A 72,089-nucleotide genomic window follows, 5' to 3' on the forward strand; every position below is an offset into this window, starting at 1 on the left:
ATCTCGAAACCACATGCATCATTGGCAGCTTCGACCCTTACTTCAGAAGTAATGTCCCCTCCTGCTACCGTAATTGGCGTGGCGTCAATGGTGACGGTTTTGCCATTGAGTGGGACCTTGATTTTTCGATGCAGTGTTGATGTTACGGCCCTCATAGCATGGATCCAACCCAACAATAGGTTGAAGGATGAGCAAATGTCAATTACTTGGCAACTCACTTTCTTTTCCACTTGCCTTGTCTGTACCACTAGATCGACAAGTCCACTTACTCGACGCACAGTGCCATCGAATGCCCGAACTGTCTGGGTAGTGGGAATGAATTCATTCTTCTCCAGGCCCAGAATATGCCCGAATATCCTCGGAGCTTGGCACGGAGGCCTTTTTGATTGTCCATCTAAGAGATTGACAGTTTCAACAAAGTGGGTCGTTGCTGGTGCTTTTGCTTTAGATGACGAGGCCCCTTGGTACCCTTTCGGCTTCTCAGCTTCTGCCATTCGGACGTCATCCTCTACCTTTATCCCGATTCTTATCAATTCTTTGAAAGAACCAAAATTCTGGTATTTCAGAGCATTACGGTAAACAGGTCGTAAATTCTTTACGAACTTATCTACCATTTCAACTTCATCAGGCTTCTTGGCTAGTTTCACGCTTTCAGCGCGCCCTCTTGCTAGGAATTCAGTAAAGCCTTCTTTTTCCTTCTGTGTCATTACCTCCAAAGTCCTTATGTTGGTTTGAATCTCGACATTGTCAGCATAGTGCTTACAGAACTCCACCGTAATATCTTCGAAAGTGGGGAAGTTCTTAAGGTCAAGATTATAGAACCACGCCTTCGGGTGTTCATCTAGAGATTGGGCAAAAATTTCCGAGAGCATGTCAGCAGGTACTCCCTTCAGTGCTAAGTACCCCTTATAGGCCTTAACATGGTGGACTGGATCTTCTGTGCCCTTAAACTTTGGGATATCAGTGAGCACCATGTTTGTGGGCAACTTATCCTGAATTGGGGCATAGGCCCTAGCATTTTCGTAATGGATGTTCTTCCCCTGGGAGAGTTTCAGACGATCTTCAATGAATTTAAACCATTTCTCCAGATCATTCAAAGGAGGGGTAGATGAAGAGGAATCTTCACCCAGCTTGGATTCGATCGCATCCATTCTGGTCATCATGAGGTTCACGGCCTCAGTGAGTTTGTTAACAGCATCTTCCATTGCTTGAAGTCGGGTTTTTGGCGGCCTTTCTATAAGAAAACCCCGAACTGAGTCAATATTCAAATGTAAGAGCCCCTGCACACTTAAGGACACGACACCAACTTGACTCAAACAAAGACTCGACTTAAGACTGAGCTAACTGAACGGTTCGACTCACGGTTGGATTTAGACCTCGATTCATTTTGGACTCGACAAAACGACAAGACCCAAACCATCATAACTCGATTCTAAACTGGACTCGGTGTGACTAAACCCGTGATTGGACTAACATAGCCCATAGGTTTAAGTGAAACGCCCTAAATGGCCTAGCTTGGACGTTTCTGTGGACTATCCTAGACCAATTGGTCGACCCACATGACTCGAAGCTCAAGAGGTGAGCTTGGGTGACCCAACAAGGTCGTGTTCTAGACTCTCGGGGCAAAACACGCCTAGCCTAACATGGCCAGGACCCGGACACGACTCGACGCATTTCATGCTTGGTTAAGGTTCGAGAAATATTTCAGATTGAATTTGAAAAAAAAACGAGAGATCGATTTGAAAATGAGATTTAAAATGGACAGCATGCCGGCTATAAAAGCTCATTTTGGGCCGAAAAATCTAGTCCTAATTGGGCAGCATTCCGCGTTTTTAAAACCATGCTATTTTGAAAGTAAGTTGTTCACAAGTTTGGTTTTGAAATCGATATGGAAAATTTGAAAAGACTCGGGAAATTCATTTCGCACATTGTCATTCTCATGGTATAAGGATGTATGCTCCTAGACATCTCTAAGTCTCGGCAAGTCTTCTACAAGAAGGTCTATGCCCTCCATCCTTCTTGGGTCTTATAGAGCAAGGGCCTTAAGGTAGAGTACCTAGAAGAGCATCCCCACCATCAAGAACCACGACGAGGCGGAGCGGAAGCAAGCAATGTGCAAGTTCCTGGCATAGTGGGACGTTGCCCCCCACGCGTCACAAAGAAGCGCTGGGACGGCCCGGGAAAGTCCTTAAGGGTTTATGCATGAATCGTAGAACTACGAGTAATGTTTTACTTTCCAATACTTTCTTTTCAAGTTTCACCTCGGAGGAAAAGACCCTAGAAACAAAGTGTAACTAGTCCTCTTTTCCCCAGCGGAGTCGCCAAACTGTGGACAACGCCTGCGGGAACTGCGTTCGTGGGATCCACACTAGGCATAATCGACTCGAGGTTCTTTCGAATCGAATTAAGGCAAATTAGAGTCGCCACCAAGTTTTTTGGGAACTTGGAACCGTTCAAGTCAACTTTACACCTTTCGTCGAAAAGCATAAAGCCAATCGACTACGAGTGATTAAAGATAAAGACTTGTACCCTATATCACTCGATTTGAATGACTCTCATAATCCAATGGTATTTAGACGGATCCACAAACCATAGATCTTGAGTAAGGGGTGAGGGTACGTGTTAGGAAGCCCATAAGGACACCTAACCCCGCCCGTCAATAACGGCCTCTACTAAGTCAAGTATCGGATTTCAAACAAGGTCGTAGCTACTGCGATATATGATATGCAAACATCGTTTTAAAACCCTAACATGTGACAATAATTTCTATGTCGTTTTAGATGCAACTAAACTAACTTTGTCAAAGTTGTAATTTAGCATGTGGGTTGATTGATCTAACAACACATAAACGAAACAAACAAGGCTTGATGGGAGTGAGGGAGCCGTTGGAATCTACCCTATTACAAACCGGGCATTTCATGCCGACACAACAAGAAATTAAATATACAACTCGATCTAAATACAATCGCTATATACGACACCATACACGACACATAGCCATTCGACCTAGGAAAACGTGCACAAAAGGGTGGCCCATGGTTTACATGACTCACGGCCTTGGGTCACTCCTCGTAATGCGTGCTTTCGCTTAATCTCATCGAATTAGACATTAGGCCACACACCAAAGCATGCATTAGCATAAATCGGGCCATGTCGCTTTAAACAACATGCGATTTACTACGCTCCTACATGAATTGGAGTACAACTATCTAACCAAATAAGACTAAGGTTTTTGAAGAATTTTTGACTCGATAAAAGTAAAACAAACTTGAAAATTATAACTCGATGAACAAACTATAAATTACAAGCTACAAAACAACAAAGAACAAATGATATTAAAAAAAACGAAGCAAGAACGACAAAAGGCACGGCCACCCTCACGGCCAAGCCACGTCCACCCTAGTTCCTAGGTTAGGTTCATTAGTTAGATCAAATGATTGCGAAAAGAGTTAGGAAACGAGTTAGAAAACAAGTTAGAAACGACGTTGATCGATTGAGAAGATGTCACGCGAATGTGTATTCTACACGGCCTAAAGGCTCCAACTAGGTCACAATATTACAAGATTAACGCTTACTCATCGAGTGTTAATAGGAAGGTGCTAATCACGCACTCCTATGCTAGCGAGAAATCGAGTGAAAAGAGAGATGCATTCAATTAGGTTATAGAATTGTTGATCAATTTTAATGCTTGTGTCGAAGCACCCTAACATGTCTAATTAGGTTATTTAATCGATCTAAAGTCGTCTAAAGAAGTCATATGTTAACAATCAGAGGTCGAACTAACATGCGAAGGGTCCTAGGGTAGGTCGAACTGAACGAAACAAGCAAGGGGTCAAAAGCGAAGAACGAAGTTAGGATTCGTTTTATTAATGCCCTACCTTGAACACGAGGATATGTAAATGAGATGGGGGATACGACCGACCGATGTGGCGGATTTCTTTCCCATCTCAAGTCAACGCGGGTGTTCATGGTGGTACTTTAACTCATACTCGGCCTAAACTAGTTTCATAGTTAACGATGTCAAACGATAAACAAAACGATAAACAATGTAAAACGAACAATGAAAAAACAAACATAAGAAGAACGAAATAAAAGGGAGAAGAGGAGGATTTGAGGCACCCTCAACCTACATGTATCGTTGACACCGTCTTGGGTCGTAATCGATGGTAGATTTTATCTCGAGAGGCCGTCGTCGACGAAGGAACAAAGCAAACAACACGTTTTTGTAAATCTGGACAGCAACTTTCAAACTGCAATTTCTCACTCGTTTCAAGGTGAAAATTAGATTTAAAAGATGTTTTGAAAACTAGAAAGAGAGGAGAACAAAGATCTTAAAACAATCCCTGCTCGTTTTGAGTTATTGGATACGAAAAACGAGCACAAAAAGAACTGGACAGACAGGAAAAGCCGCGAAAACAGAGTGTATGTCACTCTGTTTTCGAGGGGATTCGTGTACTCTCAAGGGCAATTTGGCTCGTGAATATTTGTCTAAGATGTAGATGAATGTTGTGTGGTTAATTAGGAACAAGAAACTCGAATTTTGATGTAGGTTTGAGGGTTGAACGAAGGTTTCCAAAGAGGACACACAAACTGATTCTCAGTTTTGTATGTCGGTTTTGTCGAGGGTTTTTGAGAGGCAATTAGGGTTTGTTTCTGGAGTTTAAAGCTTGTAAGTGACGGTAGTATGTATGGAGAACTTAGAGGACTGAATTTATGGTGAAGGGGGGGTATTTATAAGGAGTTTCGAAGGGTAGAAGTAGGGCAACAAGCAGTCGGCCTGTTTCGCATAGCTGCTGTCCATCAGCTATTCGTGGGGTTTTTAGGGTTTGTATGGGGGGTTTGCTTGGTGGTTAAGCTAAGGTAATATGGGTAGGATACTAGGGTATGGTTTAGGGTTAATGGGAACGGGTTTAAGTGGTGTTTGGAGCGGGTTTGAGACTCGGGTTTGAGCACGCAAAACAGAGGGGGGCTGCTTGTTATTTGCGGGCTGTTTATTGGGTGTTTGGGACGGGAATTGGATGGGTTTCGTGGTGGATTTAGTGATGGGTTGTTGTGGGTAATGTGGAGCAGGAATTGGGTTGGTTGTGGTGGGTTTGGGTCAAGCTTTGAACCACACAAAACGGGTTGGAAAAGAGGAAGGGCTAACGCGGGTAAGGGGAAGTAGTTGGGCTGCTTTGTGTATGTTTGGGGCGAGATTTGGGACGTGGGTATGGGGGTTCGAACTGGGGTTGGATGGGTAGAGGCCTAGGTTGGTTAGTGCACTCGAGATTCGTGCCAACTCGTAAAGAAAACGGGCTCAAAAACCGAGCTATAATCGAGCTCCAAAACGCGTGGTTAAAACGAGTTTTCGATTTTCAAATTCGATTTTTCAAATCGATTAACACATTAAAATAAATGATTTTTCAAATCAAATACACTCATAAAACGATTTTTCAAATCAATTATTTATTTTATTTTCAATAAAATAAACTTGAGAAAATAAATTCAAAATAAAGTAAAATGAATTCACCTAAAAAAAAGCTTTAATTTAAATATCATTTAAATTAAGAAAATACTCCGTCGACAACGCTCATTCTACATCGCAAAACGAACCCAAATAATGACAATGACAACTAAATAAATATATGTGTCCTATCATCATCGGGTGTTTGTCGGGTTCTCCATAAATTCCAATATCGACGGATACGGGTATCTACAGATGTACTCCCACTCTATCTCTTAGAAATACCTCTATCTTCTTAAGAGATAGCTTTGTGAGTTACAAACATATATATGGTAGAGTATTAGGAGTTTATCTAGACTATGTATTAGCTTTCAAAAGGCCATCCTAACATGGCAGTTTGATTCATGTAATATGCAAGTGTAACACCCCCATACTCCGAGTGCCTTACCAGGACCACTCAGGTATGAAGACATCACCATCTCGGTTGCCCGAGGTATGATAATCAAATAGACAAAACAGAAACAACATTTATTATAAGTAATTTAATGAATAAGTACAATCCTCGAAACCAAACCAAAGCACAATACATTATTCCAAACTATCTCGTTCTCAACTCGAAATGTAAATAAAACTAAACTACAATGGAAGACTCTATCGTCATGTCGTGGCCATCCCAAATATCCCAAGATCATCTCTATACCTGTTCAATATCTGCTCACCATCCCCGAATGGATCACCGCAGTTTTACAAAACAACACCGGTCCGTACTAATCACACAATCAATAGAGATAACCACAATAAGACAAACAGACACAAATTGAATCACACACACACACATACATCACCAACTCCCATCATCTCAATACGATCGTCCACCGGACCCATTACCACGCCATGGGGGACCGCAGCCGTTCCCACCTAAGCCCCGCTCATCGTACGAGCGATAACCCCGTCCATTAATGTGCACATCCCCTTTCGTGGCGGGTTCCACGAAGGGCGAAACTAGGGCGTGAGATCACTCCCGCAAGTGACCTCACTCGAGAAACGCATCTCGAGAACCATCAACAAACACAACCACAATCACAATCACAATCACAATCATCATATCAAACAACTAACTACAAAGACGTCACCAATATCCCATTATGGGACTAATAACGAGTAGGAAATCCTACCTGGAAAGCACAACACGCAGACGGTATCTACAGCTGTCTCAAAACGCCTCTTCTATGAACTCTCCTCCTACCATACAACACATAGATACTACTATTCAATTACTATTCATAAAAACTCCCAATTCCTAAATTAGGGTTTCACTAATCTTAACAAAACATTATATAAATTACATTAAAAGCTTACCCTCGACGCAAGGAATCCAACGACACAAACTACGATGCAAACCGACCGTCTGAACTCCGGGAATTGTCAAGAACGCGATTAGGAAGAAGACAAGTTGCTTTCTCTCTTAAACAGGTTTTAGGTTTTGTAAAAAGTGATTTAGAACAAAGACGAATTGGTTTAAATACCTTAATCGCGTAATTAACAAAACCCGAGAAAACTCCCCCGAAAAACCGGACACTCGATCGAGTACCCAAGGTACTCGATCGAGTACCCTACTCGATCGAGTGCCCCCACTACTCGATCGAGTGCCCAACAGTCGAAACTATTTATCTTCGCAACTTGCCCTTACTCGACAGAGTAAGGGCTACTCGATAGAGTACCCCAAGACATATAAATACGGAGTATTACAGTCTTCCCTCCTTAAAAAGAACTCCGTCCCCGAAGTTCAACCCATACATAAAAACAAACATGCTAACTCGATCAAGACACAACAACGTAACTAAGAACTCGAAACAAAACTCCAACCCAAACATGAACTCGTAACACCAACTCCACTAACTATTCCTACCTCCACAACATGGCTCACGATATCGTATCAACTCCACATATATATATCTCTCACGACACCAACTCCATACATAACCAACTACCATCCTCTAATGCCGCTAGCTCCATAATATCATCCACTATCAAATCCAAAATCAAGACACTCATAGACATCAAACGGAATGTTACATTCTACCACCCCTTAAAAGGAACTTCGTCCTCGAAGTTTACTCACACTCATAATCTCATCATCCAACTGACAACACTATCGAAGTATTCTCGCATTCCTAACATCAAACTACTACAAGCACGTCCGTGACCTTTTAACACTATCAACCACAACATATACAAATCCATATCTTATGCTACACCAACACTCTACTTTCAAATATACTACCATATGCACACCCATCAAAATCTCTTTTATCACATCCTACTCCTCTTAAGATAAATGTTACGTCCTCGTAACTCACTAATACTAAATACTAGATACATCTCATTACTCTCTTTACCACCACATGTGTAAGATAACCGCTTATAATCTAAACACTCGCTATGCATATATCCAAGGCTCTCTTACTTAAACATTCCTCATACCTCAACTCATTCGTCACACCATCTAACCTATACCTCAAAACTCGTAGCAAAATCACCATACTAACTCTCCATTATTTCCGCAAAACAACATACCTCTCTATGTAAGGCACTTATCTCCCAGAAGCATAACTCACGATCCACACTCGTTATGTACACGCACACTAGATCATCAAGTTCTTTCTTCCATTACCGCAAAACTCATACACAACTTAACATGACACTAATTCCCAATACCCTACACTCACTGTCTCAACAAAAGATTATGAACCACCTGCATCTTTCGGGTCATTACCACACATGTTCTACGACTCACTTGCCATTACCATGTCTACTAAAGCCTTATCTAGAACAAGATCAAAATTATCAGAACAACCTCTCACAACCGTGTCCCATCAATAGAACATCACTATACCATGACAACAACGAAAACATATTCAACTCTATTTCATATCATACTCTACCTCATTCTTAACTTAACCTTGTAAAGAAAACATCAATAAGCAAGACAACTGTCTACATGTTCAACCAAAACTCACAAAGAACAACAGCAAACAAAACAACAATCTATGTATAACTGGTATGCACTTTCGAAAACTCGTATCATAATCATCCCGCCTACTCCACCACAACCGGTGACGGCATCACAACACCGCCACCAACAGCCACACCACAATGCGAAAATACCCGCATCACAATACTAAATACCGTGCCCGGATCACCACCCGAGGCACCACAACCACACCGATAGACATCACAACTGCATACAATTCCCATAAACACTGACTCAGCATAACTTCTCAGACAAGAAAAACTTACTCAAATCCACTTTATTAAGTCACCACGCAACATATTATATGGATACACAGATAAGCATCTCATGAACATCATTTCTACCATTTCATGGAATACACATGTGTTATTAATACACATAAAATTATAACTAGCCATGTCAATTAATCAAATTATTACCCTTTTGGATATCATTCAATTAAATTACCGTGTCCAACATATATATTACAGAACATTCATAAAACAACTTTATAATTATCACACCATACCACTTCTTGTGAGGTCAGAACCTCACACAAACATTTACACATATCATAGACCCGTAATCACAACCAACTAGTCAATCCTGACCACGTAAGTTACCACTTGATAAAGGTTACCTGTCGCCCGAGTTTAACTCATATGCCCCTCATAACATATTCCCCCATTCGCACAACCATCACTTCCTGCCAAATATAACCATACCTTTACTATTCAACTATTAGCATCCGCCTCGTCTAACCACATCTTATACTCTCTCACAATCATACACAACAATCAGGTCCCTACCAAATCGACCTCTTTAGAATTGCTACCTTTCTAATATACCATCACTCTTAACCACTAGTGACAACACCACAAACGATAACACTACCACTGTCCGAACATCAAACCTCTTACACTTATCTCTAAACATCACGATTTCTTTCCTATCTTTGGTTGACATCCCAAATAACAAACATCGAATCCATCAACAAAATTACCTCAATATTCTTCCCAATACTATCCTTAATTGTATCATCATCTAACTCTCCGCCAAAAATCTCGTATCGTGCAAATATTCTACCAACTTCTTACTTTCCTTAATTCCTCGAAACTCATTACTAATCATGTTGTCCCAAAACTCCTCTATAACCATTAACTAACATCCTCGTGACGCTATCACACATTTCAATGATTCCTTACCTTTATATCACATGACTCAGGTGAATATTTTCCTCGACTTACTTTTATCCTTATTTTCTTTTTACACTCAATAATACCAATTAATAGTTCAACTCCTTATTCCTTCTAGCTAACTCTTTAGAAATCCATTCGTTCTCACCGCTCCAAAACTCACATCTAATTATTTCATATCGATATCATCTCACTCTTTCTTACCACAAATATTCTCTTATTATGTCATCAATCACCCTTGCCACTAATCCATCCATAAAATCAACGTTTCTTGTTCAACAATTGCATCTTCCTTCTTACATCTCTAGAAATCAAAATTCCTTTCATACCGCTAATTGCCCAAGGAAAACCCACAATAGTTTCATCTCTTAAAAAGCCAAATCTCCACCCCGTGACATGTCTCCACAAAGTTCACTATATACCACTCTTCTCAACCCCTTTAAAACGAACTTTCATTATGTATATTCTTAACCCACACGGCTCTTAACTACCTCCCTCCCTAATTCTTTACACATCTCCAGTTGTCACTATCCATATCCTTACTCTCAATCCTTTCATTCTCACGTTCCTTAGACTCACATCATCCTTTGCCCACATTCACTTACTTTTATGTTACTCAACATACAAACATATCACTCATCTCATCTCACAAAACATGCTCTATGTCTCTATACACCATACCAATCTTCCTTTTCTTTTTCCACTATCTATCACAACACATATAACTCATGTCCTCCCACCGAACTCATACTCACCACAAGTGCCACTCACTACACCACAAGATTGGGTAACTTACGCGTCAAGACCAATATACATGTAAAACAATGCATAAAAGAGCAAAATAATAACTTTGAATTAAACATAATATGCAACGAATTCAAAAGATAAGCATATTACCCAAAACAGGGGTCACTAGATCGAGTACGGCCACTCGATCGAGTAAGGGACTTACTCGATCGAGTAGGTCAAGATCAAAAGCACGTAAAACAAATCACCAGGGCTACTCGATCGAGTAATTGAGGTACTCGATCGAGTTCCCCCTTACTCGATCGAGTACCAAGGATACTCGATCGAGTACCCTAATTCTCAAAGACTGTCCAGTTTTCATAAAACAGTCATAACTCACTCATTACTTGGTCAATTTGGGCGTGTGACCTATCGTTAGAATCGTAAAAGGACAAGCTATCATCTCCAATTGGAATCACATCAAAATCATTTATGCATCTCAAGTTATAACAGTTTAAAGACAACCTCTTTATAAACGAAAAACACAACTATTGATTTTTACTTCCCAAACGACTTAAACAACAACCAAGCAAACAAAACCAGTCCAAAACTCATAAAACCAGTATTCGTAATCATACGTTACTATTTTCAAAAATCAAGCAACAACATTCATCATGCACATAGGTTATTTAACTTGTCAATCACGATTTACCCACATAAACATGCTCCACCCATGAATTTCATATTCTTATGCAATTACTTACTTAATCTCTTCCAACTAATTCATCAATTACAACTACACACTTCTTACAACATATACCCATGAACAATCGTGGACAAGTACATAAACTTATCATACAACTCTATGCAGACAAAATATACGTGTACAACACAACATTTCTATTCGCATGTTATTATTATGTCACATTATGAATCATCCATCATGTTTCTCATTCCAACCACGATTCTATATATTTCATCAACAAGTTTCCTCATATCACCATTTTCTTTCACATGCTCAACTTTCTACTTCAACATCCAACAATTAACACATTCCATCACATTCATAAACCAGTTAACCAAACACACATACGACTCGACAAACACTTTCCCATGTGACCGGTTCAAAGTTGTAGGGCGACCCCTTGCGGCTTTAGGACGTCTCCCAAGCCTTTGCACTAGCTCCTACAACTTTTACCCCGGGTTCATTTTAATTGACTCCCTATGTTCATTAAGTTCATTGGTTACGGGTTTCAGGATCGTCGCTCCGATACCATTTGTAACACCCCCATACTCCAAGTGCCTTACCAAGACCACTCGGGTATGAAGACATCACCATCTCGGTTGCCCGAGGTATGATAATCAAATAGACAAAACAAAAACAACATTTATTATAAGTAATTTAATGAATAAGTACAATCCTCGAAACCAAACCAAAGCACAATACATTATTCCAAACTATCCTTTCTCAACCGAAATGTAAATAAAACTAAACTACAAAATGAAGACTCTATCGTCATGTCGTGGCCATCCCAAATATCCCAAGATCATCTCTATACTGTTCAATATCTGCTCACCATCCCCGAATGGATCACCGCAGTTTTACAAAACAACACCGGGTCGCACTAATCACACAATCAATAGAGATAACCACAATAAGACAAACAGACAAAATCACACACACACATACATCACCAACTCCCATCATCTCAATACGATCGTCCACTGGACCCGCCCCGCCATGGGGGACCGCACCGTTCCCACCTAAGCCCCGCTCATCGTACGAGCGATAACCCCGTCCATTAATGTGCACATCCCCTTTCGTGGCGGGTTCCACGAAGGGCGAAACTAGGGCGTGAGATCACTCCCGCAAATGACCCCACTCACCGAGAACGCATCTCGAGAACCATCAACAAACACAACCACAATCACAATCACAATCACAATCATCATATCAAACAACTAACTACAGCACGTCACCAATATCCCATTATGGGACTAATACTGAGTAGGAAATCCTACCTGGAAAGCACAACACGCAGACGGTATCTACAGCTGTCTCAAAACGCCTCTTCTATGAACTCTCCTCCTACCATACAACACATAGATACTACTATTCAATTACTATTCATAAAAACCCCCAATTCCTAAATTAGGGTTTCACTAATCTTAACAAAACATTATATAAATTACATTAAAAGCTTACCCTCGACGCAAGGAATCCAACGACACAAACTACGATGCAAACCGACCGTCTGAACTCCGGGAATTGTCAAGAACGCGATTAGGAAGAAGACAAGTTGCTTTCTCTCTTAAACAGGTTTTAGGTTTTGTAAAAAGTGATTTAGAACAAAGACGAATTGGTTTAAATACCTTAATCGCGTAATTAACAAAACCCGAGAAAACTCCCCGTAAAACTGGACACTCGATCGAGTACCCAAGGTACTCGATCGAGTACCCCTACTCGATCGAGTGCCCCACTACTCGATCGAGTGCCCAACAGTCGAAACTATTTATCTTCGCAACTTGCCCTTACTCGACAGAGTAAGGGCTACTCGATAGAGTACCCCAAGACATATAAATACGGAGTATTACGGTCTTCCCTCCTTAAAAGAACTCCGTCCCAAAGTTCAACCCATACATAAAAAACAAACATGCTAACTCGATCAAGACACAACAACGTAACTAAGAACTCGAAACAAAACTCCAACCCAAACATGAACTCGTAACACCAACTCCACTAACTATTCCTACCTCCACAACATGGCTCACGATATCGTATCAACTCCACATATATATATCTCTCACGACACCAACTCCATACATAACCAACTACCATCCTCTAACGCTGCTAGCTCCATAATATCATCCACTATCAAATCCAAAATCAAGACACTCATAGACATCAAACGGGATGTTACAGCAAGTCTTATCCATGTCATCTGTTTAATAGACTCTCTATTCTAGGTATCTCATGGTTGACCATCCGTTTAGAATTACTTGTCTGTTTTGGATTACAAATTCCCAAAATTGAGTTCAACAACTCAAACCAACTCATATTAGTTTGATCTTATGGGTAGTGACACTAGGTCATAATCCATCTTTAATAAATCAAATTCATTACTTAGATCTTTGCCACTACGATCGGATCGTAATGCTTTAGTACTTTTTTCAATTGGTTCTCTACATCATTTAGAAATTTCTCAAATTTCTCAAATGCTTCACTTTATATTTGATTAAGTAAATATACCCATATCAACTTAAATCATCGTTAAAAGTGACGAAGTAGTCATAAATCCCCTTGCGGTGATGCATATTTAGAACACATACATCGGCATGTATTAGTCCCAGCAAATCACTTGCTAGTGTTCCTTTACCACTAAAGGAAGTGCAAATCATTTTGAGAAGGAGACAAGATTCGCATATTCCATATGATTGAAAATCAAATGGTCCAATAAATCTAGTTGACACTAGCCTTTTTAGCGTTTCTCATTTATGTGACCTAATTGAAAAGGCCAAATGTACAAATCATTTGGATTACTAGTTATGAGTCTTTGGGATTGTATTATGTAGATATCTTTTCTTGAGTTGAAAGTGTCTAAAACATGAATATCATTAAGATAAGTGACATGGCTCACAACCATGTCTATTTTCAACAAAATACAACAATTGTCTTTGATGGCAAAGTATTAATCCTTTCATGTCTCACATAGAAATGGAAATAATGTTTTAGAATAAGTGGGTACATAATAACAATTATGTAAATTATAACTCAAAGCTATTAGCTAAAACAAGTACATAAGTCCCTCTTGAAGTGGTGGCTACCCTGGCTCCATTTCCTTGTCGGAGATTCATATCACTCTTGTTTAGCTTTTCCACATTTCCAAGTCCCACTTGGAGTAACAAGTCCAACTTTGATATCGTCCAAATACTTGGGGCAATTTCGCTTCCAATGGCCTATGACATTACAATAATGACATTCCTCATAGGATTTGGCACCCTTCTTGGTCTTGGTCTTGGTAGTCCCACTAACTATTTTCAATTCATAATCAGGTTTAGGTTTCTCGCCCATTTTTGCCTTCCCTTTATTAATACCAATACTCCTTTCAGTTGCAAGGACACTCTTGCTAGAACTTCCACTGAATTTAATATTTTTTCTTGTTTCTTCAAACAAGGATGCCTTGGGTTTTGTAAGATTTTCTTCACAAGATTTTCTTTCCAAGGTGGTGAGCAATAATATTGGAGTGGGTGGTGTGGAGGTGGTAAAGAAGCAAAAATTTCCATCCTGACCAATGCCAACGCATAATTCTTTAATCGTATCATTGTCATACTCGGAGCATTTTTCATCAAATGATTTGAGCCATGTATCAACGGTGATTGGTGTAGGAGTTTTAGATGAATTCATTGCGTATAATTAACTACAAAAACGGAAATAAAGGAAATAATTAACATCTATCGTTTTAATAATACTCGTAAATATAACTACAAGTATTTAAGCATCTATGTAGTGACCTCCAACCAACTAACATAAATGATTCTGAGATCCAAATTCATATTAATACGGGTACGGTTATCCGAGTCATCCCTTATTAATATAACTCGGTGGATTAACCTCTTAATCGATTCTAGTTTTAGAACTCTCGGTTGATAAAAATTACTCTAATTTTCATCTTTAGCCCGGAACACATGCGACTACGGTCACTAATACTTCCGTTGAGCTCAATCCAAATTTCGATGTAATAACATTTTACTACCCACTTACCCAACGTAACAAGGTTTGTATTACGGTGAAGCCGGATTAACTCCCTTATGAAATTGGGTTTCGTGGTTACTACTATTTGGCAAGGCTAATTCTCAATTATTATATGTGAGAGGTCTTGTCAATTTATTTTTTATCACGTTTTAAGTGAACTAAAGCAGTGAACTACGATAATTATAATTGACACGGTCGATGAATCGATTTGATATGCATGTTGTTGTTTATGGCGATTTGGCAATGCATGTAACATATTAAAAGAAATGCTAAGCAATAATAAAATTTCCTAGTATGGCCTTCCTAAAAATAGAAAATCAAATAATCTATTACATATTCGGAAACCAACTCCTTTGGTCCCTTGAATCTTCAAATGACACGCTTCCCAAAAACACCTCTTCGTTGGAACACCTTTCCGAATGGAACCGTCTTTGAAGATGCTCCATAATTACAAATAATAATAAAAATACAAAACTATTCCTATTATACATTTGTAAAATGGAAAAACTAGTAAAAATAAAAGTGATACGAGATCACATTAACTTGCAACCGAATCAATATTCCCTTTTATTACGGGTAATATCGATTAAAACTAAGGCCATACTAAGAGAAAATTACATAATTCAAAATTATATAAGTAAAAACATTCAACAATTGAAATATGCAGCATTATAATGTGTACCTACCATGCCAAATTATGTGCCAAATCGCCCTATTTAACTTATGTCGTATATATAACCCGGTTTTATGGAAATGCGTGATAATAACCTTTTAAAATCACAAATTAACACTTAAATCACATCTAAGCTCAATTTAATTATCCTAACACCTTTTAGGACTCAAAAATTAGTCATCACTCAATTTTTGACAGTAATTCAACTTGATTTAATTTTTATGCTCATATTTGACCTTAAAATTATCATTTATATGAAATAAATCCAAATTAAATCATAATAATTTCAAAATTTGAATTTTAAATTTTTGAACATACTGGAATATTTCTATGACACTCATAATGTAAAAAATCAGGGTTAAAATTTTCGAATTTATTTTAGAGAAAATATGGTTGCATGTTATCGGTTTTATCTCATAAAACATCTAAAGTATCTAAAAATTAATCCAATAAATTTTAAAATCTTATATCTGATTAGTGACATATTTATGCAACCTTAAATAATTTTCTCAAGCCATGAAATACGTTTTAGCTATTTCTTCTAAAATAGTCACTATTTATGCCATTTTTACTCTAAAAATTCATAAATCATGCTAAATGAGATATTTTAATCTAGAAATTTACATACACTCTATAAATTATGCATGTGACAATATATTAAAATCTCATATCCTAATTCGAAATTTAACTATTTTTAACCATTTAACCTCTTTTAATCCATTTTTATCTCAAAAAAATCATAAATCATGCAATATTAATCCAATTAATACGATATTTTACACACAACTTGTAAAATATTCATGTGAGGTCATATAAAATTTTCAAGTTCAGAAACTTAGTTTAACTATTTTTAGTGTTTTAATTCCCATTTTAGTCATAAAAATGTAATAAAATGACCAAAAATCATTAAAATGAGTAATAAATTTTCATAAATCATAAAAATGACCTAAAATTATTTTAGGACCATAATATATAATATGCATGATGATTTCGTGGCTTATACTCATAAATCACAAATTTTTTGTTTTATATGTTAACTTTTTAACTCGGAAAAACAATAACCGATTATGCATGCAACATCCTTAAGCTCTGATACCACTTGTTAGGTTTACTTACCTATTATTAGACTCCTCTAATAGTGAACTAATTAACTTTTTAATTTATGTTCCTTAGATCTAGTGCATGCATAACAAAATAAAAGATTTATAAGAAAACAATGTCCCTTACATTGTAAATTTCGGATTTATGGGCACAAGTAAGGTCTCCTACCTTCACTTGTTCTTGAGCTATAATGAATAATAAGATGATCCTCCAAATATTTCAAGTATAGAAGTCACTCCTCTTGATTGCACCCAATATTATCCCTTATCTCTACTAAACAATATGTGCTAGATATTTGTTTAGTAGTTTACCTTAAAATTGATTACTAATACTCATATATTACACTACTAATATTAGTAATCTCATTGAACAATTTGAATCAAGATTTCTCAAGTTTTTAGAGAAAGATGAAGGAGTAGAGAGAAAAATGCATGTGAATATCTTGAACATGCATAAAGAGAATGAATTAGAGAACAAAAACAAAAGCCCCCTTGGGAGTAAGAAGGGTGTACCGGTTTTGGGGAGTATATAGACCAATATATGGTCTTTCCCTTTTTCCTTTTGTTCTTATCTAAATGTATAGGTATGCTAGCTAGTTAGACTAGGTATGATTACAAGTATTTTATCTCATAAAATAAATCAACCACAATCCACCCTACTACTACCTTCATTTCGGTCCATATGTATAAAATGGAGTACCATTTTATTTTGTCAATTTGTCATTTGTCACACAATATGTCACATGTAGTATTTTACATGTTATTAATTAATTTAATGCGTATTTATCACATAAATATCATTTTATAAATTAATTAAATTACATTCAACAAATTGACTAGTGATACTTGATCACATAAATAAAATGGGTCATTTAATTATAATTCACAACATCTTGTAATTATAATTAACCATTCATTCTTATCTCTATTGTTTCTCAAACAATAAACAATTTTAGTAATAAAGCATTTTTATTACCAAAATAAATCTTATTTAATCCCATTACAATAAGATATCAATATTCTCTCTCACAAGTAAATTGTTCAATTTTAAGGAATTGATTAACTTGTATCGTTATGCAATTAATCAACTTTACAGATTAGGGCATCATCCTTTAGGTGTGACCTTAAGGGGTCAACTGACCACCGCCGTCCCACGACAGTAACGTCAAACTCTAGCAAGCCAATCGTTACCAATTAATGTTGATCAGTTGACTATATAAATGAATCATCCCTTACGTATTCTTAATATAAGATTTAATTATGATATTAAATCATGTGATCGCACTATTGTTGAGGACACATTTTTCAACAGCTCCAAACAATGACGCCTTGCAAAAGTCACAGGGACTGTTACCTGCTGATATAAGCAACAACTCAGGGGGGGCAATCAGTAACACTGCTACTGCCAGCTCCTCTTCCCAAGTAGTAACAGACCCAACCACCTTTGCATCCACTTCCAGAAGAGCAACAGTGCAAGATACCGTTATTCCAGGCGAGTACTCAAACTCTGATGAAGAGCCTTCTTCTGACCGACAAACAACAGTCACTGAGACTGTTACATCTGAGGGGAACAAACCGTCATTGTTCCTAGACGGTGGAAACATCAAAGTTCATATCCACTTTGAAACATCACAAGTGATTTAAACTCTGGAATTAAAACAAGATCCCATCTCAACAACCTAGCCTATCTCAACAAAGATTGTGCCCACAATGCCTTTATCTCTTAAATTGAACCCGCCAATGTAACAGTCGCCCTGATTGATGCTGAGTGGTTGATTGCAATGCGAGAAGAACTCAATCAATTCAAGATAAACGAGGTATGGCACTTGGTTCCTATACCACCTAATCGTACCATCATTGGTACTAGGTGGGTCTTTCGCATTAAGCTTCATGATTCCGGTGAAATCGTAAGGAATAAAGCTAGACTAGTGGTGCAAGGTTACAATCAACAAGAAGGAACCGATTATGACGAAACCTATGCACCAGTAGCTAGGCTTGAAGCCATACGATTATTAATAGCTTTTGCAGCTCACAAAGGCATTAAGCTTTTCCAAATGGATGTCAAAACCGCTTTCTTAAACGGATATTTGGAAGAGGATTTCTTTGTAGAGCAAACTCCGGGCTTCTTAAACATTGAATTTCCTATACACGTTTTCAAATTAGACAAAGCTCTTTATGGTTTAAAACAAGCACCTAGGTGTTGGTATGATAGATTGTTTAAATTTCTAATTGAAAATGGTTTTAGAAGAGGGTTCATAGATAAAACATTGTTTTGGAAGCAACAGTCGGATGAAATATTAGTTGTCCAAGTATATGTCAATGACATTATATTTGGAGCAAAAAATGAGATACTTTATGCTTACTTTTCGGAACTAATGAAATCGGAGTTCGAAATGAGTATGATGGGTGAGCTAGGATTCTTCCTTGGGCTCCAAATCAAGCAATCCAAAGATGGAATCATGATCAATCAACAAAAGTACATTAAAGAGATGCTTAAGAAATTTGGGATGACTAATGGAAAGTCATTCGCCACGCCTATGGTATCTATGTCCAAATTGGACAAAGATGAGCAAGGTAAGAGTATTAGTGAAAAGGTGTAACGAGGTATGATTGGATCGCTTCTCTATTTGACCGCAAGTCGTCCCGATATTATTTTTAGCGTTTGTTTATGTGCTAGATTCCAATCAAATCCGAAAGAATCTCACTTTAAAGCGGTTAAACGTATTCTTCGATATTTGATTGGAATACAAGATCTTTACTTGTGGTACCCCTTACATTGTTCCTTTGATCTTATAGGATATTCCAACGCGGACTATGCGTGGTGTAGCGTTGATCGAAAGAGAACTTCCGGAATTGCAACGTTCTTGGGTCCATGCCTAATTTTATGGGGCTCAAAGAAACAAAACACGGTTGCTCTTTCAACGGCCGAAAGTGAGTATGTTAGTGCCACACATTGTTGCTCACAACTTCTTTAGGTAAAGCAACAACTCCTTGATTTTGGTATTATTTATGACTCCGTTCCAATCATGTGTGATAATACGAGTGCAATAAATATATCAAAAAATCCAATTCAACATTCTAAGACTAAGTATATTGACATACGCCATCATTTCATTCGAGACCATGTAGAGAAAGGGCATGTTAAACTTATTTTTTGCAAAATCGAAGATCAAATAGCCGACATTTTTACTAAACCACTTGAAAGGAAACAATTAGAGAAACTTAGGCTAGATATCGGTCTAATTAATTGGTTATGATTCTTGAATGTGGTCATATTTATTCTCTTAAATGATTGACTAAAAGGGACATGTTAGTATGATATTGTTCACTCTAGTGTATGCACATCGTGTCATGACCGTAAATCGATACCATATTTGTGAGACGATAATCACTCAACCTCATATCTAAATCTATGTTTATTTTACACTCACCATGTTAAAATTGGATTGTTTACATTTCATTTAATATGGGCCAACTACCTTACCTTCCCTCTTTTATTGGGCTCATTTGTAATACTACGGTTTTATGAGCCACTGGGTACTCTATCGAGTGGGCCTTACTCTGTCGAGTAAGGGTGTTTTACGATTTAAAACACTTTATGACCTGTTGGGTACTCGATCGAGTAACCTCGATACTCGATCGAGTAGACGACACTCGATCGAGTAGACGGCACTCGATCGAGTATGCCAGCTACTCGATCGAGTAGCCGGTTTACGGGGGGATGATTTGTCAGGTTTTGTTAATAATGCGATTTAATATATAAACTCTTCCGTCACTTTCTTAATACACTTTACAAACCTAATTACTTTTAAAAGAGAAAACAATCTACGTTCTTCGCATCAATCGCATTATTGGCAAATCCCGGAGCTTGGAAGGTCGGAATTCACCTTTCTTTATACCTTTGTGATCCTTGCGTCGAGGGTAAGATCTACATACTGTTTTTATGGTATTTCGTTAAAGTTAGTTAAACCCTAATTTGGGGATTTGGGGGTTTTGTTGTATTTCTTGTTTGGTAGTAATTGTATGATTGTATGTAAGGAGGAGGATTCGTAGAAGAGGCCTTTTGATAACAGCTGTTGAGATCGTCTGACTGTGTTGCTTTCCAGGTAGGGTTTCTCTACTCAGTATTAGTCCCATAATATGTGGTGATGATTCGTGTTTGTTGATTGTTATCATACAAGTATTGTGACAGTGGTTGGTGTTGATTGTTGTTTAGTAGTTGTGATTGTTTGTATCTGTCTGTGTTCTTTGGGGCGCGTCCCTGGCTGAGTGGAGTCACTTGCGGGAGTGGCTTCACGCCCATTATTCGCCTTCTGTGGAACCCGCCACAAAAGGGATGTGTACATTAAGAAATTTGGGTTTATCGCTCAACGGAGATGAGCGGGGATTAGGTGGGATCGGCTGCGGTCCCCCATTGGCGGCATGAATTGACCTGTTGCGATGGGCGTTCTGGCAGGGCTACACACTTTAGTGTGTAGTCAGTATTGTAAAGTTGGGAATGGAGTTTGGAGTATATCTGTGACGATTGAGTTGTGTTGTTTGTTGTATTGTTGGATTATATAAATTGTGTGATTAGTACTGACCCCGTTTATTGTTTTAAAAACTGTGGTGATCCATTCGGGGATGGTGAGCAAATTGAGAAAGGTATGAGTCGAGTTACATGGGATAGCTAGGATGTGCCACTTTCAGATGATAGAGTCTTCCGCTGTAGCCTGAGTAGTTGTTAATCATTTCTTTAGTTGAGTATACAGTTGGTTTTGAGAACATGTAACCGTATTTTGGTATTTGGTTTAGGATTTCACTTAACTTTATACTATTTAAATACTGTTTCGTTATTGTTTTATGATTATCATTGCCTCGGGCAACCGAGATGGTAGCATCTTTATACCTGAGTGGTCCTGGTAAGGCACTTGGAGTATGGGGGTGTTACAAAATGGTATCAGAGCGACGATCCTGAAACCTGTAACCAATGAATCTAATGAATATAGGGAGTCAATTAAAATGAACCCGGGGTAAAGGTTGTAGGAGCTAATGCAAAGACTTGGGAGACGTCCTAAAGTCGCGATCTCGCCCTACAATTTTGAACCGGTCACTTGGGAGGTGTATGTCAAGGTCATATGTGGTGTTTGTTAGCTTGTATGTGAATGTGACGATATATGTTGTGAATTGATGGATGTTGGGAGTAGAAGATTGATATGGTGATTGAAAAGTTAGTGAAGTATATATATATATATATGTTGTTTGTATAAGAAGCATGATGGTTGTTTATTACGTGGCATTTGATAACATGAAATAGTTGTTTTGATGATTGAATGAGGAGTTGTGTAGAATCGCATGCGTAGCTAGATTATAATGTTGAGTTTATAAAGTTGTACAATATGTTGGGATATGAGAGATAACATGCGGGTAGTATATACGAGTCAGCATGACTCGATCGAGTAGGGGGTACTCGATCGAGTAGGTGAGGTACTCGGTCGAGTGGGTCTGACTCGATCGAGTGGGTATTTGACGTTTTTATAACCAGAATCGTGTTTTGGGGTACTCGATCGAGTACATAGGGCACTCGATCGAGTAGGGGGTCACTCGATCGAGTGGCTGTGCTACTCGGTCGAGTATGTTAGAGATCAGAAGGTCTGTTTTGGGTCTGATGTCGGGGCACTCGATCGAGTATGGGGGGCAATCGATCGAGTAGCCTCTACTCGATTGAGTAGGTTTAGGCACTCTATCAAGTGTGTTCTGGGCAGTCTGTTTTTGTGTTTTGGGGTTATAGTGCGTATGTTTATATCTACCCTTTCTTATATAGTTTCAAGATGCCGCCCAAGAGAAACGCTTTGTATGCGAGAGCTGAGAACATGAACATCGACGATGTAGTTAAGATGTTGGAGCATCAGGATGCTCTTAAGGAGGCCCTAAAGAGAGTGGGAAAGGATAAGGAGGTTGATCACTCCAAGATCAGCCTTTTTATAGCGAAGTTTAACCCAAAAGAGTACAAGGGGACCGGGGAACCAAACCTTCTTGACAACTGGCATCGTGAGATGGAGAACATACTAGACTTGGTACACTGTCCTGATAAGATGAGAGTGGAACAAGCTGAGTTCTACTTGAGGGAAGCAGCTGGTGAATGGTGGGACAAGGTGAAAGTTAGTGTTAGGGAGATGTATACGAAGCAGAGCTTACCTGCTATACCTTGGGAAGAGTTTCGGAGGGCTATGAGGAAAGAGTTTGTACCTGAGCATGTGAGGAGTAAGCTGAGAGAGGAGTTTGATGGGTTTAGGATGACATCTGATATATCGATTCTTTGAGTACTACAAGCGTTTAATGAGAAGTCTAGGTATCTTTGAGGAAATGGGTTTGAGTGAGGAGAACTTATCACGAGATTTGAGAGGGGGTTGACCCCCAAGATCATGGACAAGTTACCCGTGGGAGTCCTTACTGATGTTAAGGAAGCGTATGAGAGGGCTGGGAGAGCTAAGAGGTTGGTGGAGATGGCTCAGGAGAGAGTAGTTGAGAAAAGAAAGGCTGAGAGTGAAGGTGGTGGCCAATCTAACCACAAGAAAGGCAACCACAACCAGGCTAGAGCGTTTTCTTAAGGTCGTGGTTCGATCTTTGGGCTTCCTTTGGGCGTGGCCGTATGAGTGGTAGTGGTAGTTGGGGGATGACCTGCTATGGCTGTGGCGGTGTAGGCCACAAGAGACATGAGTGCACGGGTGTACCTGGAGCTTTTCAGAGATCAGCTCAGGGGAACTATTCTCAGGGGCCGGCACAGAGTTATGCAAGCAATAGACCGACAGGGTCATGGTCTAACCGGGGAGGTCAGAGCTACCAGGGTAGAAGTAACCGCAATGGCGGTAATTTCTATCAGAAACCAGCTACGAACAACAACAACAATCAGGGGTCGGGTGCTAACCGACCACATCGGCCAAGATCTTGTCCAGGAGGTGGACGAAGGCGATGGAAAGTCTTTCATGATGGACAAGAAAGCGGTGAGGACGATGCACATGTCATCACTGGTACTTTTCTTGTTAACGGTATTCATACCTTTGTTTTGTTTGATTCGGGGGCATCTCAGTCGTTTGTATCTTCGAGTCATGTTAAACGGTTGGGTTTGAGGGTATATGAGTCTGTAAGTGAGAAAGTTTTTATACCTTCGGGTGAGTCTCTATCATGTGGGAGGTTGTATAGAGATGTATCTATGATAGTTGGGCAAGTTGATCTACCTGTAGACTTGCTAGAGTTTCCTTTTGATGGTTTTGAGATGATAGTCGGGATGGATTGGTGGGGAAAGTATAAAGCTAAGATAGACTGTCATCAAAAGAAAGTGTCTTTGAGAGGTCCTAAAAGTGTTAGTGTGTCTTATCGTGGGTTTGTGGTCAAACCCAAAGTTAAGTTGATTGCAGCTGTTACCTTGAAGTCCTATCTGAGGAAGGGATGCCCTTTGATCTTGTGCCATGTGAGAGATGACCGGATAGAGAGTCCGACGATTGATCAGATACCAGTGGTAGGGGAGTTTGTAGATGTCTTTCCAGAGGAGATTCCGGGGTTGCCACCGAAGAGGGAGATAGATTTCACGGTTAAGTTGAAACCGGGGACGGGGCCAATCTCTAAGGCACCATACCGGATGGGTCCTAAAGAGATAGAGGAGCTCAGGAAGCAGTTAGATGACTTGATAGAAAAGGGATACATTAGACCTAGTGTATCACTGCGGGGAGCACCAGTTCTTTTTGCGAACAAGTATCCTTTGCCAAGGATAGATGACCTGTTTGATCAGTTGAGTGGTGCATCAGTCTTTTCCAAGATTGATTTGAGGTCGGGGTACCATCAGGTGAAGATTAGAGAGGTGGACATACCAAAGACAACTTTCACGTCAAGGTATGGCCACTATGAGTATGTGGTGATGCCGTTTGGGTTATCTAATGCACCGACTGTGTTTATGGATTTGATGAACAGAATCTTCAGACAGTTTTTGGACAAGTTTGTTGTGGTGTTTATCGATGACATCTTAGTCTACTCCAAGACTAAGGAGGAGCATGAGGAGCATCTGAGGATTGTGGTGCAGACCTTGAGGGAGCATGAGTTATATGCTAAGTTGTCCAAGTGTGAGTTCTGGTTAGAGAAAGTTGCTTTTCTGGAGCATGTGATCTCTAAGGATGGGGTAGATGTGGACCCGGAAAAGATTGAAGCAGTGACAAAGTGGAAAGCACCAAAGAATGTTGCTGAGATCAGGAGTTTCTTGGGTTTAGCTGGATACTACAGATGGTTCGTGAAAGATTTCTCCAAGATTGCTAGACCTATGACAGCTTTGATGAGGAAAGAGAACAGGTTTCGTTGGGATGAGAGTTGTGAGACGGCGTTCCAAACATTAAAGGAGTGTTTGACCACAGCTCCTATCTTAGCATTGGCTGAAGGGATCGAGAACTTTGAGGTTTATACAGATGCCTCAAAGAATGGGTTGGGATGTGTGTTGATGCAGAACGGTAAAGTAATTGCCTATACTTCTAGGCAATTGGAACCTTATGAGGAGAACTATCCTACACATGATCTAGAGTTGGGTGCAGTGGTGTTTGCTCTTAAGAATTGGAGACATTACCTTTATGGGGCGACCTTTAAGGTATTTTCGGATCACAAGAGTCTCAAGTACATCTTCACGCAAAAGGAGTTGAACATGAGACAGAGGAGGTGGATGGAGTTGATTGGCGATTATGACATGGATATTATCTACCAAGAAGGGAAAGCTAATGTTATTGCAGATGCTTTGAGTAGGAAGAGTGTACATTCTTTGTGTACAGCTCTATCTTTGATGAGGTTGAGAGATGAGGTGGGGAGGTTTGGGATACATATGATGCAGAGAGGGGATGCCATGGGAGATTTGACAGTGCAGCCTGATCTTTATGACGATATTCGAGGTAAACAGACGTTGGATCCCAAGATAGTTGAGTGGAGAGCTGGAGTAGAGAAAGGGACAGTGTCTTGATTCTCTATTCATACAGATGGTAGTTTGAGGTTTGATGGTAGGTGGCGTGTCTTTAATGATGAGGAGCTGAAAAAGACAATCATGACAGAGGCACATTGTACACCGTATTCAGTACATCCAGGTGGAGACAAGCTGTACAAGGATTTAAAGAACACGTTTTGGTGGCCTGGGATGAAGAAATAAATAGCTGAGTTAGTGTCCCGTTGTTTGACATGCCAGAGAGTTAAAGGGGAACAGCGACAACCACGGGGTAAGATTCAGTCTTTAGAGGTACCTGAGTGGAAGTGGGAATCCATTTCTATGGATTTTATCGTGGGTTTGCCAAAGAGTCAACAGGGTAACAATATGATATGGGTAATAGTGGATCGACTGACCAAGTCAGCTCACTTTGTGCCAATGAAAGATACATGGACTAAGGCACAACTAGCTATGGCTTATCGGAAAAATGTGCTAAAGCTACATGGAGTCCCTAAGGACATAGTATTTGACAGAGATGCGAGATTTATCTCAAGGTTTTGGAAAGAGTTGCAGGAATCTTTGGGAACAACTTTGAAGATGAGTACGACATTTCATCCTGCGACAGACGGTCAGACTGAGAGAACGATCAAGACTCTTGAGGATATGTTGCGAGCTTGTGTGATGGACTTTGGTGGTAGCTCGGAACAGAGGTTGGATTTGATAGAGTTTTCTTACAACAAAAGCTATCACACTAGTATTGGTATGGCATCGTTCGAGGCCTTATATGGGAGAAGATGTAGGAGTCCGATTTGTTGGGACGACAGTGCTGAGGCAGTGGTTCTCGGACCAGAGATGGTATATGAGATGGTTGAGCAGATTAAGATGATCAGGGAAAGGATGAGAGCGGCTCAGGATAGGCAAAAGAGTTATGCAGATCTACATCACCGGGATATAGAGTTTCAGGTTGGGGATAAGGTTCTTCTGAAAGTGTCTCCTATGCGTGGGGTTATGAGATTTGGGAAAAAAGGCAAGCTGAGTCAGAAGTTCATAGGGCCTTATGAGATCTTAGAGCGGGTTGGAGAGGTTGCATATCGTTTGGCGTTGCCAGCTGCGTTAGAGAGGGTGCATAATGTGTTTCATGTATCTTAGCTGTGGAAGTATGTGAGTGATCCGTCACATGTGTTTGAGGCAGAGAGCTTAGAGCTAGATGAGTCTTTGTCATACCTTGAGGTGCCTAAGCAGATTCTTGACCGAAAGGTTAGGAAGACTAGGAGTGGTGAGACAGTTTTGCTTAAGATCCTTTGGTCTAATCACGAGACTGAGGAAGCTACATGGGAGGCAGAGGAGGCTATGAGAGAGCGTTACCCTTTCCTTTTTGATCAGGTATGTATGGTTACGGGGACGTAACCTTGTTTCTTTTAGGGGGGTAGGAGATGATCGCGAAGAGTTTTTAAGAGCTTTTATACCTTTTTCATGTTGTGTCGGTATGTTTGTTGTGGTTGAGTCGGGTTGAGTGTGGGTTAGTAACATGTCTTATGTTGAGTTTCGTTTCGGTTGTTAAGTCGGGAGTGTAGTAGTGTGTGTCTTTGTTTTGTTGTGGTTTGAACTTCGGGGACGAAGTTCTTTTTAAGGAGGGAAGACTGTAATACTATGGTTTAATAAGCCTCTGGGTACTCTATCGAGTGGGCCTTACTCTGTCGAGTAAGGGTGTTTTACGATTTAAAACAGTTTCTGACCTGTTGGGTACTCGATCGAGTAACCTCGATACTCGATCGAGTAGGCGGCACTCGATCGAGTATGTCAGCTACTCGATCGAGTAGCCGGTTTATGGGGGGATGATTTGTTAGGTTTTGTTAATAATGCGATTTAATATATAAACTCTTCCGTCACTTTCTTAATACACTTTACAAACCTAATTACTTTCAAAAGAGAAAACAATCTACATTCTTCGCATCAATCGCATTATTGGCAAATCCCGGAGCTTGGAAGGTCGGAATTCACCTTTCTTTATACCTTTGTGATCCTTGCGTCGAGGGTAAGATCTACGTACTGTTTTTATGGTATTTTGTTCAAGTTAGTTAAACCCTAATTTTGGGATTTGGGGGTTTTGTTGTATTTCTTGTTTGGTAGTAATTGTATGATTGTATGTTAGGGGGAGGATTCGTAGAAAAGGCCTTTTGATAACAGATGTTGAGATCGTCTGACTGTGTTTCTTTCCAGGTAGGGTTTCCCTACTCAGTATTAGTCCCATAATATGTGGTGGTGATTCGTGTTTGTTGATTGTTATCATACAAGTATTGTGACGGTGGTTGGTGTTGATTGCTGTTTAGTAGTTGTGATTGTTTGTATCTGTCTGTGTTCTTCGGGGCGCGTCCCTGGCTGAGAGGAGTCACTTGCGAGAGTGGCTTCACGCCCATTATTCGCCTTCTGTGGAACCCGCCACTGAAGGGATGTGCACATTAAGGAATTTGGGTTTATCGCTCAACGGAGATGAGCGGGGATTAGGTGGGATCGGCTGCGGTCCCCCATTGGCGGCATGGAGTGACCTGTTGCGATGGGCGTTCTGGCAGGGCTACACACTTTAGTGTGTAGTCAGTATTGTAAAATTGGGAATGGAGTTTGGAGTATATCTGTGACGATTGAGCTGTGTTGTTTGTTGTATTGTTGGATTATATAAATTGTGTGATTAGTACTCACCCCGTTTATTGTTTTAAAAAATGTGGTGATCCATTCGGGGATGGTGAGCAGCTGTTGAGCAGGTATGAGTCGAGTTACATGGGATAGCTGGGATGTGCCACTTTCAGATGATAGAGTCTTCCGCTGTAGCCTGAGTAGTTGTTAATCATTTCTTTAGTTGAGTATACAGTTGGTTTTGAGAACATGTAACCGTATTTTGGTATTTGGTTTAGGATTTCACTTAACCTTATACTATTTAAATACTGTTTCGTTATTGTTTTATGATTATCATTGCCTCGGGCAACCGAGATGGTAGCATCTTTATACCTGAGTGGTTCTGGTAAGGCACTTGGAGTATGGGGGTGTTACATCATCCATCCATCCGTCCAGTCTCAAAAAAGCCTACCCACTGCCTTCTCACATTTCACCAACCAACCGTCCACCTTCCCTCTACTCACCTACCCATAAAACCAATTCACCACTTTCACTATGGTAAAAACTTCATTAAACATGAAAATACCCGTCAAATCACCTTCCTTGACCTCTCAAATATCATAACAAACCAAATCACCTAACCCTCCTTCTTCCCCAAAGGATACCTCCACTGAAATGACTGAAAAAGGAAGGGTTCCCATGCTTTTCAAAGTAACCCGAACCCAGAAACACCAATGGAACCTGAACCCATAGCCACCTTATTCCCAGAAAAACCGATACCTAATGAAGCTCCAATCTCTTCCATGATCGGAAATAGAACCCGAGGCGCAAAGAAAAAGGCTATTCCATCTTACGGGTCGTCCTCAAAAACTGTCACAATTGTTGATGGGGACAACCAAGAAGTGGATCCCTTAGATCGCCCTCTTTATTCGGAGGAAGAGGTGAATCAAAGTGCTACAGTGGTTAATGTGTAGGATAAATCGAAACGGGCTATGAAGAGAAAGGGAAAGGCAACCTCGTCTCTGCCGGATATCGAGGAAGAGGGAGACTGTGAAGAAGCAAGTGTTGAAAAAGAAAATTCTGAATCCAAAGGTGAAGTCCCTGCATGCGAGAAATCGGGGCCACTAAAGAAGGTTAATAAAGGAAAAGGGAAAGCTACTTCATCCTTTCCTAACATTACTGAGGAAGTGGATGAAGTCGGGATTGATAACGCAACTCCGGTGACCACCCAATCCAAAAAGGGGAAATCCGCAAGGGCACCTCCTTCAAAGAAAGCTAAAACAACAACTGTGACCGGCAAGGGTAAGGCGGTTTACCTCTCTCCCACTGATTTGGTGCCGTTAATCACCAAATGGGACGTGGCAAATGTATGGCAACAAATTGAAAATCTAGATCTTCTTCCGTCGATCTACAAAAACTATGAGCGATTAATTTCCGAATAAGCCATTCACTCATCCTGCATCTATGATTAGTCTTGGTATGAATCTCCTACCTTTCACGAAGTGATGGATGCTTTGGCCACTCAAGGATGGGTGGATTTGCTAGAACTCAGGGAACCAGTGTTTGTGAGCGAAGTGTTCCAGTTTTATGCCACTGTACGGGTCGACAAAACCGGTAACTCCCTCACTGCTAAGATAAATAGTAAGCAGTTAACTCACACTCAACTTGATTTCGCCACTGCTCTTAAAACTCCCAGTGGAGGGTATGCGATCAACCCAAAGAAACTTGGCCTGCACTTCCATACGCCTCACCTCTTGCAATCGCCAAAGTCGTTTATCCCGAGTGTCACGGTTTACTCATTTCGAGCTCCCGTGATGCCTTAAGGATGCTTATGGTAGCTCACACAAAGCATACTCGCATATACGAACTCCGGGCAGCTCAACAATAGTTTACTCCAGCTCACGACTAGCTCACTCAAGTCCACTCAGCTCACTCTCATTAGAGGCAGCTCATTTCAAGTTGAGGTTAGCTGGGCAAGCAACTACGAAGTTCACAAGTCCAACCATGCCGATTAGATGTGAATACGCCAAGGGATGTGTCCTAGAGCCTTGAACCAAGTCCCTTGTCCACATACATCCCCCTTATTCATCCTTATCCTAATCCATCCTTATCACTTCCCTCTCTCACACACAAATACATCCCCCCCTGTTATCCTTATCCATTCCCTCTCTCACACACACATAAATCCCCCTTACCCCTTCATTTTGGCGCCAACCCTCAAGGAACACAATGGTTCACTCCCTCTCTCCTTTGCTGCCAACCATGAAGAGGAACAAGAGGCACCCCTTCAGTCGTGCCTCCGGCAAAAACGCCAAGAGGAATGAAGGTCGCACCCCTTCACTCCATACACTTTATTTGGACGCCTATTGAAGAGGAACAAGGAGATTCTTATCCCCGTATTCACATCATTTACCAAGAGGAGCGAGCATCGCAACCTTTCACTCCAACCACCCCTTTTGGGCATCTATAAATAGGGCATTAGGCCTCATTTTTCATTCATTCAATTTGCATTCAATCTACAACTTTGTAATCATTTAGCAAACATATTGTAATCTTTATTTCCGCATTTCAAGCATTGTAAAAACTTATATTATTATCAATAATATTCAATCTTTCCGCTGTAACTCTTGTACATTTGATATTTTCTCTCAAATACTCTCAAGTGATATCATTTCGAAGGGCTGACTCGTACCAAGCCGAGTGTCTTGGCACAAGTGGCGCACGTATTCCTCTTCCAGAAGAATAAGTATGTGACACGTGGTATCAGAGCCAGTTTACGACTAATTCACGCTTCATCTACATCAAATAAAACGAAGTTTTCCAAACCAAGTTTTGTATCAAAGTAACGTGGTTACAAGACAAAGGTTCACATCAAAATCACATCTCATTTTATTTTCTTCAAGTTATTTTTTTTATCACCATCGAAGAATGTCGGGAGCGGAAATAAACACAAACCCAACGGGTGAGAAGGCCAAGAACACAAAGGCAGCAACCGAGGCACGCTTTGGCAAGATAGGAGATATTGGTGAGTGTCGAGAATCCATGCAATAAGTCAATGAAAGGCTTGCATTTTTGGAAGTCGACAGGTCAAATCCCCAATTAACACAACCAATTAGTATGATCAACGAACTCGCACAAGTTGTTGATGATTTAAGGGCCGAGGTTGTTTCTCTCCAAGATGGAGAAAATGGGGGAGCGGGCAGGAAAAACACACCAAGGGTGAAAATTCCTGAGCCGCCCAAATATAGTGGCGATCGGGACTCCAAGACAATTGACAACTTTCTATGGAGTATGGAACGCTACTTCCAGAATGTCCTTGTGGAGGACGACAAAATGAAAATAAGCACCGCAACTTTGTACCTAACCGAAGATGCAATGCTATGGTGGAGAAGAAGAGAAACCGACATCCAAAGGGATGCGTGTATTATTGATACATAGGACGTGTTCAAGGCAGATTTCAAGAAACAATTCTATCCCGAGAATGCCGGAAAACTCGCCTCAAGAAAGTTAAGAAATTTGAGGCAATCAGGGTCTATTCGGGAGTACATCAAGCAATTCACTACTCTCTTACTTCAGATTGACGGTATGCCCGAATCACTTTCTCTTCTCTATTTCAAGGATGGTCTTCAACGATGGGTCGAAGAAGAAATCAAGCATAGGAGTGTGAAGACTCTTAGTGATGGTATTACGGTTGCCGAATCATTATATGAAAGTTCGAGTGAACCAAACAAGGGTTTCTCGAAGAATTCTAGGGGGAACGGTGGAGGAAGATATGCCTCAGATTTTTCAAAGCCAACGGGTGGTAGGACTTCATATGACTCCAAGGACGACGATAGGGGCAAGTCCAAGGAGAAGTCCAATGAAAGCAAGAAACAACCTGACTGTTTCCTATGCAGAGGGCCGCATTTCTTCTGCGATTGTCCAAAAAAGCAGAGATTGAACGCCATGGCCAAGGCGTATGCGGATCAAGAGGAGTCCGATGAAGGGGAGGCCACCATGAGTACACTTCGTTTACTCAATGTCATGTCCAAAGAATCAAAGAAGAGATCTGGAGCACACTGGGATGCTGGTGATCGCAAAGGAACTTTATCTAAGAAAGGTCGTATGCCTACCAGGGACAATGACTTAATGTTTCTTGAAGCAAGGGTAAGTGACACACCCATTGTCTCTCTGCTTGACACGGGAGCATCTCACAACTTCATGACCAAGGGGGTCACCACAAGATTGGGTATCGAGTACGGGCAGGGAACCAGCACCATGAAAGCCGATAATTCTGCGTCTATACCCATCCATGAAACCGCTCGTGATGTACCAATCCAAGTGGGGGATTAGGAGGGAACGGTGGACTTTATCATCATAACAATGGATGACCATGCCTGTCTTTTGGGGCTGGAATTCATCCGGGTCGTAGCGCCAGTCACGTTTGTAGGGGATAAGGCCGTCATGGTGGAAGGCCGCATATGGGTACCGCTAGTACCCAATCCAAAAAGAAGAAGCCGAGATCGTAGTTTGTCTACAATATACGCAGCTAACGATCCGAAGGGAACATGGTCATTGGGACACTCCAAAAGAAAAGACAAAGATATATGTGAGAATGGTTGTTTCATATGTAACGGGCCTCACTATGTGCGGAAGTCTCCCGTGAAGAAAACACTTCTCAAAATGATGGAGAGGATAACCATCACCAAGGAATCCAAATTTGGAGACTCGAGTACAAAGGGAGTTGGGAAAGGCAAGGCCCGAATCGATGAGATTCAAGGCGAGGAATGCCATATCCAACCAACAAACATCCCAGATTCGACACAAGAACAAATCACTGATGAAACACCAATGCCAGAGATGCCCACAGACGTAAGTGACGTATTACCATTCAATTCTCTATGGACGATCAGGGAAAAATTCAAAATGTGGAGGCCAAAATATCAATAGACCCTAGGTCGTTACGTCCTTACCATTAAAAGGGCCGCCCAATATTGTATTCGTTATTCCTATGTCAAGACTACCGTCAAACCAGAAGGCGATTCCGAGCATCTAGAATGCCGCATGGCCTACAACGTACCTATTCAACTCAGAGATTGGCAAGGAGTGGCTGATTTCATGATCACTAATGTTGAAAGCGACGAAGTGTTACTTGGTGTCGATTTATTACGAACAAATGGAACTTGGAGATGGACCCCCGACCTACTCATTCTCAATGCCAAACAACAGCCGTTCGACATTAACATGGAAGTAGAGGAGGTCCAACAAGGCTCTCTTGCCGACTTACAAAACAAGAAACTCGACCAGTGTAAGTTATTTTGGGCACATCTCAAGGGGAGATGACCGAGGAATTCCAAGACAAGATTCCCAAAGAAAAGAAACCCAAAGGAATGAAATATCTCCAAAAGGGAGGGAAGCCCAAGGAGACAAAGAACCCCAAAGGAACGAAAGACCTCCAAAAGGGAGGAAAGCCCGAGGAGACAAAGAAACCCAATAAAGAAAAGGGAAAACCCAAGATAAAGAAGGGACCAAAGAATGGCAACTGTTTCAGATGTGGAGGCAATCACCTTTTAAATGCCTGCCCGATTGCCAACAGGAACAACAAGCGGATCACGATGCCAAGCACAAGTCAAATGAAAGTGCAAGTGCGTATCAACGGTCCAAGTTCAAGCACCAACATAAGAATCGAGGCGAAATAAGAAGATATCCCTTGGAAAACCAACAAGAAGGTCGGAAACAAAAACCAAGGGATAACCTCAAACAAACCTTAACACCAACAACATTGCATAGCCACAAGGAGTCCAGAAGAAACTAATTACGGACATGGTCGTGCTATACTAAGGGTTGACAGGGACGTCAACCATTCCAAGTGGGGGAGAATGTCACGGTTCGCTCATTTCGAGCTCCCGTAATGCCTTAAGGATGCTTATGGTAGCTCACACAAAGCATACTCGCATATACGAAGCCTATACGAACTCCGGGCAGCTCAACAATAGTTTACTCCAGCTCACGACTAGCTCACTCAAGTCCACTCAGCTCACTCTCAGTAGAGGCAGCTCATTTCAAGTTGAGGTTAGCTGGGCAAGCAACTACGGAGTCCACAAGTCCAACCATGCCGATTAGATGCGAATACGCCAAGGGATGTGTCCTAGAGCCTTGAACCAAGTCCCTTGTCCACATACATCCCCCTTATTCATCCTTATCCCTTCCCTCTCTCACACACAAATACATCCCCCCCCTCTTGTCATCCTTATCCATTCCCTCTCTCACACACACATAAACCCCCCCTACCCCTTCATTTTGGCGCCAACCCTCAAGGAACACAATGGTTCACTCCCTCTCTCCTTTGCCGCCAACCATGAAGAGGAACAAGAGACACCCCTTCACTCATGCCTCCCACCAAAACGCCAAGAGGAGTGAAGGTCGCACCCCTTCACTCCATACAATTTATTTGGACGCCTACTGAAGAGGAACAAGGAAATTCTTATCCCCGTATTCACATCATTTACCAAGTGGAGCGAGCATCGCAACCCTTCACTCCAACCACCCCTTTTGGGCATCTATAAATAGGGCATTAGGCCTCATTTTTCATTCATTCAATTTGCATTCAATCTACAACTTTGTAATCATTTAGCAAACATATTGTAATCTTTATTTCCGCATTTCAAGCATTGTAAAAACTCATATTATTATCAATAATATTCAATTTTTCCGCTGCAACTCTTGTACATTTGCTATTTTCTCTCAAATACTCTCAAGTGATATCATTTCGAAGGCCTGACTCATACCAAGCCGAGTGTCTTGGCACGAGTGGCGCACGTATTCCTCTTCCAGAATAATAAGTACGTGACACGAGGCTCAAAATTGTGGTCTCGTAGGGAACACCATCATACCTCCTCCACTTCGTCTCCTCTTTAACATGTAGTGTCGCTCTTTATACCCCTCGGGTGACCGTTCAAAACTCTCTATTTACCAGCAATACCTCATTTATCACATTACCACCCACAAAAAGGTCAATCTTGTCGGGCTTATGTTTAAACGATTCGCCCTCATCACTGCCAAACTCCGAAACCTTAATTATAAGAGTGTCATTAATTTACCTTATGGGATGTGGTTGTCCATCGTCCTTCGAGCTCACGGTGTCTTGCTCTCGACTAGTGTCGGCTCTCTGGATTTATTTGACACCATGAGTAATGGTCAAATGGGGAAAATGTTAACATGGGTTGATGATGATAAACTCACCGCCGTGAAGTCTAAGCTGGTTCTTACGGTTGGGTCATCATCTAGTAAGGGTACGGGTGAGGGTTCTAATGCCAATATGGGAGCCGTTCTTTAAGCTATTGCCGATTTAAGTGAGTGGTTAAAAGCTGATCCCAAACAAAAGGGGGCTGTTCTTAGGAATCTTGTGTCCACCGTTGATACAATGCGTGGAGAAGTGGACATTATATCAAGCCTTGTTCAAGCTAAGGCTGGTGGAGATGAAGATGGGGACTCGGACCGTATGGATGATGATCCGTTGGGTAGGGAATCGGATGGTAATCAAGCTTCCTCCCCTTAGTGCCGACCCCTTCTTATGAACCTAATCTTTTGCCTTTTGCCTTCACCCCTTACCCTTCACTCTTATTTTGATTTTGGTGGTGTAACTTTAAACTTTCTTTAGCTTTGGTGAACTTTGTTTGAACAATGTTTGAACTTATGTTTATGTTGACCTTGTTATTGTGTCACATCTATGTGTGTCTTTACGTGTCATCTCATGTGTGTTTGCTCTTTACCGACGGTAGCATCCTTGCCCTTTTGATGATGTCAAGAGGGGAAAAGGTAAAACTCATGTTCTAGTTTTTTCAAGTAAATTGACTAACCCTTGTCTATATCTAAATTACTCGATTAATCCTTACTTTGTGGTCTCTTAACTATGTTTGGTCTATCTTGTTTTTGGTCGTTGTTTTATAAGGGTAACTTGCCCTCATCTATGTTTTCTTATGATGCCCTTTGACTGAATATAAAAGGGGGAATATGGGTTAAGATAAACATTCATTTTTGTTGGGGCTTGTCATCATCAAAGGGGGAATTTGTTGGGTTCAATTAATTGATGATGACATGCCCATTTAACATGTGTTTTCTTAGTTTCCCATTTCAGGATTAATGAATCAATTGCAAGTCTTAATCAAGAATCTTCGAACATTTGCTGCCTAAGATTTAGAGTCATTTGTTTCAACTAATGTAAAGGTGGAAGAGTAAAATACTTGCAATGGTAACAGTAAAGCCCACTTTTACACTCACTGTTAACAATATGCATGGCTGTATCTTTTGGTCTGTAACACTTGAAGAAATCTTTCAATTTCAAAATCCTCCTTTTTATTCAAAATGGCAGTTTCTTGCCTTGGTTTTAAAAGAAGGTTTTCAGATTAATCTTTTGCAAATATGAAGGGATGGTCTTTGAAAAGATATTGTAATTTGCACTTCAATAGTTTTCCTCATTCATGCTAAAACTTTCCTTTGGATTTTGTGAAACAAAGTTTGGCTTTTTCCTTTTAAGCTCAAGAGTTGTCCTCTTGTGAATGTTTTCTTCACTTTGTTTCTCAAAAATACGAAGACCTTTTAAGGATAATTACAAGTCTTCTATTCTCCTTTTTGCTTCTTAGAAGGAAACCCTTTTGGTGCTAGTTTGGGAAGGTCAACACTTTTTGTCACATGACCAAAAGTCTTGACTTCAAACCCTAGCTTGCTTCCTCTTGTTTTCTCACTTTATAAAAGGAACACTTCCCTTCATTTTAAAAGCAAGACTTTTCCTGAGAAATAAAAGTGTTTTTGCAAAATCTGTTTTTAAGAACTCAAAACTTTTCCTTTACAAAAATATTCTAAGTCATCAAGCGTCACAGTCGTAACCATTGTTGCTTCATTGTATTATACACTCTCATCTAGAATCGTTTAAACCAATAAGTTGTCCTTCTCAATTCTTTTAAAGAATCAGTTTGAGGAAACTTGGTCTTGTAAACATTCTAGTTAGAGTGTCGTGTTCCTAGACAGAGTAGTCTTAGAACTCTTGTCGCAACCAATGTAGGTTGTTGGTCCTTTTTATTGTAAGGGTTTTAAGTAGTCGGAGTAGATAACTTAACTAATCAATAAAAAGAAGATTGGACGTAGGCCCTTAGAGCGTTAGCCGAACCAATTCAAAAACCGTTGTGTTGATCTCGCTTCACTTTTAATTCCGCTGCAATTTTTACTTGTTCTTCATTTACGTTTTAGCTAGCAACAGTCCTGAATACTGTTACTTCTGGTTTGTAGCCTTTACTTCACTTGCTAAGACAAACAAGTAACAGTCAGAAAAACTGTCGCTTCCAAACTTCAGCAATCGCCTTAGGCAATCGTCATACACTCTTAATCATTTAATTTATTTGATGTATCCATTTGTTATTCATATTATTAATCAAATTACATTAAAACAATAAAGACTAAGTTGAAATTTTTAAATAGTACCTAATTCACCCTCTCCCCCTCTTGGTACTTATAATCCTAAACACTTCAAAGACATTATTCAATCAAATCTGTATAAAAATTGGAGTAATTCAAGTCGTAAACACAAAATTAATTCATTATCTTCGTTCAAATTGATTGATACACGCATCAATTGTCAATTTTTACCCGAAATTTGCAGAAACCTTAGCGCGAATCGACAAACGAAGGTAAGTGTAGATTTTATAAGTCAATATATGTTATTTTGCGAGTTCTTTCTATTGATACTCCTTTAGTATGCTTGTTTATCATATTGTTGGCATTTGATTGATGATTTATTATCATAATCCTGAAAATTTGTTGATAATCTAAATTAGCACACCAATTGCTTGCTAAAATGTCTATTTGAATGTAGAAACTCGGTTATTTTAGTGAAGAACCGTGGTTATTTAATAGTTATTCAAATGCAAAAACTCAGTTATTATAATGTAACAACTCAGTTATTGTAATGTAGATACTTTGGTATTTGTAGTTATTGTAATGTAGATACTCGGTTATTGTAATGAATAAAGTCAGTTATTCTATATGTGATTCAATTATTCACTCGTTTGTTCTTTAAAGTAAGTTATATATAGTTATTTTACAATCCCGTTACTTCTTGATGTGGACAGCGGGCCGCCCACGGGGGCGCTTGGTGAAGGTCGAAAAATAAGCGTTTGCATTTTGTATGGAGTCGCCACCAATTTTTATGGGAAATTGGAACCGTTCGAATACCTCGTGTCATGTCAAGACACAAAATAGTGACATGAACACTAAGCAATCGTTACCCTTAGCATTCTATGTCTAGAATGACTCTCGTGGATGCCAATGAACACGGGTGTTCACGGAGATCTGGAGTAAGGGGTGAGGGTACGTATTAGGAAGCTCTTTTGATCGAACACCTAATCCCGCCCGCCTCGATAGCGGCCTCTACTAATGATTAGGGAAGTTATTCGTACTTGATATATCGTCGGCTACATGCATGCAATGCAACATCCAAGTTTTAATCCTAGCATGTGAAGATTTAACTAAGTCGGTGAACATGTAATTAGCATACAATTGGGTCGAAGTAGGATTTAATGTTGATTTACATGTGGAAACATACAAATGATAAAAGAAATACAGTAAAGAAAATTACAATAATGAAAATTACATTAATTACAATGGAATAGGCGATTTATGTCGAAAATACCATTAAAAACGGATAATTTGAGAAAAAGAAATAAAAGAAGGAATAAACGAACAGGAATTAGCGATATATTACGGATAATAGTTAGACTAATACGTAATCTAATTAAACTATGTCAAGGCAGAAACGGAGTTCAGGGACAGAAACCATCCTGGAACAGGCGCAGCAGGACTGCGCCCTCTGGAAGAGGCGCAGCAGTTGCTGCGTCTGTTCCAAGGGTGAGTTCTGGCTGTGAAGCCGGAACTGCAAATCGTTAATGTCGATTGGTAAATTTAATGATTGATTGAAATATTTACTCGGATGGAAGTGATTAATAGGTTAATTACATGTGAAGGATGGTCATAAAAGCGATAAAACATGCATGAGACGGATGCAAACGGATTAATTACAAGGTTGAATGATTAATTAGTGACATCGGTGAATGAAACAAACTAAACATGCTGAATTAATGACAAGTTAATGACGAACATGCGAATAAACAGATTAAACTATTTCAAAGATGTGAGTTCCGAAACTCAATATGAACAAATTGAATCTCTAAAACCCGGGTTTGAATTTAATGACGAAAACCCGTAAATATCGGATTATTTGGGATTTAAGTCGGATTTATGATAAATTAACACACACTAATGATGAATGATTATAAATATACATGGAATTATTATGATGCTACAACGAAGAATTAACAAGCGAACAAACAAAAGAAAGAATTTCGAATACGAATTACAGAGGACAAACGAAGAAGAAAGGAAGCAGGAACTGCGGCCCTCACGAAGAGGCACAAAGAGCTAATCGCGCTCCTTCGAAGAGGCGCAGCAGTTGCTGCGTCCTTTCTCGATGGTTATCTACTGGAAATCCGCAAAACAGGTTTTAACAAAGGGTTTTAGAAATCGATTTTAACGGTATTTTCGACATAAACTTTACAATTGATGATACGAAAAGTAAATACAATAAATAAATAAGGATTATACACCCTCAGACTTACATGTTGACGAAACGAGAAGAACTAAGATATCGATTAGTGATGCTCGACGCGAATGCAAGGAAAGTGCCCTCGTAAGAGGAAAACGATTGAAACAAATTGATTAATTAGATTGATTATTGTGTAGTTGGTCAAATTGGTCGGCATGCAAACGGGGAGGCTGGTACCCGAAAAGATCCGAGCTTACGTGGTCGAAAGTTCAAGCACGTAGGCGCTAATAAGTAAGAACAAAGTCTAGAATGCAAAGGGAGAAGAGAAGGGCGGACACTCGCGTGAGAAATATGAGGAACGAAGGCTCCTATTTATACTAATCACACGACGGGAATTAGGGTTTCGGAGACTCTTTGGTAGTGAATCTCGGAAAGATATGAAAAAGATACGTAAGACATGCAAAGAAGGGCCTCGGGAAAAGGCGCGGCCCATCGTCTCTTGGAAGAGGCGCAAAGACTCTGCTGCGTCTATTCCCAGGAGGTTTCCTCCTGCTGAAGAAAGATTTCCGCGTTTGAGTTATGGTAGGACGGAAATAATTCGATTATCTTATGAATATTACGGGATATTATTTGCCAAAAGATAAAATTTGTTAAAATATGGAATAGAAATACCCGGAACATTCCAGACTATTCTGACTCGGGATTTAACAGTTATCAGAAAATGGAGACGGTTTTTGACCCGGACTCCGAATGTACTCTAATTACTGCCAAAACGACCGTATCGGGACGCAGATGACAACTAAGAGGTCGACATTTAATATTTGAGCAATCACTTGATCACAATCTTACGAACTGTCACAAATCGTTCCGCGTATCAAACATGCGGCCCAATCATCACCGGGTGGTTTGCGGGAGGTGCAGAAACGAGGTATCTACAGAGCCCCCACTTTGACTGAGGCTTGGACAAGGCGAAAGTCAAAGTATAGCCATCAGGTCAATCGAAGATTACAACCTGACGACTATGGCGACGCGAGGCGGCTCAAGGGGTCTGAGCCAAGGACCTGTCGTCGGGAACATTTTAGAGTCTGTCGACTATCGGGGAGGGTCGTTTAAAGTCCATTAGACTACGTAAGGAAGCTCGCCAGCCATAAGAATAAACCATACCTGAGATACCCCAGGTGAAACGGATCAAGACGCTTCGGCAAAACTCTTTGGTCCGAAGATAACTTGGTGTCTCGAAGGCATTAGGGGGTCGCAAGGATTATGAAGAAACTTCTTAATACTTCTGAAGGCTAACTCTGAAGGCTATCTCTCTCTGAAGAGGAACTCTCTCTAAAGGGAAGGCTGAAGGATAATCTGAAAGTTATCCTGAATATAGGAACCTCGGAGAACGACACCCTGTCGTACTCAAGGGGAAAACACAAAATATAGTGAGGGACAATGCAGACGTCGGTAGAAATTGCTGGGGAATCCGCTTGCGTCGGTCTCAAGCGAACTCTGGCAAAAACTTGAGGTTGAATCTGCTTGCGTCGGTCTCAAGCGAACTCTTGTTGGGGAATGTGTTGACGACTAGGAACATCTCGATCGTCATGGAAGAAATCTTGAGTGAGCAATACTGTAAAATACTGCTGCGCTGGGGACGAATGAATAATAATATGCAACAGTCTGCTGCTGGCTGATAAAATGCGGGCCGGAACGAAAGAAAATCGTCGAATGGGCCAAAAGAGAAAAAAAAAGCATCGAGGAAGAGGCGCGCCAAAGATGGGCCCACAAATAACGAACTTATAACGAATTTTTGAAAATCCATGTGGAGGGAACCAAAGGAAGAGGCGCAGCAAGAGCTGCGTCTCTTGGAAGAGGCGCAGCGCCCTTTCGCCGTTTTCGTCTTTTCCCCAATTTGGCTTTTCTGCGTAAAAACGCGAAATCAGAGGGGTTTGTGTTCATTATTTCGAAACACAATTCACTCATTTCTCTCTCAAATCTTCACCATTTCCGCCGAGGTTTGACTCAAAAGCTTGCTTTAAACATGACTAATCGAGGTATGTGTCTTAATCTCGCATTAATCTTCTGCATTTGTCGAATTTTGAGCCGCGACAATTAGGGTTTTCGACCCTTTTGATCGAAAATTTGGGGCTTTTCCCCCAAATGGTTTTGCCTTGCCAAATTGACACTAGAAATGGATAGTAGGTGATGTTAGGAACATAACCATGCATTTGTTTCGAATTTTCATCGAGTTTTGAGCCTTTGAATGAATTTGAGACGGTTTTACAGCTGAACCGTAATTTGCTTCGAAAATAGCCTTAGGATTGCCCATTGGCGATGAAATTTGATATTTGGGATCCTTGAATAATGGGTAAACTTCCTACCATCTCGGAATTTTGGTTTGTGACAACTTTTTCAGGACACCTTTCTAGGGCATAATCGCCGTTATAACGAAATGCTGCCGAATTTCCGACTCGAACCCAGAACTAGGCTTCGAACTGGACTTGATTCGACCCAATTTATCACACGAGTAATCGGGTTGGTGGGGAAAATGGCCAAAGATGGCACGAGAGGAGCAGTTTTAGGGCTTTGAAGGCTCGAAACCCCTTAACAAAGGCTTGTCGTCGTATGACGCGGCCTGAATTTGCTTTAATGTTGCAGGTGATGAGGCTTCTACTTCTGGGAGAGCTCCCATGGAGATAGACGCCGCTGTTGTTGAGGAGGCTTTAGAGCAAGCCTTCACCGCTGCGGTGATGGCTGCTGGAGACGAGGCTCACGAGGAGGAGGCCGTCGAGGAGGAGGAGGTCCCGAGACGGGCCAACGTCGGGCGAGGAGGTCGTCAGCTGAGAGGAGCTCCTGCGTGGACTGAGACCTGGGAGAGTAGGCACCTTGTGTGGGCTGCAGAGGGTCACCTGTCCTACAGGACGGTGAAGAGCTTGGTAAATAAGAATTCACTACTCATTATTCATCCTCCTTCATTCTTTTTGTCCAAATTTCTTTCGAATTTCACTCAAAACTAAAGATAGCTTTGTTTCAAATCATAATAGGAGGCCGGGAACATCAGGTCGTTCTCGGGTTACACGACAGCGATGGAGCACTACGAGCAGCTGTCGGCGGAGGAGAGGGCCATGATCGAGCGCGGAGCGTTCGGTCCTTTGGTTCAGGTCTGGAGGGATATCGTGAAGAGGAAGTTGCGGGCTAACCTTAGCTTGGTCCGCGCTTTCTTAGACCGATTTTGGGACACGACGTCCACGTTTCACCTACCTTTTGGTGAGGTGGGTGTCACTCTGGAGGATTACGGCATGATTTCTGGTCTGCCGTGTGGGACCGAGGAGATGGTGTGGCCGGAGATTGCTATGAGGGCGGACTCTGCCGAGGCGAGGAGATTGATCGGCTGGAACTTGTCGCCGAAGGCTGTTGCAGTGTCGGGTTTGGTACCCAGTACTTACGTTCGAGACTACTTTGCGGGGAAGACCCCGGCGCTGGTGACGATCGATGGGAGGGAGACAGCTCCTCCTCCTCAGTACAAACCGAGCAGAGGGGCTCGTGCCCGTGGCTTTGGTGGTTCCTGTCTTCGATTTACCTCGGAGACAAGGGCGAGAGGCTATCGACGAAGCTCCTTCCCTTTCTTTCGACTCCGAGTTCCCTAGGGCGTTGGGACCGGGTCATCCTTTGCTTTTGCGGTTCTCATCCGCTTCATGAGGGCCATGGTTCGTCCGGAGTTGATGGAGAAGGGGACTTCTCTCCTGCGCCGTCGGACTGGACTCTTGTTGGAGGTATGAACCTTCCTTTAGACCAAAGTAAATTCCTTTCTTTATCAAATCACGAAAGATCGTCATTGATTATTTTGTTTTACAGGCGTGGGTGTACTCTTACTTTCCGAGTCTCGCGCCCAAGAGGACGGAGCCGTTGGAGAGGGCCTATCCCGTGGTGAGGGATTGGGTCATGTGCCGGACGAAGAGCAAGCGTTCTTCTCACAATGTCTACCGGGGACGTGAACGCTCTTCACCGAGCGGCGTGAGTATCCCATTTGTATTCGCCACTCTTCTTATACTTTGCTTTTAATTGGTCATAGGAATGATCTTTGCCTTTATATTGTCGCAAAGGGGTGCCTGCACCTTGGGCGGAGTACGCAGAGCGCCCCCTTTCGTCGCCGAGGTCCTTCGACCTAGAGCCCGAGCCGCTCTTCTTGGGACGTCGATGGGTCCTGTGTGGTACTTGGGCGAGCGGTTGGCTCGTCGGTGCTCTCGGGACGCGTTGACGGTTCCCGTCGATCCTCCCAAGACGATGTTTAGGGAGCCTTCGAGGCCGAGAGGAGGCGGACTTGGGCCGGTGCCAACGTGGCGACGACCTTCTTCTGCCTGGCGAGGACTACTCGGCGTTCCTTTACGGGAGGTTGGCGTACTGGCCGGTAGTGGTGAGTATCTTTTACTTTTTTCTTGATTTGATTTCGGGAATTGCGACGAAGGATCATCGATTAATGAGAGCTATTGGTCTTTGCAGGAGGTTGAGGCGGCGGGCATCGAGCCCCCAGAGTACCCCGAGACCCTCGAGTACACTGACGCGACTGGGAGGACGACGATCTCCGAGTTGCGTGACTTTGACGTAGCTGTGACGGATGCTGGCTTAGATGACTGGCAGCATCTAATTCGGAGGGTAAGTCTCCGACTTGTATGACTTTTGTGTAAGAACACATTTGATTGAGTTTGCTCAATTTGTTGAGAATTTCTTTTGATAATGCAGGTCGCACCGTCCCGGTTCGTGGCGCTATGGAGGGTGGCCAACCGGCTGCGAGCCACGCCATCGAGGCACTCGTCGGTGGTCGAGGTCGTCGTCGGTATGAACCTTATTTGATTTTTTTTTGATTTTGATTTTCGATCTTGCTTGAATTGATTGACATGAGTCAATTTGTTCTGTCATTCTGTGGTGACCGCGAGCCGGAGCGAGAGTTGACCCGATCTCGGGAGGAGACGACTCGCTTGTTGAGGGAGCTCGAGGTTCGGGACGCCGAGATCGCCGTTCTCGGTGGCGAGAGTTGCCGAGTTGGAGGGCGCCCGCAGATAGTCTTGTGTAGTTACTGAGACTCGTACATTTTGGACATTTGATTTAGAAACATTTTTGAACTCGTTTGGGCGCAAGCCCCCGCTTGCTTGGACTTTTGGACTTTGTTCGGGCGCAAGCCCCCGCTTGCTTGTACATTTGCTCTGTTTGGTGTATATATGGTGGCCTGAGTGCCTTTGCTGCTGGGTTGTGTTGCTTGTACCTGCAGGTTAGTTCTTGAACAGGTTTGGTAGACAACGGTTTGCGCCGTCATGCTGCCGAAATTTACATGGAAATTACGCAAAACATACATTTTTATATACATATGGCCTTTAATCAGCGCAAAATGAGACTCAAAAGAGCACGAGGAAAAGCAAAAATTTGCCGGAAATGACCTGACGGTAGGGAGGGTTACCCCTAAAAAAGAAAAAAGAAATCAGAAGTTAGAGATGTGGAAAGGAAAGATAAAAATAATAATAATAAAAAAGGTAAATGAATTATAATGGAAATTATGTCCTAAAATGAGGAATTGGAATTATTTAAAAAAAGTGAAATGTATTTCCTAAAATGAAAATGTGCCCATGTGGTAAAATGGCGAACTGTCGATGTCGTCTCGAAATGCGTGCCCGCGAAAATAGGAAACTTGAAACATGGTAAACTGCTCGTATTTACCAAAATAAAATCCCGTAGGAATAGGAAATTATTCGTTATAGAATTATGAAAGATCCAAACGCGAAATCACATGAAGTGAGACCGGGGAGAGGCGCAGCATGAGCCGCGTCCCTTCAAGAGGCGCAATGAGTCTTTGCCTTTTCCCTGCAGTCCGTTCGGCGGATTTTTGGAAACAAAGAATGAGTATAAATAGAAGCGTCGACAGGGCGTTAATTCACACAATTCTTCCGTCTCTTCCTCGTCTATTCACATAAAACTCTCAAAATAAATCTTCAAGAGAAAATTGTCATTATGAATACTTTGGAGATCCGCTTGAAGGAATGGACCAACGAGTTTTCGAATATGGAGAAACTAGACATGGGTGCTTATAACCTTGGGTCTTTGTTGAGTTTGAAACTCATTAAGGTAGTAAAACCGTTCTTGGATGCTTGCCTTGACTATTGGGACCCGAATTATCATGTTTTCGCGTTCCCGGGAGGTGATATTTGCCCGTTTCCTGAAGAAATTGCTGCTATTGGTGGGTGGGACCCCGAACATTTACCTGCCATTCCTTCCACTTCACAAGGGTATAAGAGCAAATTCCGAGACTTGCTTGGACTGACTAGACTTGAGGTGGATCGCTTAGTTACCCCGAAAGGCGTGAGAATGTTGGACTTTGTAGACCGATTCATTAACAGGGCCGACCCTACTGTGTCCCATGTTGCCAGGAGGAGGGCATTTGGCTTTTGTTTGCTGCACGTGTATGTCTTCCAAGGACACGTTGATGAAGATTTGAGAGGTAATCCCCGTCTTTTGGGTCTTATTGAGCAAATGGAGCTGCGTAGGAGCCCCGCTTGTTTATGCTTAGGGGAGATTATCTTGGGTTTGGATAATAGGAAATCCAACCGCGATCTGCCATTCTTTGGGAGTCCCGTCATTTTGCAGGTAAAAGACATCATCTTTTCTTTTTCTTTTTCTTTTTTTCTTTTTTTTTTCTTTTTTTCTTTTTTTTTTCTTTTTTCTTTTTTTTCTTTTTTTTTCTTTTTTTTTTCGTTTTTTTCTTTTTTCGTTTTTTCCTTTTTTTTTTTGTGTCTAATACCTGCTCTTGGTAGGTTTGGCTCATGGAACGGCTCCGATTGATCGAGCCCCCAGTTCATGCACTTTCCTATCATTCCCGTATGATTGCGATGAGGACGCGGTTGTATATGGTGGACTTCACCCGGGTCTGTGACTATTGGAAGAACAAGCTGAAGAATGATGATGGCCCGTTGATTAGGTGGGTCGTACCGTGGTGGCACCTCAAGTCTGTCACTGGGGTATCTTCTTTGGATCCCACTAGGTCCGTGCGCATTCCTGGATTGGAGTTTATGGTATGCATCTTTCCGGAAAGATTGATGAGGCAAGTTGGGTTGAAGCAGATGATCCCTAGGCTTGATACGGTCCTGCAGGCTGCTATGGCGCTTACTACAGAGAGCCGAAGAGAGTGGGCTATCAAATGGGCCCAAAGGAACATGTGGTTTTTGAGCTTCTCCACCAATGCTTTGTGGGTGTCGGACTCTTATCTGAGGTGGAGAAAGGCTGCAACTCCGGAAGAGCGCGAGAGACTGAGGAAACGTGAGCCGGTTGATTACAAGGTGTGCGAGGGAGAGGAAGAGAAGGAGAAGCATCTGACAGAGGGGAGAAGAAGAAGCCGGATTTCAGGTCATTCATCCTTCAAAGAAATCAAAGACTAATCCTGTCGCAGAGATGGTGGTTGGCAAGAACGGAAGAGTCAGGCCTCGCGAAAGACCGTTGGTGATTAGGTCTGAAGTGGTGCAAGAGCGCCCCGCTCGAGGTCGTGACAAGAAATATGACAAGAATGACAAGGGCAAGGGGAAGATGGAGGAATAGCCCGAGTCTTTATTTATTATTTGATTATTATTATTATTGTTGTTGTAATAAAAAGGAGGGATTTTTAGAATCCTAGCCTATTCTATTTTTATTATGTAACGTACTACTATTATTAGAAAGTGAATGAAATAAAAAAGGTTAAATGGTTATGAAACCGTTGAGATTTTCCACTTATTATTCTTGTCGAATTTCAAATGCAATGCAAATGTCCTTCTATTTACATTTTTAGATATAATGGGTTGAATCCCGTGAAGGATTGCCTACGTATTCACTTAAAAAGCGAAATCAAACCCTTGCGCGTAGTTCGAGTAAATGTAAAAGAATAATTGTTCGAAGCAAGAGCTTGTAATGAACATAGAAAATAAGCATGAGCTTTTGCTTACTCTGGAGGTGCGAATTTAGTTTATTTGATGATATGAGGATAACAATCTTGTCAAAATGCAAGAGCACAGTGACATTTAGCTTATTTCCGCTTGGCCAGGGGCCGTTTATTTAGTGTCACAAGAGCGACACATGGGTTTACGCGAGGCGCGTTTTTGTCCTATTCTAGGCATAGTACCGTTTCAATTGGTCGAGGTTTGTGGGGTTTGAAAACTCGTTCCCATCTAGGTCTGTGATTCTAACCGCACCCCCTGGAGTTATGGATTTGACTAGATGTGGTCCGGCCCAGTTAGGTTTGAATTTTCCCCGTGGGTCGACAGGTAAAAGAGCTCTAACCGATTTGAGTACTAAGTCTCCTTCATTGATGTTTCTTGGCCTAACCCTTTTGTTGAAAGCTCGTTTGATACGGGCTTGATATGTTTGGACATTATGTAAGGCGCGTAGCCTACGTTCATCCAGGAGGATGAGTTCTTCATACCTATCCTTCTTCCAATCGGCCTCCGGATTTGACTTTCTAGTAGAATACGCAAGGATGGTATCTCTAGCTCGACCGGTTGTACGGCTTCCATGCCGTAGGTCAAATAGAAAGGAGTAGCCCTAGTGGGCGTCCTGACAGATGTACGGTACCCCCATAGGGCAAAGGGTATCTTGCTTGGCCAATCTCTATAGTTGTCGGTCATTTTCTTGAGAATTGTGACAACATTCTTGTTCTTTGCCTCTACCGCGCCGTTAGACTGTGGTCTATAGGGCGAAGAGTGGTGATGCTTAATCTTGTATTTGGCTAGCAATTGCTCAGTTTCAGCTTGGAAATGTGACCCATTATCGCTAATGATCTCATGTGGGCAACCATATCGACAGATGATGTTATTTTGTATGAATTTGGCCACATTTTTGGCCGTAAGCCCAGTGTAGGAAGCCGCTTCTACCCATTTGGTGAAATAGTCAATCGCCACTAGGATGAAACAAAGTGACCTCCTGTTCCTACCGGGTTATTTTCCGATTATGTCAATTCCCCATGCGAAAAATGGCCAAGGAGATGTCATCGTGTATAGCAACGAAGGAGGGACATGTTGTACATTCCCGAAGATTTGGCAATTGTGGCAGTGTCTCACGTATTTGATGCAATCGGATTCCATTGTGGTCCAATAATACCCTAAACGTGTGATTTTCTTTGCCATCATGGGCCCACTCATATGAGGACCGCATTCTCCGTCGTGGACTTCTTCCATCACCTTTTGTGCTGTGAATGATCAAGGCAACGTAGGACTACACCAAGAGGTGTTCTTTTGTATAATTCTCCTTGCATCGGGATGTATTGGGAAGCTAATAGGCGTATAGCACGTTGTCCCCTTTTGTCCATATCCGGTGGATAGGTACCATTAAGCTTGAAATTCAGGATTGCTTGGAACCGGGGTTCCTGTGCGATTTCCTCTTCATCGGTGATTTGATGGACATAAGCGCTCGACCGTCGTTCGATGCACAAAGGCATTTCTATCATGTGATCTGGCATATTTATCAAAGATGCAAGTTTCGCAAGAGCGTCTGCAAATTGATTTTCCTCCCGAGGTAGGTGTAGGTATGTTACGTGATCAAAGAATTGAGCGACTTGGTCTATCCTAGCCTGATAAGGTGCGAGGCTTTCACTTCGGATTTTCCAAGATCCCGTAACTTGGTTGATGATCAGTGATGAATCCCCATGTACTCGGAGGTTTTTAATGCCTAGGCTTACTGCCGCTTGTAGTCCAATGAGACAAGCTTCGTATTCTGCAGCATTGTTTGTCACCTCGAAGTCGAGTTTGACAGCAATCGGTGTATGCTCACCTTCAGGAGAAATGAGCAACACTCCTATTCCGAATCCTCTTAAGTTGGATGCTCCATCAAAGTATAGGTCCCAGGAGTCTACATCTGCTTGAAGTATATCCTCGTCGGGAAATGACCAAGTATCTATGGTTTGTGCGTCGTCGATAGGATTTTCTGCGAAGAATTCGGCGGCGCGACCTTTTATAACTTTCGATGGGCACATATTTAAGGTCGAATTCGAGAGCATCGAGTCCATCTTGCCAGACGTCCGTTGAGGATGGGTTTCTCGAAGAGGTATTTGACTGGGTCCATTTTGGAGTATATCTTGACGGAGTAGCTAAGCATGTAGTGACGTAGCTTCTTCGTTGCCCACACAAGAGCGAGCATGTCTTTTCGAGTTGCGAGTATTTGCACTCATATTCCAGGAACTTCTTACTTAGGTAGTAAATAGCTCTTTCTTCGCTTCCTACAGTTTGAGCCAACATGGCACCCATGGCGGTTTCCGTTACTGTGAGATATAAACCAAGAGGTTGATCTCGTTGCGGTGGCATGAGCACTGGTGGTTTAGCCAATATCTCCTTGATTCGGTCAAACGCCTTTTGATACCATCATCCCACATGGTGTGGTCTTTTTTCTTGAGTTTCTTGAAGATAGGCTCACAAATCATCGTAAGTTTCGATATGAATCGACTTATGTATTGTACTTTTCCCAGGAATCCTCTGACTTCTTTTTCTGTTTGAGGTTGTGGCATTTCGATCAGAGCTTTGATTTTGGAAGGATCTATTTCTATACCGCGTTGGCTAACGACATATCCCAGGAGTTTCCCAGATGTTACCCCAAATGTACATTTCTGAGGGTTGAGTCTCATGTTGTACTTTCGTAGCCTTGCGAAGAACTTGCGAAGGTTTGCGATATGTCCCTCTCTTTCCTTGGACTTGACGATCATGTCATCTACATATACCTCGACTTCTTTGTGCATCATGTCATGTAGGAGTATAGTTGCGGTGCGTTGGTATGTAGCTCCGGCGTTGATCAATCCGAATGGCATTACCGTATAGCAATATGTTCCCCATTGGGTGACGAATGCGGTCTTGTGCATATCTTCCATGGCCATCTTGATTTGGTTATAACCCGCATATCCATCCATGAAGGATAGTAATGCGTGGTCTGCAGTATTATCTACCAATATGTCAATGTGAGGTAGAGGGAAGTCGTCTTTCGGACTCGCTTTGTTCAAGTCCCTAAAGTCAACACAAACACGGATTCTCCCATCCTTTTTGGGCACGGGTACTATGTTAGCTACCCAGTCAGAATACTCGAAAACTTTGATGAACCCGGCTTTGAATTGCTTGTCCACTTCTTCCTTAATCTTTAGAGCCCATTCTGTTCTCATTCGTCGAAGCTTCTGTTTTACAGGTTTGAATCCTGGCTTAATCGGAATCCTATGTTCGGCGATATCCCTGTCGATCCCTGGCATGTCTTTGTAGGACCAAGCGAAGACGTCTTTGAATTCATTTAGGAGGTCTATGAAATCGGCCCGTACGGTAGAGCTCAAGGTAGTCCCTATCCTAAGTTCTTTGGGTTCTAGTTCGGTTCCAACATTGATGGGTTCGGTGTCCTCTATTACAGGTCCCCCTTCCCCTTCCTGTAGTATTTCTTTGGCTACGTAGGGAGGTATTTCGGTCAAGTCTGGATCTTGGTCATCCTCAGTATCATCGTAAACAGAATTGCACTCAAGATAACGCAAAGAGTAAGCAGAACCTGATTTATTCATATTAAGATTTGAGTAAAGTTGAAACAAAGAAGCCAACTGATCCATGGTCAGTGGTGGCAAAGGGACAGTAATTGGGGCATTTCCCGAACTACTGTGACTACTCGAGGCTAAACTAGGAGAAATGAAGGGAGTGGGGATGACAACGGGAGTAGATTCTCTAATGACTTCTCTAGACTCCGACTCCGACTCCGACTCCGACTCCGACTCGAACTCGTCGTCTTCTGGTTCTCCTTTGAACATCTCTCCTTCTCCAGTGGTGAGCTTGAAGAGTCTTCCTTGGTTGTTGGTCCATTTGATAGATTTTCTCCATCCTTTCTGCTTTGCTTTGTGTCGGTTTTACGTGATCAACGCGGTGGGGTTGAAGCGATCGTCCTGAAGTATCATAGTAATGATCTCATCTGCGCGGCCCTAATGAATCGATCTTCTCCAAACAATAGGCTAACAGCTTGTTCGTCTAAGCAAGGTGCTTGACGGGTTTTGACGGTAGGAACCGTTTCTGGAGGAATGAAGTAACAATCGTGAAAGATCTCGATTCCGGCTAACTTCCTCTCAAGATAATGCCAAGGTTCGGGAAATTCGTGAAAGAGTTCTGAACTTCCTTCTTGAACAAAGTACCCATTTAAAGTGGGGAGATATGGCCTCATTTGGACTCCCACGTGCTTGCGGTTTTGGACTTGGGCTAGCATTTCGAGAACATCTTCTTTTGTGGGTTTGTACCCTAAACCAAGTGGTATTCTTGTTGAGTTGCCTTCCTTGTATGGTGCGAAGGTATTTTTCCGAATTGGGTTCAAAGGCATTCCAGGGAAGTATCCCTGAGATTTGAGTATGTGGTTGACCACCAAGTTAGAGTAGGGATTATATAGTATAAGGGTGCCAACTCACTTTCTATGACGCTTACACTTTGGAAGCCCCCAAGTTCGTATATGGGATCCGCAAGGACTTGATTGTTTGATTGCTTCTCGATTATTGCCTTGATGGGTGACGAAGTGATCGGCACTACTTTGCCATTTAGTGGAATCTTGATCTTTTGATGAAGGGTGGATGTTACCGCTTTGGAAGCGTGAATCCAAGGCCTTCCCAGAAGTATGTTGAATGAGGCTTCGATGTCCACTATTTGGAAGTTAACCTTCCGTTCGATTGGTCCTGTGGCTATGGTTAGGTTAGCAAGTCCTACCACTTTTCTTCGCGTACCATCATATGCACGAACACCTTGATTTGTAGGAGTCCAATCCGACTCTTTCATGCCTACTTTGTATGCCGTTATGAGGGGTATGACGTTGACCGCGGAGCCATCATCTACCAAGGTCATTGGCACATTTTTCTTTAGACAAATGACAGTGATGTATAGAGATAGGTTGTGACTAGCGCCAAAAGGTGGCAAGTCTTCATCCGAGAAAGTAATAGGATTACTTAGCTTAGGTGATTCTTGGAAGACCAAGTTGACTATATCTTCAGGAGTAGAGTTATGTGCTACATTCAATTTGGCCAAAGCTTGCAGTAAAGCTTGGCGATGTGGAAATGAGCTTGCCACTAGTTGCCGGACCGAAAGACCACCTTGGTTTTCGTAATTGCTTGAGCAAATGATCAGTGGGGTCATCTTCGTTGTCATTTGGTGTGATGACGTTGGTTGGACCGTTTTGAGTAGTGCTTTGATATGGGCGACCCGAACGAGTTAGGTGATCCACATCTTGGTCTTCACCATTTTGGACTATTTCCTTGACTAGGGAGTTTTCAATGAGATACTCGTCCTCATCGTCATCGGCCCAAACCCCATTAACTGCGGCTAGTTCCTTCATTCTCATGATATCACTTTCTAGTCGTATGATTTGATCGACTAGTTTATCAACCACGGTGACTACTTCTTGCATAGTGGCATTCTGAGAGAAGATCAATGGTACTCGTTCTTTAGGTATTGCATTGGGATTGCGCAAAGCCGTTACCATGTTTTCTAGTTCCCACACTTGTCTATCTACATTCCTTGCCCATGTGATGAAGTCGGAAATGGTAGGGGAGATAGTAGAGTAGAGCCTTTCTTTCTCAATTGCATGAATTTCATTTTCGGTGGGAGAAATGAGGTGTGAGCAATCTAAGGTAGATTCGTCACTTGTAATCACTAGAACTCCAAGAGGATTCTGAGTGTTGTTGGGCTTACCTCGTGGTGGAATTGGAAGTCGACCATCTTCAATCATATCTTGAAGCACGTGTTTCAACTTGTAGCATTTTTCTGTGTCGTGCCCTTTGCCCCTATGGTATTCACAGTACGAATTTTTATCCCAAAACTTGGACTTCCTTTCGGGTTCGGGAGTAGGTCCAATGGGTTGGAGTTTACCTTGCTTCATTAACCTTTTTAGAGCGTTGGAGTACGTATCCCCAAGGTTTGTGAATTTCCTTGGTGGAGTAGTTTTCTTAGATGGCTCGAGAAGGTTAACTTCGTCAGTCTTGCTAGTAGAGCCGTATGAACGACTTGTGGACCCTTGATATCCTCGACCTACCGTTTTGGACAAGAGTCCTTTACGGATGTCATCTTCAATTCATGTCCCTAATATGGTTAAGTCCTTGAAAGTCTTGATGTTTTGATATCTCAAATGGTTGGCATATATGGGCTTGAGATTATCCACAAACTTTTCCACGAGAGTAGCCTCATCCGGGCGTTCAACTAATTGAGTACTAGTCTTCCTCCACCTACTTAGGAAGTCGGTGAATCCTTCTTTGTCATTTTGGGTAAGAACCTCTAGAGTACGCATGTTGACTTGGATCTCGGCATTATCCGCATATTGTTTAGAGAACTCGATTGCGGCGTCTTCCCAAGTAGCGACCTTCTTGTGATCTAAAGTGTAGAACCATTGCTTCGGGATGGTGTCAAGAGATGAAGGAAAGATCCTTAAGAACATATCGGGTTTGATGCCTTTGATAGACATGTAATCCTTGAAGGCACGGATGTGGTTCAAAGGGTTCTCATGTCCTTTAAACTTAGGGATATCCGTCATGCTAAAGTTAGTTGGCAATTTGGAATTGACGGCTTCATACTTGCGATTGTTTTCCCTATAAATGTCATCCCCCTTAAGGTACATCAATTGCTCCTCTAGGTATTGGAGTCTCTTCTCGCCTGCAGTTGTCCCTATGATAGGATTCTCATCCCCAGACTCGTCATCGGAGAAACGTAGTACTTCACTTTTAAGGGGAGGCAACCTTCCCTCTACATCAAAGATACGGCCTTCGATGAGTTCAAGGCGGTCATAGGTTTGGTTTTGGGTAACTTGCATTTGGGCTAGCGCGGCTAGGATTCGATCATTACTATCTTGAATTTGTTGGAGATTCGTTTCATCACTTGATCCGGGCATCTTGGAAACTGGATAAGAGATCGGCGACGAATCAAAACACGATCGACCATTCTATCACACTTTCTAAAAGAGGAGAAGTTTTGACTCGTGAAGTGGGTGTGTGCCACTTGTGTTGAGTGAATTTTGAAGAAAGACAAGGTCTTTGAAAATGTGTGTCCTAGTCAACTGTAGTGTAGTTGTAGGAGTGGACTCGAAGTGAGGTTTGAAATGGGCTTGGGGCCCGAATTTTGACACGACAAACGGACGGGGTTTTTGACCGGATTTTGCGCTAATTGAAGGCCTTTTTTTTTTTTTCGAAATTTTGTTTTGAAATTGGGTTTTGATTTTTGAAAATTCGTCATGATTTGTTTAGAAATGGTGATCACGTAAGGTTTACATATTTATACAAGCATTATAACGGGATGCTGAGTGCATTTAAAAGGGTTTTGGTTTAAAGGGTGGGTTGCCATACCGAACCATCAAACCCGAAGTCTGTGGAGAGGCTCGTGCCAAACAAGAGTAAGGCCGATTCCTAGTCCATTTCCTCAAGTAGTGAAGGCCCTTGATACAAACAAGAGTAAGCATCATGGTATGGATGACGTCAATCGCTATCCATCCTTAGGCCCAAATAAGAATTAGGACCGTTTAGACGGGACGATTGGTCGAATGGGTTGGGTTGGGCCTAGGAAAGCCGAATAAACGATCTAGGAAGACCGAGTTATGAAAACCGACAATTGTCTTGTACAAACTTATTCCCTAACCTTGTTCAAGTTTCACCCTTGGCTACACGTAAGTGTATTATCCCAATGAGTCGCCAAACCGTGGACATGCGGGCCGCCGCCGGGGCGCTTGGTGAAGGTCGAAAAACAAGCGTTTGCATTTTGTATGGAGTCGCCACCAATTTTTATGGGAAATTGGAACCGTTCGAATACCTCGTGTCATGTCAAGACACAAAGTAGTGACATGAACACTAAGCAATCGTTACCCTTAGCATTCTATGTCTAGAATGACTCTCGTGGATGCCAATGAACACGGGTGTTCACGGAGATCTGGAGTAAGGGGTGAGGGTACGTATTAGGAAGCTCTTTTGATCGAACACCTAATCCCGCCCGCCTCGATAGCGGCCTCTACTAATGATTAGGGAAGTTATTCGTACTTGATATATCGTCGGCTACATGCATGCAATGCAACATCCAAGTTTTAATCCTAGCATGTGAAGATTTAACTAAGTCGGTGAACACGTAATTAGCATACAATTGGGTCGAAGTAGGATTTAATGTTGATTTACATGTGGAAACATACAAATGATAAAAGAAATACAGTAAAGAAAATTACAATAATGAAAATTACATTAATTACAATGGAATAGGCGATTTATGTCGAAAATACCTTTAAAAACGGATAATTTGAGAAAAAGAAATAAAAGAAGGAATAAACGAATAGGAATTAGCGATATATTACGGATAATAGTTAGACTAATACGTAATCTAATTAAACTATGTCAAGGCAGAAACGGAGTTCGTGACGAAACCATCTCGAACAGCGCAAGAGATCGCGCCCTCGGAAGAGGCGCAGCGATTCTTTGCGTCATTTCCAAGGGTGAGTTCTGGCCAATGGCGAACGCAAATCGTTAATGTCGATTGGTAAATTTAATGATTGATTGAAATATTTATTCGGATGGAAGTGATTAATAGGTTAATTACATGTGAAGGATGGTCATAAAAGCGATAAAACATGCATGAGACGGATGCAAACGGATTAATTACAAGGTTGAATGATTAATTAGTGACATCGGTGAATGAAACAAACTAAACATGATGAATTAATGACAAGTTAATGACGAACATGCGAATAAACAGATTAAACTATTTCAATGACGAGTTCCAGAAACTCAATATGAACAAATTGAATCTCTAAAACCCGGGTTTGAATTTAATGACGAAAACCCGTAAATATCGGATTATTTGGGATTTAAGTCGGATTTATGATAAATTAAAACACACTAATGATGAATGATTATAAATATACATGGAATTATTATGATGCTACAACGAAGAATTAACAAGCGAACAAACAAAAGAAAGAATTTCGAATACGATTTACAGAGGACAAACGAAGAAGAAAGGAAGCAGGAACTGCGGCAGCCTCACGAAGAGGCGCAGCAGGAACTGCGCTCCTTGGAAGAGGCGCAGCAGTTGCTGCGTCCTTTCTCGATGGTTATCTACTGGAAATCCGCAAAACAGGTTTTAACAAAGGGTTTTCGAAATCGATTTTAACGGTATTTTCGACATAAACCTTACAATTGATGATACGAAAAGTAAATACAATAAATAAATAAGGATTATACACCCTCAGACTTACATATTGACGAAACGAGAAGAACTAAGATATCGATTAGTGATGCTCGACGCGAATGCAAGGAAAGTGCCCTCGTAAGAGGAAAACGATTGAAACAAATTGATTAATTAGATTGATTATTGTGTAGTTGGTCAAATTGGTCGGTCATGCAAACGGGGAGGCTGGTACCCGGAAAGATCCGAGCTTACGTGGTCGAAAGTTCAAGCACGTAGGCGCCAATAAGTAAGAACAAAGTGTAGAATGCAAAGGGAGAAGAGAAGGGCGGACACTCGCGTGAGAAATATGAGGAACGAAGGCTCCTATTTATACTAATCACACGACGGGAATTAGGGTTTCGGAGACTCTTTGGTAGTGAATCTCGGAAAGATATGAAAAAGATACGTAAGACATGCAAAGAAGGGCCTGGGAAAAGGCGCAGCAGCCACTGCGTCTCTTGGAAGAGGCGCAAAGACTGGGCTTGCGTCTATTCCCAGGAGGTTTCCTCCTGCTGAAGAAAGATTTCCGCGTTTGAGTTATGGTAGGACGGAAATAATTCGATTATCTTATGAATATTGCGGGATATTATTTGCCAAAAGATAAAATTTGTTAAAATATGGAATAGAAATACCCGGAACATTCCAGACTATTCTGACTCGGGATTTAACAGTTATCAGAAAATGGAGACGGTTTTTGACCCGGACTCCGAATGTACTCTAATTACTGCCAAAACGACCGTATCGGGACGCAGATTACAACTAAGAGGTCGAAATTTAATATTTGAGCAATCACTTGACGACAATCTTACGAACTGTCACAAATCGTTCCGCGTATCAAACATGCGGCCCAATCATCACCGGGTGGTTTGCGGGAGGTGCAGAAACGATGTATCTACACTTGGGTGTTCTGTTACGTTATATTCTACTTTTGGTGATTTGCAGGTTGAATCACGAAAGACGCGGATAATTGATGTTCAATGGAAAAATTGATGTATATACTTGGTCATTTTTTGTTAGTTTTCATTTAGTTTTCATCTTGCTTAATTGAATATGTCAGTTATTGTAATGTAGAAACTCTAGTATTTGTAGTTATTCCAATGTAGAAACTCAGTTATTGTAATGTAGAAACTCAGTTATTGTAATGTAAAACTCTGGTATTTATAGTTATTGTAATGTAAAAACTCAGTTATTGTAACCAGTAAATCGTGTTATTGTATTGAGATGAAATTCAAATATATTCAAATTTCTATCTTGTGTTTGTTTTCATCTTGTTTAATAGCATAAATAGTCATTTTCAGTCAATCAATAAATGAGATTGGTTAATCCAATAGCAAAATCTGAATAATGAAATAACGGAAAATTCACGTGGTACCCTCGAACTTTTCAATTTTGCACGCGGTACCCAACTTTTTAAATTTGTGCACATAAAATCCTTGAGATTTAATTTTCAAGCACAACGTGCCCTTTTTATCGTTCTTAAAATTTTCAATTGAGCATAAATCATAGCCCAGAAATCGGAATTGACTATTTTTTTTTCCAAATTGATTACCTCTTCAGGATCTATAAATTGATAAAACGAAAATGGTCATTCGGAAATTTAAGATCGAAGATATGGTTGATTTGAAATTTTCGTTAAAAAAACCCGTTAAAATGTCAGTCGACAATTTTTTTTCTTCACAAATTGTAGATTATGACGAGATATTCATTCTAAGATAAAAAAATTGTCGATTCTGAATTCCGGTTTAGGAGTTATATGCAGTTGAGTTTTTTTATAGCGACAAAAAGGGCATGTTGTGCATGAAAATCAAACATGGAGGGTATCATGTACATAAACATAAAAAGTTGGGTACGACGTGCAAAATGGCAAAGTTCGAGGGTACCACATGAATTTTCCGATGAAACAATAATATATAACAAGGTTAAAAAAACCACTTACTTTCATTATATAACAATTTTGTTTCCAACACATTACACTTAAATATCTCCAACAAATTATATCTAAACATCATCATAATTACATCTAAGCATTTCAAATAATACATCTAACAGTAGTAACATCACAAATATTACATATATTTATCTCCAATACAACATAAAAGTATTTCTTCCAACGAGAACCGTGTCTTGTTGTTGTTTTCACCCTTCTTCCAACAGTAGTTCTTTCTGTTGAGAACCATGTTTTACCTATTGATGAGGGCTGAACCAGCAGAAAACAAAAGCTAAGTGAAATATCGAAATAAAAGAAAATAAAGAGGTAAGTTATAAATAACTATGCAACTATAAGCAGATTATATAAGACCGCAACAATAACTCCAAATTAAAATAACTAAATTAAAACAGTACAATAATTGAGATGTAATATTACTATAATCAACTTAAACAAATTATTGAGATGTAATAACTCCATCTTACAACAACTCTAATTTGAAATAACTAATTTAAGGTAATACAATAACTAAAGTTTGAATAATAAATTAACTCGGTTAAAGCAATGCAATAACTATTATTAATAGAATATATTCTAGCATATATAGCAAACAAGAAATAATTACAAAATACAATAACTGAATTTGAATAATACAATAACTCGGTTAAAGTAATATAAAAACTGTTATTAACAGATTAACACAATAAACAAGAAATAACTGCAAAATACAATAACTGAGTTTGAATAATACAATAACTCGGTCAAAGCAATACAATAATTAACACCAACAAACAAAAATTCGACAGCGTGATGCTTGAGACATCTTGATTGTTGTACAAAGTGAGTTTCTTACTTCCTGAAGTCTCAAACAGTGAGACGGACTAAAAATCAGACAACCCTATGATAAGAACGATATTGAAGACGCACAAATCAGATCTAGAAAAACAAAACTAGCATTTACCTATCGTGAAATGGAAGACAAATACGAAGATGAAGCGAAAAGACAACCAAATCAAAACGACGAAATCTCCTTAATTGATGACAAATTTGAACGAGGATGATGAAAATTAAGGATGAAGATTGAGTTAGTAGCCTGTAACTTGAACCAATTTGAACGAATTTGATGAAGATTGAATTTGATAAATTTAAACGAGATGTTGCTGTTCTTTTTTTTCCTGGCTTTTTAGGGGAGAAAGAGAAGAGAGAGATTGATTTTTCTAATAATAAGGGAGATTGAGAGAAAAGTGAGTATTTATAGGTTAAGCAAGATTTAATCTTAGCCATCCATCTTAGATAAAAGCAATGGTCCAGATTTAGATGGGTAACTCACCAAAAATACCTAAATCATATAAATAGATAGATAGATAGATAGATAGATAGATAGATAGAGAGAGGGGAAGAGAGAGAGAGAGAGAGAGAGAGAGAGAGAGAGAGAGAGAGAGAGAGAGAGAGAGAGAGAGAGAGAGAGAGAGAGAGAGAGAGAGTTCTTATTAGTCCCCTATATCCATTGAGTCCTTAAGTCTTTCTAAGGGTCATTATATGGACTAGATGGATGGTTGAGATGGATGGAGAATGGATGGGTTAAAGACTACCGAAAAAAAGGAAAAAAAGGTGGATGGTTGGATTGACATGGATGGTTAAGATTGAAGAAAAAAAACTTATCACTAATCAATTCCTATCCTATAATTAATTGCCTTTCACTCTCTAATCCCAAATTTTAATCACTTTTGAGTTTGAGTGATTAATGAGTGTAACTCTGATATTGTAGGAGTTTAAGAGTGTAACTCTAAGTTGTATGAGTGTAACTTTGATTTTTAAGGCGGTTTTGTAAATAAGTTGTACGAGTGTAACTTTGATTTTTTAAGGCGGTTTGTAAATAAAAAATTTGAATTTATACAATTTTAACATTTTAAAAGTGTAACTTTGATGGTTTACGAGTGTAACTTTGTTCTTTTTTGAGTCGATTTTGTACATAAAAAATTTGAATTTATGTAATTTTAACATTTTACGAGTGTAACTTTGATGCTTTACGAATGTAACTTTGTTTTTTTTTAAGTCGATTTTGTACATACAAATTTGAATTTATATAATTTTAACATTTACGAGTGTAACTTTGATAATTTACGAGTGTAACTTTGATTTTTTAAGTCAATTTTGTACATAAAAATTTGAATTTATCTAATTTTAACAATTTACAAGTGTATCTTTGATGTTGTACGAGTGTAACTTTTGTATGTTAAGAGTGTAACTTTAGTATTTTTAGGTCATTTTGTATAAAAAAAAAAATTTGAATTTTATTACATGTTGAATTATGTAATTTTAACACAATTTTATGAGTTTAAGTGTAAATTCAGTACTTAATGAGTGTAACTTTAATTCTTTTTAAGTGTAACTTTAATCCTTTGGGTGTAACTTTTGTCCTTTATGAGTGTAACTTTAGTCCTATATGAGTGTAATTTTAGTCCTATATGAGTTTAACATTAGTCCGACCACCGACAAACACCGCCACTGTCCTCCACCACCAACGCACACCCACAAAAAAGTAGATCTAAAAAGAAAAAAAATATGAAAAATGAGTGTAACTTTAATAGACTACGAGTGTAACTTTAAAGAGAACAAAAAAAATAGATCTGAAACCACTACAATAACAAGACGAGATTTTAAATACGAAATCTGAAAAAAAAATATATCAAGACAAATTTTAACAAATACTCCCTCCTATTCATTCATTTTGTCCCCCTTCTATTTTGCACAAGAATTAAGAAAATGATTTAGGACCACACAAAATACTCTATTCCACTCTACCCCACATGTAATTAAATTTGGACCACGCAAAAGTTACCAAAAAAAGGAAAGAGGGACAAAAATCCGACTAGCTTCGATAAGGAAAGAGGGACAAAATGAATGAATAGGAGGGAGTATAAAACAAGACAATATTTGAAATACGAAATCTGAAAAAAAAATATACTTCGTGTTTTCCAGATCTGGGTTTGAATATGAACAAAATCGACTTGAATATAAACAAACACCCACAACAAACCATAACACTAATTTTTTATTTATGTTATTATAACACCACTTTTCAAAAAAAAAAAAAAAAAAAAAGCGATAAACAAACACACACGACACCAGCACATAAACAAATAATACCATATAAACAAACACCATATATGGAAATAGAGAAAAGATGGTAGAGGAGGAGGCATGAGGGCGGCAGTAGCAGGCGACGTGAGGCGCGGCTCATTAACTCGGATCTGAGAGGAGGAGGTGAGGTGGTTGGTTGGTGTTGTCGGATATGAGGGTAATGGTGCGAAAAGAGGAGGTGGTGGGGAAGGAGGTGGTCATGGTGAGTCCAGATCTAGAGGGAGGGAAAGAAGGTGGTGGCTGTTGTTTTTATTGGTTGCAGTGGCGGTTGTTGAGAAGGAGAACGAAGGTGGTGTTTGTTGCATGAGTTGGTGTTGTTTTTTGGCGGTGGTGGTGGTTGTTGTGGGTGACGGCAAGGGGATGCGGGTGGATTTGGTGGTCAGATCTGGTGGGTCTAGGTGGCGACAGGCGGGGTGGTGGTGGTGCGTGGAAAGAGAAGGAAAGACGATGGTGGGGCTGGTGGTTTCGGGTGGGGTTGGTGGTGAGTGAGGGAGGGATTTTTGATTTATTTGGATTTTGGGTTTCATTGGATTATTAAGTGAGAAAATGAATGAAATTGTGTGAGGTGGGTGAGAAAAAAAATTATATATAGTAAATTAGTGATGAATTAGTGATTAATTGTGTGATTATGAGAAAGAGTGTTAAAACACTTACTGATGGCTATGAAGTGTAACTCTCTGCTCAGCCCCCCATCCTCCTCTTCCATTGAGTCCCTAAGCCCTTCTAAGGGCCATTGGATGGACTAAATGAATGGTTGAGATAGATAGAGAGGGAATGGAATAAGGACTACCAAAAAAAAAAGGAAAAAAATGTGGATGGTTTGATTGAAATGGATGGTTGAGATTGAAAAAAAAACAAATTATTACTAATCAATTTTGAGTTTCAGATTTGAGGAGTGTAACTCTTATGTTGTATGAGATTTAAAAGTGTAACTTTGATTTTTAGAAGCGGTTTTGTATGCAAAAAAATTGAATTTATACAATTTTGACATTCTAAAAGTGTAACTCCAACATTTTACGAGTGTGACTTTGAAATTTTTTGAGTGTAATTTTTATTTTTTTATGACGAAAAATTTAAATTTATTTAATTTTAACATTTTACGAGTGTAACTTTGATGTTTTACAAGTGTAAATGTAATATTTTAAGAATGTACTTTTGAATTTTTTGTGACGGAAAATTTGAATTTATATAATTTTAATATTTTAAGAGTGTAACTTTGATGTTTTACGAGTGTAAATGTAATATTTTAAGAGTGTAAACTTGATTTTTTGATTTTTTTTATGACGGAAATTTTAAATTTATATAATTTTAACATTTTACGAGTGTAAATTTGATTTTTTAGGCAATTTTCTATATAAAAATTTGAATTTATATTATCTTAACATGTTACGAGTGTAAATGTGATGTTTTACGAGTGTAAATGTAGTATTTTAAGTGTAAATCTGATGGCCTACGAGTGTAAATTTGAAGGTTTACAAGTGTAAATTTAATACTTTACGAGTGTAACTTTGGTCATTTAAGAGTGTTACTTTGGTCCTTTATGAGTGTAACTATAGTCCGACCACCGACAAACACCACCACCCTCCTCCACCACCAACCCACCCTCATAAAAAAAGGTAGACAGTGTATAAAAACCTGAAAAAAAAAAAGTAAAAAAACTAGAACCGAAACCAAAAAAATAGAATACGAGTGTAAATCTTGTTCCGCAATTTTGATGGAACATTTACCCTTAGTCTAGTTTATTCAAACACATTTTTAGCATAGCTAAACAATTTTTTTTTTTTATTTTATTAACAAAAGATAAACTTAATGTAGAAAAATATAATTACGTATACTAAAATGACTATAGATGCACGAAAACGAATATTAGGTGCGTGAAAATTGTTACATGCATGAAAATGATTACTAGGTACATGAAAATATCTGGCTCTAGGTGCACGAAAACGAGTTCAAGGTGCACGAAAATTGTTAGATACATGAAAATAAGTAGTAGGTGCATGAGAATTAATAAAATATTTTTCGTCTCGATTTCCGTCAATAATTTATACTTTTTGGACGAAGAAATATGTTACCTAGCCATAACATTCTACGCCGAATCTAAATATATCGTTAGTTTTTAGAAAAAAAATTCGTAAGGTGGAGTTCTCACGGTTCTCACTATGTAGGTGGTTCTCACAGGATCCCAAATATATATATATATATATATATATATATATATAGAGTAAGGATCAAGTGAGTCCACCAAGAAACATTGAGTCCCTAAGTCCTCTTAGGAGCCATTGAAAAGATAGGATGGAGGGTTGAGATTGAAGGGGAAAAGGGAGGGATTAATGCTAAATGGAGGGGATTGAAGCTAATTAATCACTTTCCCTCACTACCTCCACTAATCCACCACTAATTTTACTATATAACATTTATTTTTCACTCACTTCTCTCTCATCTCACACAATTATCATTCCTCTCATCTCTCTAAAAATCAAAAACATTCAATTCCTCTCAAAAATCCAACAAAAATCAAAAATCAAATAATTCAAAAAAATCAAAAAATAAATTTCCCCCTCATCAGTCATCAACCGCCACCACCACGACACACCACCCACCACTCACACACCCGCCACCACCACCACGACGCACCTCTCCTGCCGGCCACTCACACACCACCATCCACCCACACACCCGTCACCACCACTCCCCGCGACAACCACACACGACCCGACCAAAAACGCCACACACAACCAACTCCCACCCTTTTTCTTCAGATCTCAGCCCCCGACAACAACCTCCCTCTCTCACCCGACTCCCTAACCGACCTCCCTCACTCGACTCCTCCCTCCAACCACAACCTCCAACCAGAACCGCAGATCTCCCACACGCACCACAACAGCCACCACCTTCCCCCGTCTTTTTCGAACACACCACCATCACCGCCTCCGCCTCCTTCAACCACCACCCTCACGCACCACAGCAGCCACCACCTTCCCACCTTCCCCGCTTTTGCACACACCACCACCCTCACGCACCACACCACCACCACCTTCCCCACCCTTTTTTCGAACACACCAAACCACCGCCTCCTTCAACCACCACCCACAAAGAACCGCTACTTACTCCTTTCTTTTTTCAGATCTGACCTCCTTTCTTTCTCTCTTTCTCGTTTTCCTTTTATTTTTTTTAAGATCTGATAACAACTACATGTGTATTTGTGTTTTGTTTTGTAGTTGTTGTGTTGTTTTTGTACATCTAACATGTCGTGCGTATTTGTGTTTTTTTTTTTTTTCCTCTCTTTCTCGTTTCCCTTTTTTTTTATGTTTTTATGTTTTTTTGTTTTTTTTTTTCTTATTTGTGTTTACAGACAATTACCACATTTTATTCTTAGATCTAAAAAAATATATAGTAGATTATTGAAAAATAATCATATTGTCATATTTTTTATTATTAGATCTAATAAATATATTTATTTTTAGATTTACATTCGTATTCTATACATTTTTGTCACATTTACACTCGTATTTCTCTTAAATTTACACTTGTATCTCCTCACATTTACACTCGTATTTCTTTAAATTTACACTCATATTTCTTAACATTTACAGTTGTATTTCTTAACATTTACAGTCGTATTTCTTAACATTTACACTCGTATTTCTTTACATTTACACTTGTATTTCTTTACCAAAGTTGTACTACATGGTGGTTGATATGATTTGACTAAAAAATAAATATATAGTAGATTTTTGAAAAAAAATCGTATTATCATGATTTTTATTCTTAGATCTAATAAATATATTTATTATACTCATATTTTTTTACATTTACAATCGTACTTCTTTACATTTACACTCGTTTTTCTTTACATTTACACTCGTATTTCTTTACATTTACACTCACATTCTTTACATTTACACTTGTATTTGTTTACATTTACACTCACATTTCTTTACATTTACACTTGTATATCTGTACATTTACACTCGTTAAAATTATATAGATTTGCACTCATATTTTGTGTGGATATGAGTTGAAAGTGGAGGACGACGGCGGTGGTGTTGTTGGTAGTTGGACTAAAGTTTTACTCTTAAAGGACAAAAGTTACACTTATAAAGGACCAAAGGCACACTCAAAGGACTAAAGTTACACTCTAAAACCTTCAAATTTACACTTAAAATACTACATTTACACTCATAAAACACCACATTTACACTCGTAAAACATCAAATTTACACTTGTAAATTGTTAAAATTATATAAATTCAAAATTTCCGTCACAAAAAATCAAATTTACACTCTTAAAATGTTACATTTACACTCGTAAAACATCACATTTACACTTTTAAAATGTTAAAATTATATAAATTCAAAATTTCCATCACAAAAAAATCAAATTTACACTCTTAAAATGTTACATTTACACTCGTAAAACCTCACATTTACACTTGTAAAATGTTAAAATTATATAAATTCAAAATTTCCGTCATAAAAAATCAAATTTACACTCTTAAAATGTTACATTTACACTCGTAAAACCTCACATTTACACTTGTAAAATGTTAAAATTATATAAATTCAAAATTTCCGTCACAAAAAAATAAATTTACACTCTTAAAATGTTACATTTACACTCGTAAAACTTCACATTTACACTTGTAAAATGTTAAAATTATATAAATTCAAAATTTCCGTCACAAAAAAATAAATTTACACTCTTAAAATGTTACATTTACACTCGTAAAACCTCACATTTACACTTGTAAAATGTTAAAATTATTTAAATTCAAAATTTCCGTCACAAAAAATCAAATTTACACTTTTAAAATGTTACATTTACACTCGTAAAACCTCACATTTACACTTGTAAAATGTTAAAATTATATTTCCGTCACATTTACACTTGTAAAACTCATACAACATTACATTTACACTTCTGAAATCTAAAACTCAAAACTGATTAATTAGGGGCTAGAGAGAGAAAGAAAAATTAATTAGTGTGTAGAAATTTGATTAGTGGTAATTTTTTTTGGTAATTTTCAATCTCAACCTTCCATCTCAATCCAACCATCCACATTTTTTTCCTTTTCTTTTTAATGGCCTTTAATCAAATTCATCTCAACCTTCCATTTAGTCCATCCAATGGCCCTTAGAGGGGATGGATGGATTAAGGATTACCAAAAAAAGGAAAAAGATGTGGATGGTTGGATTGAAATGGATGGTTGAGATTAAAGGAAACAAAAAAATATTCTCACTAATCAATTTATGTCATATAATTAATTATTTTTTCACTCTCTAATCACTAATTTAATCACTTTTGAGTTTGAGTGATTAATGAGTGTAAATGTGATATTGTAGGAGTTTTATGAGTGTAACTGTAAGTTGTAGAAGTGTAAATGTGATCTTTTAAGGCGGTTTTTTGTAACTGATATTGTAGGAGTTTTATGAGTCTAAATGTAAGTTGTAAGTTGTAGGAGTTTTTTGTAACACAGCACCGTCCTCCACCACTAACCCACCCTAAAAAAAACGTAGACCTTTTTAAAAAAACCTGAAAAATAAAGCAAAAAAAACTAGATCTGAAACCAAAAAAATAGAATACAAGTGTAACTCTGAGGAAATACGAGTGTAACTCTGATGAAATACGAGTGTAAATCTTAAAAAAAATATATATAACAAGACGAATTTAAACAAGCCGAGATTAAACAAAAAATATAAAACAAAAAGAGATTTGAAAAAAAATATAAAACTAGTGTAACTCTAAGGAAATACGAGTGTAAATTTGAAGAAAAACAAGTGTAACTTTGAGGAAATACGAGTGTAAATTTAAGGAAATACGAGTGTAACTTTAAAGATATATGAGTGTAATTGTAAAAGAAAAAAAAAACAGATCTAAAATCACCACAGTGTAACTTTGACATAATAAAATACAAGTGTAAATCTGAAAAAAAAAATATATAACAAACAAATTTAACAAGACGAAATTTTAAAATATAAACACAAGACGATATCTAAAATACAAAATCTGAAAAAAAAAATATACTTCGTATTTTTCAGATCTGGGTTTGAATATATACCAACCCACTAAGGAGTAGCTTGCAAGTTGCAAATAGGGATGTTAATTTCACCCGCACCCGATCAAAATCCGATCCATCCGATTTTTAAATATGGATGATGGATGGATGATGGATGAAACGGATGACGGATGAGTGAGATGAAGAAATTTTACACGCCATCCATCCATCACCCGATTTTATTGCTTTTTATTTAATTTTTTTACATATAATAAATTTAAGATATAAAATATTCAAATTTTTAAATTTTTCTACTCTCAAAACATATATTTTGTGAAACTTCCCACTAAAAAGTTAAACTAAAATAGTTATCTAACATTAATTTTTTATAAAATAAAAAATCATTTTTTTTTAACTTGAAACATATAAATACACAACACCCGTTTATCACTCGATCCACCCGTTTCATCCATGGATGAGGATGATGGATGGATGGATGACGGATGATATGTTTCACGGATGACGGACGGGTTGGATGAGATTTTAAAAGGACGGATGGATGACGGATGAGGTTTCACCCGACCCGAACCTGATCTATTGACATCCCTAGTTGCAAATTAAGTTAGAGATTTATTTATGAGGGTGGTATACTCGAATTTAATAAGGCATAATCTCAAGTCAAATTATTCTCACGAGGAGAATTTGAGATTCATGAGTTAATCATCTCATGTTTTAACCAACTCGCATACTAATATTTGTTAATATTTTACTCATTGTTGCTCTTTACATTATTTATTAGCTCTAATATTTTGTAAATCGTCATACTTATGAAATTATTAAAATTTATCTCTTGTCCAGTGGTAGCCGGGTTAAACTTTGAAGCTTGCAGAAATGCAGGAGTTGAGAGGTCCCGGGTTCGACTACCAGCTGGGGCGATGATCACTTGGCCACTGCAGCCCCCGAAAGGGGTGACTTACATGGTTCATGTGGTGGTGCGGGAATGCATAGGCCCGGGGATTCAACCCCCTCGTCATCAAAAAAAAAAAAATTTCTTTTTCTTTTGGCATAGTCATTTCTACTATGCTTTATACTCGGTAGGACGGTATGTTATACCTTTTGTGGCTTTATTTCACGTCTTAACCAATAAATGAGGTTTTTTTCTTCTTTAACGAGAGTTATGATATTAAACATCAATTTCCATCTAAATCGTAAAATCAGTCATCATCACCTAATCACAATTTATTTTTTTTATTTTTTGAAATTGTCATCTCATTAATAATCAACTAAGCGTAGGTTACAATGAAGATAACAAATAGACAAAGGAAAACCAAGATTGCTAACGTAAAAAATACATTCAAAATAACTATCTAAATACTGTTATTTCCTAATCACAATTTATTGAATGAATACAAATATACAATTTAATCGGGTCAGTATTTCCTTAAATTTAATCGGGTCAGTATCGGGTCGGGTCAATATCGGGTCGGGTCTGGGTCGGGTTCGGGTCACTGATAATCGGGCCATGTCGGGTTACGGGTCGTTATCGGGTCGGGTCGGGTCGGTTTCGGGTCACAATATTTTCGGTTTCGGGTCGGGTCGGGTTTGCTCGGGTTCGGGTCGGGTCAGACTTGCCAGCTCTATATCTGTATATATATACCCACTCATAATGGAATAATATACGGTTCTGTCTCTCTATATTCTCTCTAACTTTTCTTTACAATTCTCTTATCTTTATTTCACAACATTTATTAGCACGAGTCTTAACCAACTAAGCATAAAGGAATTAATAGTCTTAATTTATTCATACTTAGTGTGTGTTTGGTCTGGTTTTTAAAAGTGTTTTTAGACCTAAAAACACTTTTTGGCCAAATACATCATTATTTAAAAGCTAAAACAGAATTTCACAAAAGCCAAAAAACCATCATTTTGCCCATAAAAATAGAAGCAACAATTAGTTGCTTCTGCTTTTGAAAATACTTTTAAAAAATTAAGTTTGAAAAACAAAAACTCATTTTTTTCAAGTTAGGCCAAACACGCTCTTAATATATTATTAAGATCTGATAATTTAGAGGTTCATATCAGATCAAATTATTGTATTCCGCTAATTAAGGTATGTTTCCTCATACTCCGTAACTGTTTCTTCAATTCTTGAGTTCAATGTTGTGTATTAGATTGATATGTGTAGTATATTGATGAATATATGCTTTGTTAGTATATTGATAAATATGTACGAATTATTAAACATTGAGATAAATCTAAACACTAATGTTACAATGCTTGATTATTGCATGCAATTGAATGATTTTGCAATTACATGTAGCAATTGGACGTTGTCTCTTGTTTAATGAATTGATGTTATATTAATTAATTAGAAGGTAAGTTGTTGATCTTTGTTAAACAACTAAAACTCCCCTTATGCAAAGATTGCTAACAATTAAGATAAAAGAGTTATACCAATTCAAATATCTATTTTAAGCCAATGCTAATTGGATGGAATTAGTATCACGTACGTACCGTCGCTCTTTTGGCAAAGTTGATTGAGGTTTGTTGGTTTTCACGGCCTTATAATGCAAGAATTTCTTATGAATTTGGTTTGTCGGATAAAAATATATTATCATAATATTTCCTCTATATAGATCGATAGATTTTGATTGTTGAGCATGGATAGGTGTCATATAGTCGTTTTGTACTAGCATCTAGTCTAACGTCATCTTTCGTATATTGTTATAAAACAACACCATCATTATTTTTTCCGTTACTATTTTCTCTTGAATCTTTTTTTTTTTTTTTTTTTTTGAGGAAAAAAGCCAAAGGCCTATTTCATTAACGATAAATCAAATAGTACAGCTGAGTTCGCAGTCGGCGGTAGATTATCTGACCACTCCACTCGACCAGACTCATTAACCAAAACATGAGCTAACGCATGAGCAACCGTATTGTTTTTCCTACTAGTATGCGACCAAACAACTAAAGAAAACGAAGAACATAAAAGCAAAATATCGTCTAAGACTAGGTGAAATAAACTCCTGCCATGTTTATGGTTCCGAAAAGCATCGATGACTTGTAAACAATCACTTTCAACCACTAACTTGTCATGTCCCTTCCGAGCAGCCTCCTTCAACCCCTCGAGAATTGCCACCGCTTCCGCCATGTGAGGGTCCAACATTTGTGCCTACAAAATAGATAGCCCCCACTTAACTCGACCCCCACTGCTACGACAGACCACACCAAAGCCAACCCCTACACCGGCCATAATCCCCGCATCAACATTAAGTTTCACCGTACCCTCCGTCACGTCCTGCCACCCCTGCCTATCCCCGTTCCCCTCTTCCTGTTTATTCGTAGCTCCCTGCCTCCCCTCCTTTCCTCCATGACCTCCACTCGCTATCTCCTCCAAAACGTCGCAGCTCCTTTGCAACACTCTCCTTGGATTCACCTCTTTCCCTTCGAACAAAGCTTTGTTAGGACATTCCCATATGGCCCAATACCCAACCATAAATTTCCCATGTTCCATACCACCCAAATCCCGCCACCTCGCCTCTACCCAATCACGCAAACGACCTCCTTCTTCCTCCTCCTCTCGCGCCAAACCCAAGCCCTCCAAAACACAATTAGCAACCCAGCAATCTCTAAATAAATGGAGACTCGATTCAAAACAAGAATTACATAAAGGACACAAAAAGTTCTCACCTCAGACTCGGGAAGCAATGATTATAAACATCGGGTTACCTAATAATTTGATATAGTAATATTATTATGCTATCAAACTTAGCAATATAGACAAGTTTTCTATTGTAAATTTTCATGTGCTGTTCATAGGGTTTGTAAACATAGATT

Source organism: Silene latifolia, chromosome Y (assembly GCF_048544455.1).
Source record: "Silene latifolia isolate original U9 population chromosome Y, ASM4854445v1, whole genome shotgun sequence".
NCBI classification, from domain to species: domain Eukaryota; kingdom Viridiplantae; phylum Streptophyta; class Magnoliopsida; order Caryophyllales; family Caryophyllaceae; genus Silene; species Silene latifolia.